We start from the raw sequence: 72,089 nt of genomic DNA, 5'->3' as shown, positions 1-72,089 counted from the left end.
AAAGCACTGGTTTTCACTTTAAAAAAGCTCTCAGTAATATGTTAGCAATAAAAAAATTCCTATGTTTTTTAAAAATGCTAAAGGGCTCGTCTCTTATCTTGATAGACTGCAAGTCTACAAGTTCATTAAATCAAAATAACTGCTACAAAGTAAAGAAACATGTGAAAGAAAATAAAATAGAAAAAAAAAAAAAATCAACTCTGCCCATGATGCTAGGGAAAAAAGGAGAAACCCCAAAGACAAAAAGACCAGGCAATTACCATTTCTCATCATCAATGTAAACAATATTCTATAGACCAACACCTTGCAAAGTAGATGAAAGATAATAGATCTAACTTAATCTAGATTAGGTAAATACAACTAGATAGGAATTGCAAAACTCTTTGAACTGAAGACCAAAGTTAAGCAATTAACTTGCATAGTCATTGAGAGTTTGGTGCCAATATACCCATGCAGAACAGCCTCAGAAAACTTAAAGCAACGTGAGTTCTCTACATGCAGTGTATGACAAATGTGCCTGCAAGACAATGTCAGAGACATTTCCACAAACATCCAGTGCAACCATTAGTTTTCCCCATATTAATGCAATGAGTTAGTGAAGTGTCATTTACTCGAACCTTGCCTGTTATCTCAAGTACAAACTCTGTTTCAGGCAGCACTGCTACGACTGTGCACATGTTGGGAATGGGGAAAGTATCAAGCACACAAAATGCACAGGTTCATCTTTCTGGTATAATCTAATTAGAGTGAAGACAAACAGCAATCAGACTGCTTCTAGTCTTGGAAATAACACAGCTTCTATAAGAAGTGAATTCATTGGAGAATGAAAAAGACCTGTTCACTTCAACAGTATTCAAAATATTATAACTGACCAGAGATAGTAGTTCTCATGTTGATTAAAAACACTAACAAAAGCTTACAAGTTGTGACAGCTGTCAATCATATGAAAGGATTTCTTCTTCTACAGGACACCAAACAGTCCCTACAGAAAAGGGAAAAAATTGCGGTGCTTTGTGGGTACCCAAGAAATCCAGGTGAAGGGCGTACGTATTGGCATTTCGGCTCCATCCCTTTTGCAGGAGGGATGGCACAAGCAATGCCCTTCTCTGAATTCAGCCCCAAAATCCCAAGGGAAAACATAATCTCCTCATGTCCCATCATTTGAGCCTGCAATAGAAGTATGACACTTGACTTACTGAATTTTAAAACAAATTACTTTTATTTCTCTCTAATATTCTAGGTAATTAAAAGTCATGTTTATGATGCAAACTGTAAACCTCATAATACTTTTATTAATATTTTCACACTCTGAAGTTGTAAAGTTGAAGGGAGAATTAATTGTATGTATTTATTTACATCACTGAAGCTATCATCGTCTATTTGTTTATTTAGTACTAAATTTTATACATGACAACCTCTCAATGAATCAGTAGTGCTAAATCTAGTACCTACCGAAAATGTTTCAGATAAATTTACAGTCAATTTGCTAGAATCTGATGCACAGTCAAATGCAGTAAATTAAATGTGCTACAGGTTTATGGTTTATGTTCAGTGACGAGTGTGTATTAAAACATATATTCAAGAATCACATGATGCTTATAGATAACCACCAAATTAAAGTATGAAAAAGACAATGAGGTTGTATCACCTAAAGTTGAAAATTAGAGGATGATAGAAAATAACGGTAATGGGTAGAGAGGTAGAACAGACAGAGAGGATGGCAAGGTGTTGAAAAATTAATTAAAGATTGAAGCATCTTGAAGAGGAAAACTACTTTGTAATCACTAAGTACCATCATTAATCAATTTAAGTTGATTTTCTTTTTTCAAACAGTCTGTTACACTGAAAGATTCCCCTACATGTTGTGAACAAACGTAGTACCTTCAGCATTTCTTTGAGCTGAAAGGCTTATTGAGTCAGCTTATTGACTATTAGGGACATGAAGTTCAAATGCAGAAGCTCTGTAATAGCTCTTGCATTCAAACAAGAAGGCCATGGCAAAGCAATTATGAAAAGGCAGGCAGTTTAGTGAGAGACAAATGGATTTTGTGCACACTTGTGCATACATGTACACAAAAATCATATACAAAGGAGCCTCCAAGTGTACCAGTATAAGTCTAAGTGTTGGATCAAATAGAAGCCAAGTAGTTACTGCTTTCTATTGTTGTGTTAAATATGAAAAGGCATAGAGGTTATGGAGGGGCAGCAGTCAAGGTTTTGACCAAGCGAGTATTGGTACATACAACTTACAATCTGACAAGGCGGATGGTGTTGCAAACAATCCATGTTTCCCAAATCATGACCACAGATCATTTGCTGATCTGTTAAGACCTAACTGGTTACATATTCTGTTATTTTCCTGTAGCTGTCACTACATTACACATTCCCTGAAAGATTATTCTTCTCTGAAAAGAGAGAAATGAGAATAATGAGAGAGTCAATAATGAGCTGGACTCAATTAAACATGCGCTTATGCAATGAAGGCTACAGTCCAGCATTATTTAGCACACCAAAAATAGAGTTCATAGTTGTAAGTCAATCAATGTTTGACAAGCAATTAGTCTTTCAACAAGCAAAAATTACTATTTTCAAACACTACCTAATTCTTTCTTTCACATTTGCAGGAAATTACCCAGCATCATGGAATTTCTGCTCCAGTAACCACTCCAGTGCATGTTCTGTTGTCACTGATAGCAGCACTGCAAATATGTTTTAATATATTTGTTAAAACATGGGTCAAAAGATTTACCTCGTGCCAAGCAGGTATTACAGGACCTTTCTTCTTTCATTAATTTATTTATTTATTGAGTTTTGTCTTGTAACACAAATCTGAACTGCTGAATATTGACATCATTGTTTGTGTGAGTTTAAGGCATGATACTCTAGGCTTTAGTTATCAGATAATTGTAAATCCAGGTCAACAGACATGCTTATACTTGATCCAAAAGGCTAAATCTCTTCTCTTCAACCAACAGATTTGAGCAAAAAAGCCACAAAGAAGGATTATCTTGGCAAGAGTACATAAAGGTTATTCTTTTAGCTGCTGTAGTAGAACATAGTACCTATAAAGACCTACCAGTTAGCAACCTCCTTTTATTGAAAAAAAAAAAAAAAACCCCAAAAAAAACCAACCACCTGAAAAAAATCAACTCAGACTCACAACTTTCATATCTCAGTAGAAAAGAATTGCACACAGCAGCCTGAGCTTTGTCTGTCAAAGAACTTGGATGCTAGACACATTGCAACATATGCTATAAAATAATATTCTCTTCTTGATGGAAACAGACAAAAAAAAAGGCAGAAAAAGAAACAAAATACCTCAAGTACCCTTCAATACCTCCCCCCTCAAATTGCAAAATGTGTATCCACAGCAATTTGAATTGAAAAGTTCATAGAACACAACAAAGTGGTTCCGTAAAAGCCATTTTGTATATTTCATGTTGGATGGAATCATTTCGATATATATTCTTCTCTCCCTCTACAACAACTTGCACTTGGGTTCTACTGACACTTACTTTCATTTGTGTTGCAAGAAAAATGAAGGTTGTATTATGTTTGTCATAATTCTATTCCTTGCTTACAAATTTAGCAAATTTTCCTAGTCAAGAGTGAAATTTTCTCCCCACTTAAGGCTATATTAAATTCATTTAAATGTACCAGCAGAAATAGCTCAACCATTTCCTAGAAAGAAGTCAATGGAAAAAAAGAGAAAATTGGTGAAACTAATTATATAAGTCAGATGATTTGTTTAACACTACTAGTCACATCATGACTTGCATTCTGCAGAGGATAAGCAAACAATCAAAAAGTTACTTTCGATATCTCAATAAACAGATACATATTTGGAAAAAACATTTGGAAAATAGAGAAGAAAAATCTCCTTTCGTCCAAGCTTTAACTGAGATTTGTATCTTAATTCTTTGAAAGGTCTAGCTTTCCTTGACATTCCCAAATCACTTCAACCAGGCACCTTGGCACTCTGTTACTAACTGAAACGGGAATCTTACAGAATATACACTTTTATTTACCAGGGATAATACTATCCATTTTACAGTGTCTTCTGGTACAACCGAAACAGAACTAAGTCTTCTACCCACAGACCTATACCATCTGGGACGAACAGACCAAGTCTATACTTAACTGTTCTATCTTCTATGAAAGTCTTCCCAGAAATGTTATACTCTTATGCCAGAGTCAAGGGTCGATCACAGGAACTTCAGGTTATCAGCATGTGCCTGGTTTCCAGCTTACACACACTACCACTTCAGCTAACACTGAATCTGGACACTGAATGGAATGCAAGAGTATCTTCTTGTATAAGACAAACCCAAGGCTGAGATGCTAACAATGAGTATTACATTGGCGTTGTCCCTTTTGGGCTCCCTTGGTCCCCTGAAACAAAGGAAGAGAAATGATTAGCCAAATCATTCAAACCACAAAACCCAGACCACTGCTCTGGTAGTCTAAATGGACCAGAACATATACTTGCACTCTTACACGATTCAACCAATTTTTATTTTTTCTCCAGATTGTGTTCACCATTGAGGAGGGATTACTATTCGAAATAATTTATTATAGGCAATTTATTTTAGGCCTCATGCTCCTCCAATTTACCTATTTCCTGTAGATAGTAGAGACCAGCTCCACAACACAAATGCTTCTCTGTCCTCAATGCTGTGGATTCAGCTGTCTCTCACTGGAGTTAATCATGCTGTAATTAAGAAACCCTAAGCTTGAGCAGCTGTTTGATGAGCTTAGTTGTTGTGAACTCAGCCTTACCAACACCTGACTTACCCAGACAACAGGAAAAACAACTTGGACAAAGATTATCGCAAGTGCACAGCCTAGGGTTTTCTCAGAATAAACTTCAGTTTTTCAATACAGACAGTAGTCACTCTCTATCCTGCCCTCAGCAGTGTAGTTCTGTATTGAATTTGTAAAGAATAAGGGGGAAACAAATGAAAAAATCATCAGATAAAAACAAATTATGCATGGAGTTTAGACTTTCAACATTTCAGTTAAAGCTGTCTTGCAACAACTTTCGAAGCGGTAGAATAGCTTTACCTTGTTGTACATGCTTGAAAATCCACAAGACTAAATGAGGAAAGACCCTTCGTCTCTGGAGTTAAGTGACAGAACAAGAAGTTCTCTTTTCTAAGTGTTTAAAGTTCTTGCTCTGAGGTCAGAGGTGGTTTACTTTCTCATGGTAAATAGGTAACAGATTCATAACCGTAGCTGAAGGAGATTCTGTGTGCACTTCTTGTGAAGAAGTTCCTGAACCAGGAACAGAAGAGTCCTTGAAACTGTGGTCCCAAGATAACCACTAAAAAAGGAACAGCAAGCATCTGAGGTCAACATTTCCTGCTGCTTAAAAAAGGATGGAAAAAATAGTTGATCCAGATTTCCAGGCATTTTTGGGAGAGAGCTACATTTTATAGACTGGAATTTTGAGAGTACTCTGGAGACAATATGACCACCTCAATTTGTCATGTTTCTTCTGATAACCTCTCTAACATAGTCATCTTCTTGCTAGGGAGAAAACCTCCTAGATACTACTAGTCTTATTTGCTAAATTTTGAGGGGATAAACTAAGTGAACATAACAAGACTGTAGACATTATGTAGTAGATCCTACTGACTCCAACAATCATGAATAGTCCAGGAGAAGTGGGTTGCCCAGGTACCTCTGACGTCCCTCTTTCCCTAGGTGCAATCAGTTGCTTTCAAGCCTGAATTGAATCCCAGATTTGAGGTTTAAGCTATTAGGCTTCATACGTATGGAACTCATTTGAAAGGCTGCCTTTCTCCTCTGCCATACTCATAGAATTACTAGTACCAGAATCTGAGCTAGAACTTCAGTGACATATGAGAAGGCACGGCTGGCAAGACTGTCAGCTTCAAAAATCTACTTTCTCACTTGTTCCAGAACAACCCTTATCTGTTTCGGTGACACACTGAAAGTAACTGCTGAACCGGAGCAGCAAGAAAATGGTTAGAGATGCATATGACTAATGAATCAGTTGAGATGTGAACACCCACCTTCTGTCTCTACTCATCTGCCAGGACAGCCAATTCAACTCAGTGAGATTAATTATTTTAGAGTACTGGAAACATAATGGTTAAGCCTGCTCTTGTAGGTTAATCCAGATCAGCATCATGTGTGCCCTGCAATGATGGTTCCACTATAGTCTTGTAAAGACTCTGTTAAGGTGACAGTTATTTGCCTACCTGAAACAACTTTCATAATCAATCCTTCAAGTACACTGCCAATTAGGATTTTTTGTTTACACAAGGAATTAAGATCTCTTCATTTACAAAAACTCAATTTGCGAATAATTCACATTTCAGTTTTACCACTACACTCAGCAACATTTACATCAATTATAAACAAGTTGTTCAGTCGTACATTTTTATGTATATGTTGAGACCTAATTAGCCTCTGAAGTCAGTCCAATTATGTCTTTTTAAATGTTTGCTTTACTTATTTGCTATAAGTAAGCTTTTAAACACAAAAGATACTAAGCAGCATTTCATCTGAATCCTATCAAACAAAGTTATTGAAGCATGAGGTCTATATAATCAGTGAAGCAGAAGACCATGCTATTACATGGATAAATGCTCCAGAGTTACTGAAGCAACACAAAAACAATCATAGAAACATGGCTTTTGAAACCTCATAAGCAACTCATTTCAGAAAAACTTTATGTGTGTACAGATTTCTTGTCTAGCCTCTTGTCTTACCACCCAAGCTGTGGAAAGAACTAGCAGGGACTGTGAGGATGAACCACCGCCCACTGTACTTGAAGAGCAGGTTCGGGAACATCTGAGGAACTTGAAGGTGCACAAGTCCATGGGACCTGATGAGATCCATCCGCGGGTCCTGAAGGAACTGGCGGATGAAGTTGCCAAGCCACTGGCCATTGTATTTGAGAAGTCGTGGCGGTCTGGCGAGGTCCCCGATGACTGGAAGAGAGGGAACATAACCCCCATTTTTAAAAAGGGGAACAAGGAGAACCCGGGCAACTACAGGCCGGTCAGCCTCACCTCTGTGCCTGGCAAGGTCATGGAGCAGATTCTCCTGGGAACCATGCTAAGGCACATGGAGAGCAAGGAGGTGGTGGGTGACAGCCAACATGGCTTCACCAAAGGCAGATCGTGCCTGACCAACTTGGTGGCCTTTTATGATGGGGTGACAACATCGGTGGACAAGGGTCGACCAACGGATGTCATCTACCTGGACTTGTGCAAAGCTTTTGACACTGTCCCGCATGACATTCTTCTCTCTAAACTAGAGAGGCATGGGTTTGATGGATGGACCACTCGGTGGATAAGGAATTGGCTCAATGGCCGCACTCAGAGAGTAGTGGTCAACGGCTCAATGGCCGCACTCAGAGAGTAGTGGTCAACGGCTCGATGTCCATGTGGAGACCGGTCACGAGTGGCGTCCCTCAGGGGTCCGTGTTGGGCCCGGCCCTCTTCAACATCTTTGTTGGTGACGTGGACAGTGGCATGGAGTGCACCCTCAGCAAGTTCGCCGATGACACCAAGCTGTGTGGTGCCGTCGACACGCGGGAAGGGAGGGATGCCATCCAGAGGGACCTCGACAGGCTGGAGAGGTGGGCCCGTACCAACCTCATGAAGTTTAACCAGGCCAAGTGCAAGGTCCTACATCTGGGTCATGGCAATCCCAGGCACAAATACAGACTGGGCGGAGAATGGATTGAGAGCAGCCCTGAGGAGAAGGACTTGGGAGTACTGGTGGACGAGAAGCTCAATATGAGCCGGCAATGTGCTCTTGCGGCCCAAAAGGCCAACCGCATCCTGGGCTGCATCAAGAGGAGCGTGGCCAGCAGGTCAAGGGAGGTGATTCTCCCCCTCTACTCTGCCCTCGTGAGACCTCACTTGGAGTATTGCATCCAGTTCTGGAGTCCCCAACATAAGAAGGACATGGACCAGTTGGAGAGGGTCCAGAGGAGGGCCACGAAGATGATAAGAGGGCTGGAGCACCTTTCCTATGAGGACAGGCTGAAAGAGTTGGGGCTGTTCAGCCTGGAGAAGAGGAGGCTCCGGGGTGACCTTATAGCGGTCTTCCAGTACCTCAAGGGGGCCTACAAGAAAGATGGGGAGAGGCTGTTCAGGAGGGCCAGTTGTGATAGGACAAGGGGTAATGGTTTTAAAATAGAGGGAGGTAGATTCAGGTTGGATATTAGGAAAAAATTTTTTACCATGAGAGTTGTAGAACACTGGAACAGGTTGCCCAGAGAGGTGGTGGATGCTCCATCCCTGGAGACGTTCAAGGCCTGGTTGGATGAGGCCCTGAGCAACCTGATCTAGTTGGAGATATCCCTGTTTGTTGCAGGGGGGTTGGACTAGATGACCTTTGAAGGTCCCTTCCAGCCCTAACGATTCTATGATTCTATGATTCTATGATTTATATACACATATATATATGAATATACTCACACACACCAAAATATAAGCCATTTGACATCAAAACTTCAGAACAGATACATGAGGTTTTGATTAAAAAAAGAGAATAGTTTGCCACGGACGTCCTCCCAAAAACAACAGAAAATAAGCCAGGAAACAAAGGTATCTATTCAAGAGACTTAAAAAAAAAAAAAAGGGAAAAAAAAAAATCTTTATTTCCTTATGACTTATTGTTACTTTTCATGTGTTCATACAGACAACCCATTTTTGTCTCTGGAAACACCATTGCCTCACAGTAGCTTCAGCACCCACCATCTTACAAACGCCAGGGCTCCAAGGGGGTTCTGCTCAGGCTCTAACGTAACCCATACTCATTACATTTTGGGATTAAGCTCTGTCTCCTGGCCTATCTTTCAGACAGCCAAACTTTTGCCCGTGTATGTAGGGCATGAGGACGTTTGCTCCCCAGGGTGAGTGGAAGGGGGCTATTGGGTACTTAGCCCCAGATGCCCTGGCTCCCAACCTCTCAGCAGCCACAGCCACCACCAAGTCCATTAGGGAGATGGGTGATGCTAGGGCTGGGCCTCTTCCAGACAGTGGACATGACTGACTGATCTTGAAGTCTTCTGTTTAAAATAACAAAAAGGAAAAAAGCTTATGTGAAACAATGTGAGTTTATATAAAGCAGCAGAGCCGAGACCCATGGAGTGCTGTGTCCCCACTGTCTGCAGGGCATGTGGGAGCACAAGGCAGCAGCAACACCTGCAGCGAGGTGAGGCTGAATGCCACAGAGAGGCTGCACAACATTTTACTCTTCTTTATGCAATTCACCCGGCCATGCAGAAGAGCACGCTTAGCAGCCTGCAGCCCTGACATCCTCTTGAAAACAGGTGCTGTTAAAGGGCGCCCAAATAAATAGCACTCTCTCAAGGCTTCCATTTTCCCACTGCGTGCTTTCTGCCTCCACCTCTCCCAACCCCTCTGAGCCTATGCCCCTTCCTAAACATTAATTTCCTCACCACAGCCTTGCTAGCCAGCAAAAGTTTGCACTCTCTTCTCCGACGCGCAGGGCCTCCACACACAATGTGGGAGAGATTTGGCTCAAAAAACCCACCCTAGGACATATCCCCAACAGTAGACATGAGCACCCACCCCACTGCTCACCCAGTGAGACACCATTTTACACCATCATCACCTTTGGAGGAGGGGGGAGGCCCATGGCTCCACCCTCACACCCCCACTCAGCAACCCCACCGCTACGCTCAGGTCATCCTCCAGGGTTAGGTGCCGCTCCATCCTTGCCCACCATCTCCCAGGGCACCCCGGCCTGCTTAGCTGTCCCCTGCCAGCACCTTGCAGGGTTGAGACCTCACAGGAGACCACCAGCAGCTGGCTGGGGCAGATCCTTTTCTCCTGTGTTTATGCAGCACCTGGAAATTTTTATTTCAAGCTTTCTGTGATCCTGGGGTGCAGCAAACTCCCCGCAGCTGCAGGCAGCTAGCCCAGCCTCGACGACCGGGGCACTGGCCCATGCAGGCAACAGTGGGCCAGCGCTCCTCGCGGCTCACAGCCTCTGGCCGCAGTGAAGGCAAAGGCTACTGCAGTGCGTCTTCGATCCAGGGTCAGAGGCTTGCCACTTAACGAGTAGTTTTTCACACGTTTGCAAGTGTTTTCCATGGCGCAGTAAGATTAACGTGAGCTCATTTGTTTCCAAATGCAAACATTTGCTCATTACCCTAGGCTGATCAGCAGGGTAAAGAACAAACATTTGCTGCATTGATGAAATGGGGCAATGAATAAATACCTTGGGACTAGCCAGTCTTCACATTTACAGTTGTTTTCGTTAACTTGAGTTAATTGCCATTTAATGCATGCCGCTACACAACCAAAAATTCCAGTCAGGTTAGTCCCAAAGTGAAGGTCTTTAATTTCTTATATTTTAATTATTTACTTATTCAAAATTAATAAATTCAGACTATCAAGATGCAAACGTAAAGGGACTCCTAAAAGAAGTAATCTCTTCAGCCCACCACACGAAATGCAGCACGCATTCCACACTGTGCAATGTTGTCAGTCAGAGGAGATGGAACAGGGCTTTTTCCCGCCATTCAAAGACCATAATGAAATGCTTTTCATCACAGAAAACTACCCTATAGCAATTCGTTTTCACAATAATTATAACCTAAAAGACAAATGAAAGCAATCAAAGAATGAAACTAATTAAGCATTTTTGCAAGACAGCATCTGGCACCCATAGCCATAGACATATCTGCTGCACCACTAATGGCAGCATGAGAACAGCCAAACCAACGCACAGCAAAAGAAATGTGCTACGCGAGTCAGGGGGCAGTAAAATTTTTGAATCCGAAGCTTAGCCTTGGGGTGATTTTCACAAGCAGGTAATAAAACGCTCAGAAGGGCTGCTTTACCAAAAACAGTACTGAATTTAACTAATACAGTAGGAATATTATGTTAGGAATGTTACACTAACCTACTTTTTTGACTACATGTATTTCTAACGTGGGTTTTTCGTGCGTGCTTTTGTTTTTACCACAGGAACCAAATCTGAAGGATTAACAGTCGGACTAGAAAGTGTTATATTGGGCATTGCTGCCCTCTAGTGACGACATAGAACAAGCGATTGGAAGAGAGCCTTTGCGGCAAAAGGTTTCTTCACTCTCAAAATAAAGGTAATTAGTTGGGTACCATTGAACTGTGATCGAATTTTATGGGAGTGAAATCTGAGTTAATCTTAGCCTTAAAAGATCATTTGAATAAAAAAAGTACTTGAATGTAAATAAATAAATAAAACTTTCTATAAACGGAACGTGTGGCGCAATAAATGATCACAGATCACAATCAGTGACACTTTTGTGTTGCATTAAAATACTGCATGACAAGTAATTCAGAAAAGTTACAGCTGCAAACAAGAAATCTATATTACATGACAACTGATTCAATGAACAAATTTGTCTAGTTTATCTAGGAAACGTTTTATGTATGTGACAGTGTTTACACTACTGGGGATTTTCACAATAAATAGTGTCAGATATATCAACAAAAAATGCATAAATCATAAATGTGCATCATTGCCTTCATTCCATAAATTGTGTAAGTGCAGAATTTCTCATCATTTCAGTAGAAGTAAATGAGCACTATAAGGTTTGTTAAAAATTCAATATTTTTTTACAAAATCTATGTTTTACAGTAGACCAGCTGTTTGATAGTACTTAATACTGTAGATTGAAATTTCTAGTATTTTGTGACTGTGTTTTTTTGTTTAGATCGTAATAGTATAATGAGATTACTACCGCTAGCAACATAATCACATAACTAGTGTAGGTTTATTGGTGGGAAAGAGGTTAGCAAAGAGTTAATGCAATTTTAATGTTTCCTAGTGTGACTATTCTTGAGAAACTTAACTATTATTTTTCAAAAGTAAGTTCTGGAGTATGAGATGATTGCTTTATGAAATTAATGCTGATTTCTCAAATTTAACTTCTTTAAACCGGCATTTCCTCCCAATAAAGCAAGCTATTGCCACTGAAATATTTCAAATTAGGAAAAGGAATAGTCTGGTCAAACATTTCTATTTACAATGTCATTACCTATGTTAAGGCATTACCTATGTTTGGCGCTATCAGGACACTAAAAGTCATCCTCTGACCCAATGAGATTATAAACTAGGTAGACAGTGCATTTAGGTAAGCCAGACTAGTTCCTTTTCCAAGTTCTCCAGCTGTATCTAAACAGCATGAATCACAGGTGTTCCTTGAATGCCCCAGGGAAGCTTCTTCTGGACATCACTCTCATTTTCCTTCTGCTAAAAAACAAGATCTGTGTGCAAAGCAAGGAGGAAAGGAAATAAAAGTTGTGAATGGGGAACACAATCAGAGCACATACCGAGCCCTAACAGATCAAAGTCTGTCCTGAGTCCGTAATGGTTTTTTGATAGTACAGACTTGACTTCCGTAGCTAGCTAGCTTCAGTAAAATTCTCTTTTGAATCAGATTAATACAAAAAAACAAAGCCCAACTTGTTCATACCACCTTTATAGTCTTTCAGTTTGCCAATGCCTTTTGGCTGCTCATGCATTTATGATCTGATTAGCAGAACACATTTCAGTTTTTGATTAACCCAGTACAACAATGCTCCAGATGAATGCAGTAAAACTATTTCTTCTGTCATTAGCAACCTTTTATCTCTGTATTGAACCTGGAAGAACAGAGGGCACTAAACACTGAACAGCTATCAAACTAATAATCAACACCTGGGACACACATGTGCAATCTTTTAGATTCTTGCACTACACTTTTCTACCCCACCCATATCAGAAAAGAGTCGGTGATAAAAACAGCTACTCACATTCTCCTGTCTGAAATCAGACCAACGCAAACCACTCTCGGAGGAAGTGTCTACCACCTGGGCTCTTCTTCAGTAAGTTGTCAAAGAAACTATCACATGATAATCTGAGAAAGTTTTCCTTAAGGCAGTGCAGAGACAGGCCCAGGAGTGTCAGAAGTCAGAGCCCTTGCCCTGAAAGAGCTTCACAGCAATTCTGTGAAACAGAAGAGATGGAAGTTTGCAAAGGAATAGCTATGGGTGAAAGAAAAATAGAAAAGACATGATTAATTGGAAGTAGACGAATAAGAGGAGTATGGAGAAGTGTGGAAGAAGGATAATGAGAATACAGCATGGATAGACAGGTAAAGACACAGGACAAAGTTAAAAATAAAAAAGAAAATAATTAATAATAATAATAATAATAAAAATAATAACTACTAGAAAACTCTAGGGCTTGGGAGCAGAACAGTAAGCCTTCCTGGGTGTGCTGTGCAGGTTGACTTTTGGCCTTCAAATATTTGGTTACATTTTTTGGATATATGACTTTCCTCCAAGAAGAAAATATTTTAAGTGTCTTGATATATAAAGTACTCAGTCACCTAAATCCTAAATCTCAAATTTAAGAAAAAACTAAGAAAAAGATGAGATGTAATAAAATATTACGACTTGACAAAATGTTTACAGAACTTGTCTTTAAAGAAAAAGACCCAGGTTAAACCTGCTTGTATCTCTTTCATTCGAGGTTACATAGGCACTTACATGCTTCACTGCTTGGGATTTTAAAACTCCCCATCTAGCTTCAAATGTATTCTTTGGAAGTATAATTTTACCACTTTTATTCAACAAAATCTTATCAGTAGCTAATCAACAAAGATATTTCATACTCCACATCACCTATTTGTTCCAGTTACTGAAAGTGTCATATTCTATTTTGAACTCACTTAAAAGCTTGATTTGTCATCACGCTCTCTGGGAAAGCCACTACACACAGGCTGCATGACTCCTATCATCCCCAGTACTTCATTACTTGTAAATACACTTCAAAAAAAACAAGAGACAAGTCTTTCTTTAACAGGCAGAAAAAACTCTCTTCGTTACGCACACAAAATGATCCGTGTACGTTCCCCATTTAAGAAGGACAGATTTTATGCCCATGACAGCACTTCACTGCTCCAATTATTCATGTTTCTCTTCAAAAAGCGGAGCTACTCTGTGAGAACAGTAGTGCCTAAATGGTCTATGAAGTTTTTAGGAAAGACACTATTTATTCCTTGGGACTACTTTGCAACCTAAATCGTTCATGCAAAACTTTGAATGAGGATCATTCCGAGGCACATGTGACTCAAATGTTGATTTGTAGTCCCAAGCATTTACAGCACAGGTTGCAAAAAATGTTATAACACCTTTGCCAAGGGAAGCAGTTGAGTCACCATCCCTGGAGGTATTTAAAAGACGTGTAGATGTGGTGCTTCAGGACGTGGTTTCATGGTGGACTTGGTAGTGTTAGGTTAACTGTTGGACTCAATGATCTTAAGGGTCTTTTTCAACCTAAATGATTCTATGATTCAATGTACAAGGTAGTCCACAGCACTTGGCAATAAAACACTAGAAATATTCTGTGGGTTTCAAAAGCAGAAGTAGTTGCCAGTATGTGCTTAGTAAGATTCAGAGCAGATTTACACTAAGAGGAAAATATGACAAGAACACTGATGTCACTGTTACCTTTTATGAAGATCGTTATGGGAAAGCTCCTGTGATCTAGGATTTTATTTTTTTAAGGGAAATACAGTAGTCATTGTTTTACATACATATATGCATGCATAAAAATAAGAAAAATAAGATTATATATACTCTGATGTGTATGTGTACGTATATATAGGCATATGTATGTATACACCTCCCTAAACTTGATTTTCCAGAATCAGAATATTGCTGGGCAAAAAGGGGGTTCTAGTCACTGCTTAACCTTACATTATCACTCACTTCTGGTCATTTCAGACAACTTGAAAATAAGTGTGGAAAAAGTCTATGTATTTTCACATATTTGCTGAAATCTCTTAGAGAAGAATTTATATCATTTGTACAGCATTGTTCAGATTTCCACCAGTTTGACCAAGGATAGGGGTCAAGAATGGGAAGAGTTACAGAGCTGGCAAGGTTTGTGTATGGTTCTGTTACGATGCTTGTGGCCCACAACTCTGTTTAGAGGCAAGTTTAATGTTACAGCTCTCATAGTGCCTGAACATCTCCTGTTTTGGGTAAAATCAAGACTAGCAGAAATATTTTAGAAAATACCAGCTACTTCACAAACTATTACTATAATTCACAGTTTGGGGTTTAGATTAGATTTATCTAAAACATTTCAACAAATTGATAGCTTCTATTTTTATTTGCTCATACACATAGTTTTAAATACAGCATCGTCTGCTCTCACAGGCCTGGTTTTAATTTGAGATCTTTCGCAGAGTTAATTTGCTCCATTACTTTATCTTAAAACATGCATCTATTTGGAATATAGAGGTTAAGTCAGTTTGTTCAGTGGAATCAATCCAAATCTCAGGCACTTTGATTTACTCTATTGATAAAGGGAACTTTTCTCATAAATTTACTGAGAAAATGCCTAAAGATTTTCTCTGACAACTCCAGTAACAGTTACCTCTGTAAAGATACGTTTGTGACATGAAGAGAACAATTTCTTAAGAACTACAAAGGGAAACACTCTACAGCAATGGATACAGACTAGAGGATAAAGGAGAAAAAAAAAAAAAGTGTTTCCATTACTCTTTTAGTCTGGTGCAAACACTCTAACACTTTCCTCATGGAAATTCACAGTTGGAGCTGGGGAGCAGAAAAAATAAGAAACTCATAAGGAGAATTTTCTTCATTCTTTTAGGGATTATCCTTTTGATTTTGTCTTTGATTTTTTTCCTTATTTTTAAATAAGATCAAAACAGAACTTTTGCAAAAGGAAAAAGATAGCACGTTCTTAGCAAAGTCAGTGATTATTTGCACAAAGTAACAGAAAAGTGTTAATAGAAAAGTACCAGGTGAGTACTTTTAGTTGCAGTAAGATCAACTTTTGTTGCTGCACATCTTATTTTCCTTGGATTACAACACTACCTTATGAACTAGAATTCCCTACTGACCATAATATCAGTAAGAAGATATAGCCCCTTAATGTAGGACTATAAAAATCATGTCTGATTGTATGCTGATAGTATCAGATATTAAATTTGGCTAAATGTTTCCGTTTCAACAATAATGTTTAATTTGTGCAAATTATAAAGAAGGCAAAATAACATTTTAATTCTTACTACTTTTATAGCTATGGAAGAATAGGTTACAGAAATAAGGGAGGAAAATACCTAAACAGGAAAATTAATACGAAAATTAAATTTGATGTCTTATTTATTAGCTTTGTGCTCTAAAAGACGGGAATTCAGGCTTTGAAAGAACATTTTGGTAGTGGCACATATGCCACCCCACCCCATCCTTCCAGGGCTTATTGCTCTGCAGCAGAAAGGAGCAGACATTCATGCTTTAGTTCCAAATCCAATCACTAGTGAAGCTGCATGTGAGCTTCGAAGAATAGGACTCACTTTCACACTACGCCTGCTGTCCCAAGCCACGCTTTTTGTATCGCTCTAATTAAACTGGAGGTTGATAATGCCTTTATGGACTTCACAGTAGCTACAAAAAACAACTCAAGCAAATCTAAAATTCCTTGAGAACTGTCAAGGAGAAAGTAAAAGTTTTGCTCCAAGCCTAGAAACAAAAGAAGATACACAGTGTACTGCTAGCCAATGTCACTCTAAACTCATCAAAGAGCTCACGGTGTCAAAACTTTGCACGGGCAGATGTCAGTAGTACTCAGGAAAGCAGCAGCTGTTCTGAAGCCTAGGAACATACACCACTGCAGTTCTGTCAGTAAATCTAGGGACTAACTTAGAAATCTATTATACCTCTTCTGGGTTGTTGTCAACGACCTTACTTTTTATTAAAATGGAGTACATTCAGTATTTTGAGTATTGTCCTTATTGAGAATATATTAGTAAGAAGACACCTGACAACAAAGTACTTTAAAGTTCCTATTGAATTGACAGGGATGGCTGGGCTCAAAGAGTTGTGAATGGAGTTAAACCCAGTTGGCAGTCAGACACAAGTGGTGTTCCCCAGAGCTCAGCATCATTGATCTGCACGAGGGGACTGAGTGAACTCTGTAAGTTTGCAGATGACATCAAGTTGGGCAGGAGTGTTGATCTGCTTGAGGGTAGGAAGGCTCTACAGAGGGATCTGGACAGGCTGGATCAATGGGCCGAGGCCAATTGTATGAGATTCAACAAAGCTAAGTGTCAAGTCCAGTATTTCGGTCAAAACAAGCCCTGGGGAAGAGTGGTTGGAAAGCTGCCCAATGTAAAAAGACCTGGGGGTGCTGGTCAACAGCCAGGTGAATATGAGTCAGCAGTATGCCCAGGTGGCCAAGAAGGCTAATAGCATCCTCGCTTTTATCAGAAATAGTGCGGCCAGCAGGACCAGCGAAGTGGTTGTTCCCCTGTACTCAGTATTGTTAAGGCCATACCTTGAATACTGTGTTCAGTTTTGGGCCCCTCACAACAAGATAGACATTGAGATGCTGGAGAGCATCCAAAGAACAGCCATGAAGCTGGTGAAGGGTCTAGAACACAAGTCTTACAAGGAGCAGCTGAGAGAACTGGGGTTGTTTAGCCTGGAGAAAAGGAGGCTGAGAGGAGACCTTATCGCTCTCTGCAACTACCTGAAAGGAGGCTGTAGTGAGGTGAGTTTTGGACTCTTCTTACAAGTAGCAAGCAATAGAACAAGAGGAAATAGCCTCAAGTTGTGCCAGGAGAGGTTTAGACTGGATATGAAGAAAAATTTCTTCACCAAAAGGGTCGTCAAGCATTCAAACAGGCTGCCCAGTGAAGTGGTTGAGTCACCATCCCTGGAGGTATTTTAAAAGACGTCACACTCAGTGACATGGTTTAGTGGTGGACTTGGCAGTCTTAGCTTTACGGTTGGACTCAATGATCTAAAGGGTCTTTTCCAACCTAAATGACTCCACGATTCTATGACAGCACTTAAAGTTGCCAATTTTACCTGAAGTGGCTTTTAATTTGGGTTTTGGGACAGCTTTTTCTTTGACATGTGGACCCCGAGGTATTTTCAGTTTGAGGTCTAGAGCCCTATATAGAGCATAATTGCAATAGGCTTATTACTTTTGGTTATGTTTTTCTTTTCTTTCTTACCTTACCAATATGACATATTTGTGGTTAGAGTGGCTAAAGCATCTCTGTAAACATACACATACAGCTGCATAATTTGAAGACTTATTTGGGACTCGATGTGAAGGACGTCTCAGCTCAGACGTAAATTGATGACAGTTCACTGAGGCTAAGAAGTTGGAGGGAGCCAGAGGTACCAGTAGTTGCATCACTCATGTATGCTGTTGGCCACAGAACTTGGTGAAACTTAAGGACATTAAGCTGACAGGTCACAGACGCCATGCGAGTTTGCTGCTCATGAGTGCTGACAAAAATAAAATACACTGAAGAAAAATGGCTACTGAAGCATATTTTATTATACAGCAATTTATAATACAGAGAACGTGTAATCCTTTTTAAACATATGCATGTACAAAATTACAGTGAATGCAGTGATCTGTAGTTTTGAGGAGGAACAAACTGCACGAACACCACAGTTTTACTTGTAAACAGTATAAATTAAAGTTTCAAAAGTTTTCACAATTTAGAGCCTTATTTATTTAATACACAGACTTTTATTAAAAATTAGCACTTGCAATTGGCATTGCATTTCTTCCTCATACCAGTATGAAAATACATTTCTATTTTAAATACTTCACCTTATACTCAGTGGGAAACTTTCACAGCTTTTTTTTTTTGCTGTTACTCAGCCACCTAATAACTCATCTATAGCCATTACTCAAAGAGTAGAAATTGTAGAAAAAAGACTTCCTTTTACAAACTGAGTAACACATTTGAACCTACATTCCATATATCTGTGTGACATTTTTTTTTACCATAAGAAGAGTTTTATATAAAAAAAAAAAAAAGAAATAAAAATGAGTAACAATGAAATTGACGTTACCAGTCCTAGGGATACAAATAAGAAAGGATTAGGTCTGACAGTAAAACAATGGGAGAGAAATACTAAAATAACTGCTGCTGTGAAAAGCTTCATCAATCCAAAGCAGGGTCAGAGGGATAGCATTACATGCTACATCAAATCTGGCGGGGATAGTGGTAAAGGGCATTTGAACTGCACATGAGATAGTGGTTCAGTTTTTTAATTACCTAATACAGTCAGAAACATCTTGGAAGTAGCTTTCTTTGCAACATAACAAAGTGCCTTGACTATATGAATAAACATCTCCTTTTGGTTTACAAAATAGGAACCTTCCACTGAAATATTTTCCACCTAAAAAGTTACCTAGTATTGTGGTACAGCAGTGGATTGTGGAAAAAAGATAACCTCTTTAAAAGGTTCTGTACATGAGAAGATTGCCTGCACTAGCACAGAACTTATTAGCTTAATTGGGGATCTGCATGCGTGCATATCTACATGATGCTCCTTGCAGGCAAGGCCTGTAGATATTTTCTTTGGAATACATTTTAACAGGCTATACAGATGTAAAACTGTAATTTATTTTCCTTAAAACAATACAGGATTTTGTAGTCAATACAAAAATAGTTACAAAGAAAAATACTTAAATCATGTGAGGCCATAACTGTATTTCCAAGAACAATTAAAAGAAGCTGCAGCTTGTCTCATTAAGCCACTAACGTATGCTGAACAGGCACAAGGTGGTTACAAGAACTTAAGTGATCCAAGGCGTTTTCAGAGAGTCTCACAGAAATTATTGCCTCAGAAATATGTACTATGTCACAATTAAAAAGGGTCAAAAACAATATAGGATAAAATAATACTTCCGCGTCAACTGAATAAAAATAATTTATTTACACATCATGAGGAAAAACATGAAAGGTCTTTCCTTCTCAAATAAATACATGTATTAAGGGAACGCATCCACTAACTAAAAAAATAACTTTGTGCGATTAAATGAAAGTAAATAAAAACAAAGTACAATAGTGCAATCATGTCAAAGCATAAAGCTCATGTTTGCCAAAACAATAGAAAACTTTATATATTCATTAATTCCATGTATAAATACATGCTTTAATTTCTAAATTTGACTATTTTTCTCCAAATTATTTTGCTTTAACATGAATTCTACATGGTATTATATGAATATTTTGACTTGATGGAGCTGATCATCATAGTTCTAAAACTAGTTCAAACTGAGCTATAGCTATATCCCCATTCGGTAGTGCTTTTTCAGTAATTTATGCATTGACCGTAAAACTACTCCAAGGTAAAACTTCATCAAGTTTCCAACCCTGAATCTTAAATAAAAAACCAACACTGTTTCAAATTAGAGTTGCTTTACATGATGTGTAAAAATTACAGAACTTAAAAAAAGTGATTTGTTTTATATAATTTGGCCAAATAACAGAGATTTCTGTCATTAAATAAACAAAGTACCCAAAGTATCAATGATCCAACCCTGTAGAGAGAAAATAGGTGTGAAGGCAGGTCCCTGAACTCACATCCTTCAAGCAAGCTCTCTATAGGCATGGATGTTCACATGGTACTCTCCGTATGATAAGAATCTTAGATATGAAAGCAATTACTGCACATGCACGCCTGCTGCTAATGCTGGGAAGTGGAACCCACATTTGGGAGAGGTACTTCATGATGTTGTTATACTGGTGAAGAGGTGGCCAAAGGAGATCTAATAGCCTATGGATACTGAAAGGAGAGTTACCAAGATCTCAGCCAAACTCTTGGTAGCAGGAGATGACATAATGAAGAGAAATGGCTATGAATTTGTAGCCACTTGGGAAACTGAGGTTGAACACGGAGAGAAATTTTTATCCAGAAGAGGAGTGCAAGCACGGGAACAGGTTGCCCGGAATGATGGTGGTATTCCTGTCTTTGGGGATTGTTTCACTGCCTGGCTAGCCAAACCCACAGCTCACCTATCAAGCCCTGGCCACTGCCCATCTCTGCTTCAGTGCTTGGGAGGTTGGACAAAACCACTTCTAGAAATCCTTCTTGTAAACAACTTTATGTGATTCTCTGATCCAGCCAAAACGTTTTGGTCACGCAGGTGTGTCAACAAGGTTTAGGCAAATGTATTCCACCTCATTATCTGCAGGCCAAGACCACAGAGCTGTCTAGCACTGTGGTTCAGGAGACACACACAGAATACTGAGACTCAGTCTAGGCCCTACAAGGTAACAGAAGTTAGTAATACTGAAGAAGCAAAATTCTGGAATGTAAATAACAGCTTATAATCAGTACGTTCTCAGCCTGAGAAAATGCAAACGTCTACATGTTGTAAGCCTACTATTCAGAAACCAAGCATTGGATCATCTCCCTCTCTCCTCCCTATTGCTGCAGGAAGAACTATCTGCAAGTACAACCCACATCAATTCTACTTCCATTTCACTCTTTTGGAGAGAGAGCAGCTTTTACACACCAAGAACACAGAAGAGGCCCTCATCAAAGTGCTTAGTTAAGCACAGTTTTCTACTCATAGAAGCTAATTACAGCTGTAATTTTCTTGTTTAAATAATTCAGGGTTAATCGCAAAACAATACATATGTGACCAGGCATATTCCTGGTACACCTACATCTCCTTCATTCTCTGCCACCTGCTCCAGATTAGTCTCAGGACTACAGTGAGTCCTGTTGTACTGCTTCATGGCAAGATGCTACAACCGTAAAGACTCTTGCATGGAATAAGGTAGAGCATGAAGATTCTCTCAGTACTTCAAAAAGGACAGCAAATATGGTTTCTTTTCTAGGGCTTAAGTATAATACAATGAAATAAAATGTTTTATTCCTTCTGGCATTAAATTTCTCTATCTCGTTAAGAACAAGAGTTCAGATAGTTACCTGAGGATTAGCTGCTCTGATCTAGAGGTTTGAAAGGATGCCTGAAACCACTGCTCTTCCTACTTTAAAACTGATTTTTTTTTTCAACGGAATAGGAGGATAAACCATCTTGTTTCTGAGAACTCCGTGTTTTACAAAACTGATAACAACGCACAGGCTATACAGTGTTCAAATATAGTGCTGATAAAATTCAGTAACAGCTGTTAGTCATACGGGTTTCCCATCAGTCCACAAAACTTTATTCAAGGTTGATTTATGGAGCTAGGTTTCAGCCTGGAGATGTTTTATTAACATACACAGAAAAGACTGAAATGGTTTGCTGGCTCTGAAGGGGCCCTATTCCATTCCCACCAAAGTTAGGGAAAGCTGAGAATAATCAGATTATGACTGTTAACTGTAGAAATAACTACAATGTTTACTACACTATAGGACTGTTGGAAACTCTTATAAGCAATAATAACTCAGTTTTTAGAGATGCTGACACCTAAAGCTACCACCCACTGGTCAATTTCACAGAATTTTCCTAAAATCAGGCAAAGGAATTCTCATCAAGTTAAGTGGTTGCTGTTCATTTCAGGGACTGCTTTTTACAAATAGTTTATACAGATGCTTGTGCATGTGCAGTAATTCTTTCACCTGAAGGTTTAAAACTTAAAAAAGGCATAAAGAATATCCATTAAAATAGATTCCTCTGTACTATTACAATCCTTCCATCAGTGTCTGAATGGAAGACATTTGAAAAACAAGGGAAAAATTACAACTCATATCTCTCTCTAATACTAATAATGATCTAGTCTAAACAAACAGGCAGGTATTGGATCACTAATTCATCTCAGTAATCCTACATATCACAGGTATTACAGTCTCTTTGGAATTTTGAACAGTAATGGTCCATGCAAATGTTCCTTTCACTCCTGAGCTGTACAGGATCAGATGTAAAGTCTGCTTTTCAGTTCTGAACCAAACCCCAACTCCCCAAATTAAATAAATTCTAACTCATCAAATTTTGCTAAATTACACCAGAACCCCATGCATCTGCCACTGTCTTCTCCCAGCAGAGATCATTCTGCTTCATGCCCTGAACTTAGGGTTTACCTGGATCTAGGCAACCTTTAAATGGTTTGGAGTTTTCTTGGGAAATGTTTTATTAAGATATAACTTCAGGCCTTCAAAAGACTAGATAAGCAGACATAAGCAAACTAATTTAAGCTGTAATTTTTTCTTTTCCTATGAGTGATATATGATATTATCGTGTTCTGCATGTAAGAAATATTGAGCCTGTAAAGAAACAAGGAGGTAAAGAAGAGAAAATATATTATAGTATTGTATGCAGTAATTACTGTAACATTGATTCTGAGCTCACTTCATTGACTTACATCACTTAGGAAAAGTGAAACCAGAGCCTATGGGGCAAAGCAAGTACATAAATATGAATGAGCAGAAAGTAGAGTCTGGAGTTCTAACATGATGTGCAATTTCTGAATACACAAATGTATGTACCCAAAACAAAAAGAATACATTATTGAAATCCTTCATGATTTTTTTTTTTAATATACAAGTTATTTAGTTCAGGAAAAGTATCTGTCACTTAAACATTGCAACAGTTTTTCGTGAGTGCTGATTTTTTGACAGGTGTCCCAGCCAGGCTGGTTACTGACCTCGTATCATCTTGATTATCACTTCGTTTTCGCACTTCACTGTAAAAAAAAACCCAAACAAACAAAAAAATGCACTTAATGAACATATTTCTATTCAAGTTCACTGTTCCGTTTCTCCCAGGGTATCTAACAGAGCTCACCATCATCTATTGCATGGTTAAAACTATGGGGTTTAGTGCACAGAATCAACATGTCTCTTAAGTTTCCACTTTGGGAATCATATCAATATTTCTATACAAATCACAGTTAGTGATAGAAATATAATAATTTCTGACATGTAGTAACTCCTCAATGTTCTCTTTTCCATTTTCTTTTGATCATTTTTCTTTAATCTGTTTGCTTCAGTATATTACCATAGAAACAGAATATGTTCATAGCTGAAAGTACAAAACTAAAGAAATGTAATTTCAAGTATAAATTTACCCTCAAAGGAAAAACACACATTGTAGGAGTTTTTATTATAAATGCAGACTCAAAAGTTGTGTACGCACAAGTGATTATTGATCTGTATTCTTACTATGGGCCCCCTAGAATGTCAAAAGCCAGCAATAAAATTTCTTTCTTTTACATATATACACATCTAAAAATAATTTAGGCCCTCTTTATATTAATAGAATAAATTCATGAACTTCCTCTCAGAACACTGTATTATTCATCATAATGGTGGCAGAAAGTAGCAACAAAACGTAACAGGTAAGTCTGTAAGACTATCTGCTCTAATGAAATGTTTATTTAGAAATGTTCAATTCAAAATGAAATCCTTCTTTCAAAGAATACAAATTACTAAGACTTGAGTAAAGAAATTGTAGCCAACCATTCCAGATCAAGGTTCTGGGTAATGTCTAGACCATTTCAGTATAATGAACTTTGGGAAGAAAAATACTGATTTTTTTTTTATTATTTTTTCTGAGATTCAGAAAAGAGAGGCTCTAACTGCCAAAACATTCTTTTATCCTTGAAACAGTTAAACAAAGTTATCATGTTTAAACATTAGAGATAATTTTCCAACTGTGATTAACATTATATAACTGTGCTGTGTATGTTCTCTAATTTCATAATCCACTGTTGCATTCATGACCAGATTCTTGGAAATGACTCATTTAACAAATCAGTAATTAACTTCACATTGACACTGACAGACAAATAATTGCCTACGTTCTTGCTTCATCTCTGATGGATGCATTTTCCTGGAAATAAGGGTGCTCTTGAAAGTCCTATGTGAAGAAGTAATAGTTCTCTCTAGAAAGCCAGTATTTTATATGCAAGCTATATTCATCAGTAGTATTTTAGCAATGAATAACCAAATACTGACCAAATGCCAAAAAGTTTTATAATTGCATTAGGCTGCTGCAAAAAATCACATTACTATCGTTTGTAATTCTGGCCTTGAGCTCCATGTATTAAACGGAAAAATCACAGGCTGAGGATTCATTCCGTACCACCAACCCTTCACAATTATGTTGTAACCAAGAATGTTTTGGAAAGGTAGTGTTAAGTGTAATGTTTGGCTCACACACAATCACAGAAATACCAGGTTGCTAAACAGATATAATCAGAATTTAGAGAAAGGGACATCAAAGAAAATATGTGGGATTAGAATGGTCAGTCATAAAACTGAATATATATTAATATATGTGAAATAATTAAGAATTAATTATACATAGAATTATATGCATTTGAAAGTAATTTAAGAAAGAATTAAGAAAGTAAATCCATGTAACATTTAAAAACGCAATTCATTTACCAAATAGGTTTTAGAACTGTGAGCTCCATAACTGAGCTCTAATTTAAATATTAATTATTAAGACAGCTTTGTAAAATTTGCAAGCAAAAATGTTACTTGATTAAACTGAGAATAAATCCCGTCTTGCATTTATCTATAAAGATTTAACATGCTATTCTTTTTTAAATTTTCATTGCTGAATAAGATGTTGGTACAATTTTAAATGTACAAGTATGTCTCTGTACGTATATTCACATATAATGTCCTTTTTATAAAATACACTCAGATGTGTTTATTCAAAAATAGAAACATGGCTACTTACCGAGCAAGATGAAGAACTGCTTCTACAATATTAGATCCGTCTTTAGCACTTGTTTCACAGAACAGTGCATTATAAGTCTGTGAGTAAAAATAAAATGTTAAACCAGGCAATCTGAAATGGTTCCCATCTGAATATGTATATTCAATTACAAATCGTTTCCTCAATAACACAAAGAAAGATGACACACATTTAAACGAACAGGATTTCTTCTGGTACTCTTCGTTCTCCAAAATATTCATTTTAGTACGGCGAAAAAAAACAGTAATTGCTTTTTAATTGTCTACTTTTTATATTCAGTATATATTGAATTACCAAACTGAATAAAAAAATGCATCGTAGGCTTAATGTCCAAACTCAATCTTCTTGTCCACAAGACTGCAAAACAGGTAGAGGGTTTCTAGGGCAGGTTACCAAATCCAGTAACTTGGATCCAGTAGCTTGTTAGCTACTCGTAAACTACAGCATCTAGTGTTCTATCTTAACCAGAAATATCATTCCCTAAGTAACAGACATGATACCCGCCCCAGTATAATCAATCAATTGCGCAAGCACTCAGCAACTGAAGACTCCGAAGATTCTAATTTTTTTTCTGCGAAATATGGGATATGTGCATCCCTTATCCTCCATATAAACACATGCAAAAACCTTTCCCACACTTCTATTTATAGCAGAGTTCCTTTTTTTTGATGCAGACGTGGCAGGAATACAAGACAGTCTTCTGAAGATGAAAATATTCCACTCAAAAGACGGACAGACACAAGCCAGGTGGAAAGCCTCATACGGTCACCAGTGTGCTTTATATTTGCACTGGCAATTCCTCTTTGGCAGCAGAAAAACTCGGTCTCCTAGTCCATCCACTTTTTCACCAGGAAGACTAACCCAGCCAAAAATAAAGTTGAGCTCAGTGGACACAGAAATGTGATTCAGCCCAGCAAACACCATCGAAATAGGACAGCTTTCTGGAAAAGTACCTATGAATCCCAATTACTAAATTCGAACAAAAGACCAGAAAGTTACTTTTGTTTACTAGTTTCAAACACGGTTTTCAGATTAAAGTTCTTAAGACCATTTCACACTAAAGAGTTAGATTTGGACCTTACCATAGCCAGCTTTTCTCCATAGTTTACAGGCACACATTTCTGCCCTTGTTCTGTAACAGCCTGACGGAGATCTGCTTTGTTTCCCACCATCATAATTGGAATATTCTCATGAGTTGCATCCTGTAAAGAGAATTTTATTTTCATATTGCTAGAACACTCAAAATACAAAAAAAGTAACTAGCATCATCATGTCATACTGATTTCCTTCCCACAAAAAAAGCCTTGCACATTATCATAAAAAATGACAAACTATGAAAGTCATGCTGAGAACTTTTCACGAGTTAGTCAATATTTAAGCAGCCAGCGTAAACATCAGCCTGCAAAGACATTCTTCCATTCCCATAAGCCCTGCTTCCCAACAAAGAATTAATGTGTTAAATTAATGTAATGGAAACAGTTACTGTATCTAAATGCTATATGACAAAATGACTATGGGAAAAGTCATTTTACTCCTTTACCATGATCAAAAGAAATGGATTTTAGAAGATGAATTAAATATTTTGCTTATCATTTTCCCTCCTATTGAACATCTCTGGTACGAGAGAAAAACCCTTTCCATTAAATGCAAATTTGTATTCAAAGAAACAAACAATATGTAATAGTAGAAATACTAAAAATTTTGCTTACACTATAGCTGATTTACGGAATCTAACACATTGGTTTAAAATTCAGAGACTCCAAGGAATACTCAAGCCATCCACAAGAGGGTAACTAAAATGAGTTCTCATGTTCATTTCAAAAATTTATACCAAAAAAATGTATCAGTTTGAACACTAATTGAATATATCAGGATATATTTAAGACTTCAACATAGCTTTTACTTCTATGAGAGAGTTCAGTCAGGCTAATTCCAATATACAGATATTAGAATTTTATAAACAATAAGGCTAAAAACGTGACGAAACATAGTTTGTAAGTTGCATACACTTAAGGTTCTTACCTCGATCATATCCACCCATTCTCGTACATTAAGAAAGCTTTTTTCACACGTTACATCATATAGCAGTAAGACACCATCTGCTCTTCTGAAGTACGATTTAGCAATACTTCGGAATCTTTCAGAAAAAAAGAGATTCGCACAAGGTCACATTATCGGAAAAAAAAAATCAATTGAATATCATTAGGAACACAGCATTACTTTATTGCACTGCTGAGTAAGATTTTCTCCACATTACAAGGTAAGCTTTCTCACAGCTTCTTTCCTAAGTAGTTCTTGAAAACTGCTGATGCAGCATACAAACGCTCTGTAAGGATCCACAGGATTCTGTCCTAAACAGCAATCAGCATTTTTTTGCGTCAAAATAATCTACGGTACATCTATGATAAATAATCTGCTTTGCACTGGATTTTTGATTAGGTGGCAAGGCTTTTTCACTTACAACTTCATAAATTGAGTGGGCTACTCTGCTACATTTGAAAAAATATGAAACCAAATAACTTGTTCCAGGAATGAATTAATCAGTTACAGTCAACTTTGCCATTAACACAACACAATCTACTTAACAACTAAGTACAGCAACTAAGTATTTACATTATACATTAAAATATTCTTCACAAATGTATTATGTGGGAGGAGAATGATTGGGCCTCCAACTACTTACTTCACATTATCACTTACTGAGGCAAAAGTAAACACATACAGCCCAATACAAATCTCGGTCAATGAACAGATTAAACTGATTTCCAAGGTGTTAGATTAACCTCTTAATAAGCCCTAAAAGCTGTCAGTAAAGGAGTAATAGCTCTCAAGTAAGGACGTTATAAGATTCTGAGGAAATTCTACATAATAATTTGAAGAACCTTGGATATACATTCAGCAATCTGCACATGTTTTCCATAAGTCTTTTCAAAGTCTTTGGGAAGAAGTTTTGATGCACTGAACACAGTGCAAATCAGAATCAGGAATTTCAAGCAAACAAGAGTAGAGGCGGGTGAAGGGAAGGGAATCTCTAAGATAAAGCCCACTCAGAAGTACCAGTCTGCAAGGACTAAGAAAGCAAAAGACTGAAACAGAAGAAACAATGTACATCTGCTCCAACTTTTTCTACTACAAGAGAGGGACATATGGATTTAATTAATTAATGCTATGGTGAACCTCAACTATTTCTCTCTGCAAAGAGAAAAAGGTACCTCAGGCATCAACAAAGCTAACAAGTAAACACTGCACCTGTCTTGGGGTGTCAGCAGAGCAAAATCACATCTGTCTATAGATACATAATATTTAGTGAAAATTTTTTCATCTAGATGAAACAAGGCAAATGTCTTTTAGAAACAAAACAAATGAAATTACATAAGTACAGAGAATCACTAACCTTTCCTGCCCAGCTGTGTCCCACAGCTGTAGAACTGTAGGTTCTCCATCAACAATTAGTCTTTTCATTTGAAAATCCACACCTGAAAAGAATAATGTTGTCCTGGCTTAGCAAAACATGTATAGTCTAATCAAAAAGATAAGTAATCTTAAAAAACTCACAGAAAATGAAAAGTTATGTGCTATATACAACAGTTAGTTACTTCAAAATTCATCTCTTTAATAATTAAGAGTATGAGATTTCAGTTGTTCACATAGCACTGAAATGCAATAATCCCCTGAACATATGAAATTTGTCTTTAGAAAAACATTTAAAGAAATATGTTACTCGCACATTTTCCCAGAAGCATCGATACAAATTTGGCATTATGACCAGCAAACAAGAAGACCCCTCTCTGCTTTATTTTGCTAAATAGCTTTACGGAAGAAGAGAAAATATTTTATAAAACACACTTTATTTCAAATGCCAAGGAGGAAAAAGATAAATTATAACAAAAATCCTGACTCAGAGACAATAAGACAAATATGTAACTATGATTTGATTGGAAGTCAAAAATCAAATCTTTGGAAGCAGTAAGACAAGTTTGTTAGCTGACAGCTATAACACTATACACAACAAGCCAGTCAGAAATCCCTCCAGCTGCATTTAAACCAAAGCTTCAATAACACTTTGAAGAAATGGAGACAAAAAATAGTATGAAAGACATCAAAGGATAGTATGAAATATGAAGGAGGGAGGAAAGAGCTGAGAAGACAAGAAAGCAATGAAAAAGGCGAAAAGGAACGTACACACATTCCAAGTTCATTATACTGAAACCCCCTTTTCTGGTGCTTTGTATTGTTCAGGAACAGGCTTTGTGCTTTGCAAAGAAAACCTGGATTAGAGCAGTACCCTGTTACCCATTCCAAACAGCAGTTAGGCACTTCTGAGCTTTAGTACTCAATTAGATCTCACAGACTAAGAAACTGAGTGTGTATATTCAGGCAACCCTAGCAAGCAATGACAGAGGGTAATATTTTCACCCGCTTCTATAGAACAGCAATGAAATTCACTTCAACATTTTAAGAAGAACAATAACTATACCCAGGGTTGCACTGGTATTGCCTCGAAATTCATTCTTGCAAAGTCTTGTAAGGAAACTGGATTTTCCCACTGCCGCATCTCCAGCAAGAACAATCTTGTAAGCCTTCTCTGAACTGGGGTATTTCGGAGTACATTCGGTTGCATCTGACTGAAAATAAAAAGAACCCGTCTATTTTAACTTAGATAAAAAACACACTCCGTATCAAAGACTTTTTTTTCCTAAAAAATGGTTACCTGAGGAGTGAGAGCAGATATGTATTTCCTTGTTGAAGCAATTGAGCTGCTTCGACTTACTGGTCGTGAGGGCTTCCAGTCTAACACTGTACTGCTGTTATCAGGACTGTATGCTTCTTCATCCCTGATCTCTGGAACCTGAAAGTACAAGCTAGTGTGTTAGGTCCAGTGAGAAAAGTAGGCTTTTTTTTGAAAAGGCACAACTAAGACTGGTCTGGATTAAAGGCAGATAAAGGACCAAACAGAGCCACGCAATTCTAGTTGAAATCCTGTCAATATTCTGTTCTTATTCACATTTGCTGTTTACTATAGTCTACATTTGGCCCTTAAACGTGTTTCCTATTTGGCATATATGCTTTCAGTACAGTTTCCAGACAGAGTAAATGAATTTCCACTTGGAAAATTTCACCTTAAAAAATAATTACAATAAACAAATACTGTATTTCAAAGCTTATTTTATAAAAATCAAGAATTTCCCCACATTACTCGCTATGTTATTACTATTCAAGCTACATTAAGTACAGCACAGCTGTAATCAGCACTATTCATAGCATTTTCAACTGCAAACAGAGACTAAATGTCTACCAAATGCACAGTAAAGGACTTGCTCTAAAAAAGCCCCTCACGTTCTGCGGTGCTTGATACTAGTCTTCCTATGTAGTCATCAGTAAAGCTCTCCATTTTATTAACAAATGAAATGGACACAATAACACCTTCCTACACTTCCAAATTCTCTGAGACTGACTGTGTACGCCAATGTATGCACTAATAGTATTTTTTTTCTCATATATGTGATCTTTTCATTCACTGCCACAGCTTAGTAAGAGACAGTGAATGGAAACCTATTTTACTTCTACAGTATTTGCTTTTCAATTATTAGAAAATGGGCTCCTGTATGGATGCTGTTTAACAACCTTCAAAACCCCTGTGTACTTGAAAAATGAAGTTATTATGTCAAAAATCTATCAAAAATATGAAACCAAATATTTTATTTTAAAGAGGAGTAACTATTTACACATTCTCTGAAAAAATGTCGCTGATCTTATTTAAATGCATACAACCCAAATACTTAATTTTAACTGGCCTATAGGCAAAGGTCCATTTTATTCTGAAAACAGGAAACTAATTTTGTCTCCAAGCAAAGGTCTTTCTCAGAGAAGGAGCAAGTCTGGCACTTACATCTGTATCAGAAGCATCACCACCAAAGCTTTCCTGCATACACTGTGACCTTTGAAAAATCCTTTGATGCCTGTATTCCACTTCTGAATCGTAGTCATTTGAATCTCTCAGGGTAGACAAACCACTGTCAAAACAGCTCTCAGGTAAGCTGTCAACTTCACAGTTCATCCTTTGCATAGGATCACAAAGGGCTAAAGAATCATAATCTTCATCCACACAAGAAGAATGAGATGATCTAAGAAGAAAATATCGGGAGAAAAAAAAAAAAATTATTCCACAATTGTTTTTCCTAACAAAATTTGAGTCATTCTGGAATAGTCAATACTTAGAAATGCTAACTATACAGTTTAAGACAAATGTCAATGCCTATTTTGCCTTTCTAAATAATTTCTTTTTCTATCATATCTTTTGGGATGCACAGATTAAATTATATAACCTATGTTATCAATGATGACTTCCCAAGTCTGAGTAAGAATGCCTATTTATTCATACACAGGAAAAAAAAAAACTGTTTAAAAAAGATCCAGAAACTGACATACTATGAAGATATCAAAGACAGAAAATGATAGCTGATGGTTTAGATAATTTTGGCCTAATCAAAGATCAATAAAATGACCTTGAAATACTGTATCTGAATTTAAATGAATGCGTTTGCTCACAGAGGCAAAAAAGGCCGATAGGTAACAGCTACAAATATAGAAACGGGGGTAACAGAGTTCAAGCAGATCAGTAATGGTGGAAGAAGTCACTGAAACGTGTATTCTTGCAGTTTGGTAGGTGTTGTGGTCTAGCCCAGCTGGCCACTAAACACCACGCAGCTGCTGGCTCACTCTCCCCCACCCCTGGGGGATGGGGAGGAGAATCAAAGGGGAAAAGGGAAGGAGCCTCATGGGTCAAGATTAGAACCCTTTAAATAACTGAAATAAAATTAAAAGTAATAATGATTAAAATATAATAAATATCATATGTATATATATATATAAACGATAATAATATATACAAAGAAGTGATGCACAGTGTTCACCACCTGCTAACCAATGCCCATCCCATCCTGGCTACTGATCTCGAAACAGAGAAGTCCCAAAACTGCATCCCAGAAGAGTGAGAGCTTGAAAAAGAGCGATCCAAAGAGAGTAAGAGTAAGCCAAAGGTCCTTGATGGCATAACATCAACTAAAAACACCAGTGTGTTATCAACATTCTTCTCACAACAAATCCCATACTAAATCCAAAACACAGTGCTGCTCTAGCTACTAAGAAGAAAACTATCTCTGTCCCCGCTGAAACCAGGGCAATAGGCTATGCGAAACTTAAGGTCCTTTCTTTTCCTTCACCCTTCCTTCAAAGGCTTTTTTTTTTTTTTTTTTTTTGGCATTCTGGATGCTTTAATATATCAAAATACTTAAAGGGATGTAGCAATGACAGTATGGTCTACATGAAAACCAGTTCAGTTTTTATTTATGTACATGAAGAAAAGAAAGATTAATAGAGTAATCTTAAAAGAATCAGTTTTTTAAAAAAGCTTACTACAGCTACAGTCATTATCCTGCTCCTGCAGCAAGACAGGGACAGGCACAAATTAAAGTCAGGTAGAAAAGGTCTCCAAGTCACAGCAGAAAAGAGAGAATGAGCTTGGTTCTGTCCTATTGGGAATGGGCGTGAAGCACTAAAGTGCTAGAACAGACAAGGCTGGCATCAATCCTTGTAAAGATAGTTTGCTGCCAGAGGGGCTGAGAGCTCCCAGTGCAAGGGAACACCACAGACAGCCACACTGGGGAGAATCACCAAATTCTGAAGCTGTTACTGAGTCGAATATAATTCCTTCCTGTAAGTAGCCAAATAGGGGCAACAGAGGCATCATCGTCCCATGTGATGACATCCAGAACCATCTAATTTACATTCTTCCAGGATAAGGAATAATCACACGAATAAGCATGATCTTTGCTGTGCAATATCACAGCACCCATGCTGTTCGTGTTCATGCACCTACTAGCCTATACCAAATCACTGAAAACAGAGGAAGGGTGCATGCTATAGCAAAGTTAAGCTTGTCAGGCATTCCCTGAAATAAAGGTCTTCAGTAGGAGGTTTTCAACCTCACTGAAGCACAAATTCAAAGCCGCAAATTTCATATGTGCTTAAAGCAAGTTAGGCTAAGATGTGTGATGTAGCAAAAAAAAAAAAAAGAAAAAGTATACTATTAATATAATTTATTTAAACCATGTTAGAAGCAAATCAGTATCTCTTAATAATGCTGATCTGATGTCAGGAGGCAAAGTACTGAAAATGAACAGCTTTTGGGACATACTTACCTCTTTCTGTCTTTCAACACTACTAAGTCATGCCTGTCAAGTTTTATTCCTACCACATAAACTTTCTTCTAAAGGAGCTTGCATTTCTCACTTCTGTGGGAATGCAAGGATTGCACCATGTAGCAGATAGTAATAAACAGTCCCAGAAAAGGACATCACTAAGCCTCCAGAGAGGTTTTAGTTATCCCTTCAGAAAATTTGTCAATGTAATATGCAAATTAGTAATGGATGTCTTTCAAAATTTGCAGAGTCCAACAGAGGAGGATTGGCTTTATCTGTGTTCAGCCGAAGGAATCAGTTTGTGACAAACAAAACTTTACAGCCAGCAAACACGTCTCACGTGCAGACAACAGAGTAAGAGTAACACTACTGAATAGATGGAGATATTATTAGTGTGAAGCAGACACCAACTTAATCCCTACCAAAGATACGCGTCCCTCTGGCAACATGTTAAATACAGACCACTAAGAACTGTAACAGACATCTCTCCAGAGTTTAAAGTACCACTGAAAGAAAAATACGACAAAATAATCTATCAGCTGAGTAAGGACACACATTTTGCTGCCAGGAAAAAAAAGAAACGTGTGAAAACATAGCATGATCTACAGCATCTGAGGTTGGATCCAATGCCCAGCGACTTCAGTGAGAGTCTCTGCAATGATCTGAGAAAGCTCTGATAAATGACCTGCATCCACTAAGTACAAAACCATCTGACTATTTGATATTTGTATTTAGGTAACTGACTGTCCTCTGTGGCTCTTACTGCATTAATATCCAAGTGCATTCACTACTCCAGCATGTCAAATGAGGATGCTTACTCATTTGAAGAATTAGGCCAACATACCTTTGTAATAATTATTACATGGGAAAATCAGGCATACAGGCTAATGGTATGACCAAAAATGTTTTCTTCCCTAAGTACTGAGTAAGCCAGCTAACAGAGATACTCAGTAGATTTTAGAGTTTCTTTGAGACACGGGAGGGGAGACTGAGAAACAAACTATAAACAAAACAGTACAAGACCGAACAACAGGCTATCTGAACTCTCCATAAGTTCCTGATCTGTACTAAGCAGAGTTTTCCTGAGCTTACTAGAGTCATTGCAAAGGTTCCTAATGACTTCAGCATACTTTGGATCATATGCTATGGTCACACATTCCTTCTGAATCAGACAGAACTGCTCTCTCTGTTATCTGACAATACTTAACAGATTGAGAGCAACCCTGAGGAGGACTTGGAAGTGTTGGTTGATGAGAAGCTCAACATGGCTTGCAGCCCAGAAAGCCAACCATATTCTGGGCTGCATGAAAAGAAGCATGGCCAGCAGGTCAAGGGAGGTGATTCTGCCCCTCTACTCTGCTCTCATGAGACCCCACCAGGAATACTGCGTTCAGCTCTGGAGTTCCCAACACAAGAAGGACATGGACCTGTTGGAGCAAGTCCAGAAGAGGACCACGAAGATGATCCGAGGGCTGGAGCACCTCTGCTATGAAGACAGGCCGAGGGAGTTGGGGTTGTTCAGCCTGGAGTAGAGACGGCTCCGGGGTGACCTTATAGCAGCTTTCCAGTACCTAAAGGGGGCCTACAGGAAAGCTGGAGAGGGACTTTTTACAAGGGCATGTAGTGACAGGACAAGGGGTAATGGATGTAAACTGAAAGAAGGTAAATTTTTATTAAATCTGAGGAAGAAAATCTTCACTCTGAGGGTGGTGAGGCACTGGAACAGGTTGCCCAGAGAAGTTGCGGATGCCCCATCCCTGGAAGTGTTCAAGGCCAGGCTGGATGAGGCTTTGAGCAATCTGATCTTGTGGAAGATGTCCCTGCCTGTGCCAGGGGGATTGGAACTAGATGATCTTTAAGGTTCCTTCCTACTCAAACCATTTATGATTCTATGATTTGCTCTTCTAAGACTAGTGTGATGCCCCACTCTTTTTAAACTTCAAAAAACGAAACCTGGCTTACCTGTCATACCGTGCGTTTAGAGGAGACTGTCCACCATTACATTTAGGACTGCTTCTAGAAATAGTACTTCCTGGTGAGGTGTTTGCTAACCGCTGTGACAGATACACAAAAAATGCATAATAAGTTTGATGAACACAATGTAAGCTTCTAGATTTGTCATGATAAAAGTGTGCAACATCAAAATTACTACTGTGTATTTTTATATATATTCAACTACTTATTTGTAATTAAACCTAATGCTTTATATAGGGCTGGGTGTCAAAGGGTCCATTACATACAGAATTTAGGCTCCACTGTTGCTTTAATACTGAACTTGCTAACCATACTCAACCACAAAAGACAATGGAAATTCCAAGAAGATGATTTCCTTCACTGCACCTCAAGACTTTGAAATGCTAAACTTTGAAAAATAATATTTAGAAAAATGGCATGTTGACTACTAGAGTGAAAAGGGAATTGTCAGTGGCTGAGCAAGTTTCAATAGACATCCATCCTTGGTTCTTGAGTGAGATACTGGAGAGAAGGAGAGGTCTCAACTGATAGCACATGATGAGAGTATTTTGTATGTTCTGCTGTCCCTGTACACATTTATGAACTGGGAACAGTTTCCTCTGTCTTCTCTGTAATCTGTCACTCTTGCTTATGTTTCAGTGCATGGCACAAGGAAATGGTGTCTTGTTGCATCTGCAGTGAATCTCTGGTAGCCAGTATCAGAAAAAGCTACTCACATTCATTGGTATGATATGCTGGAAACAGGTAATGACCTCTATTTTCCTCCTTCCTGGCCAATATTGTCTCTGTGGACCCATTATTCTGGCTCCATCCTTCTAAACAGTTAGTTGCTTTCCTGATGGTGTAAGGGCTTGCCCAAACAGGTTTCTCAATATTGCAAAATGGCAGCGTAGACTTTTTTTAACTCTTCAGTTGTCCTTCCTCTGGTTTTGAGGATGTCAGGTTACACCTGTTACAACAGATCCTCGTACAACTGTGACAGGCCAAAAGGGTCTGACTAAGGTCCCTATTCTCACCAGTCCCTAGTACTCATTTTCCCAATGACTTGCCCAGTCAAAAGTTCAAATTAGGTTAAGGCCTTGCTACTAAAAGAAAGCAGTTTTCTGAAAAAGTGTATTTTCAGTGGTAGAACACTCCCATATTCCCTTCAGTGCAAGAGAAACTGCTGATTTATTCACTTTGTCAGACACACTTGGCCACAGCATATTGAAAAAACCTCTGTCTTCCAAAGCACCACAGAAAGTAGTTGTGCTCTAACAAAACTCCATTGTTTCAAAAAACATAAGTGAAATCTGACAAAATTCAACTACACAAGCGTATTCCCAGAGCGAGCCCACTGAATAAAACTCAATTTTCTGAGTAGCCGCTGAAGTTCAAACAAATTTACATCTGCTGCTGCATTAATTCTTAAACCTTCTAGTACAACATAAAAAAATTACAAACACATACCAATGATCTGTTGTACTTGCTGAAACTGTTTTCAAGTGCAGTCCTTAAACCATCATTGCTGTCATGTAGCTTCCTATTAGCTGATCTAACAAGGAAACACAGTTTAATTTGCAAGAGTAGAGTAAAGAAAACATTAAAATCACAAGGGAAAATTCAAAAAGTACATATCAAAAAAGCCTTTTCTTTTTCTTTAGACGAACACTAAAGAGTGATGTGGGACTAGAAACATGTGTGTACTTAAACAAATGATTGTATGTGAAAAAAGCACTGTGAAGTTTAGCCTCCAGGAGCCACCTAGGAAACCCTGGCTTCACTTCTGTGGCACTGTGGGTGGTCAGCTGAGAGGAAAAAGACACTGTAGAAATGACTGCAAAAAAAAAAAACAGATATGGGGCAGTAAATTGGCATAGCCATTTCTGAAATACAAAGTGACTACTAAATATATTAATAACAAAAGGAGGGCTAAAGATCACCTCCAGCCCCTACTGGACTCAGGGGGTACGTTAGTCACTAGGGATGAGGACAAGGCGGAGGTCCTTAATGCCTTCTTTGCCTCAGTCTTTAATAATAAGGTCAGCAGTTCCCAGGTGAGCTGGCCTTCGGTGTCTGAGAGCAGGGAGGGAGAGCAAATTGAAGCTCCTGTGATCCTAGAGGAACGGGTCAAGGATCTGCTCCTTCGGCTGGATGCCCACAAGTCTATGGGGCCTGATGGTATCCACCCGAGAGTCCTGAGAGAGCTGGCGGATGTCATTGCCAAACCCCTGTCCATTATCTTTGGGCAGTCTTGGCTCACTGGGGAAGTTCTGCTGGACTGGAGGCTGGCGGATGTTACCCCCATTTACAAAAAAGGGCGGAAGGGGGATCTGGGGAACTACAGGCCTGTCAGCTTGACCTCGGTGATGGGCAAAGTCATGGAACAGGTTATCTTGAGTGCTATTAATGAGCACATACAGGTTAACCGGGTGATCAGGCCCAGTCAACATGGGTTTATGAAAGGCAGGTCTTGCCAATCAAACCTGATCACCTTCTATGACAGGGTGACTCGCCTGGTTGACGAGGGAAGGGCTGTGGATGTAGTTTTCCTTGACCTCAGTAAAGCCTTTGATACAGTGTCTCATAGTGTTCTGGTTGAGAAACTGATAACTGCTGGCCTGGATAGGCACACCCTCCTTTGGGTTAAAAACTGGCTGGATGGCCGGGCCCAAAGAGTGGTGGGAAATGGGGCTAAATCCGGCTGGAGGCTGGTCACCAGTGGGGTTCCCCAGGGCTCAGTGCTGGGTCCAGTTCTGTTTAACATCTTTATCAATGACCTGGATGAGGGAATTGAATGTACCCTCAGTAAGTTTGCGGACGACACCAAGCTGGGAGGCTGTGTCGATCTGCTTGAGGGTAGGGAGGCCCTTCAGAGGGATTTGAACAGACTGGATCGTTGGGCTGAGGCCAATGGCATGAGCTTTAGTAAGGCCAAGTGCAGAGTCCTTCACTTGGGGTATAAAAACTCCAAGCATCGCTATAGGCTCGGGGAAGAGTGGCTGGAGAGCTGCCTGGCGGAGAAGGACCTGGGGGTGTTGGCTGACTACCGGCTTGATATGAGCCAGCAGTGTGCCCAGGTGGCCAAAAAGGCCAATGGGATACTGGCGTGTATCAAGAATAGTGTGACCAGCAGGAGCAGGGAAGTGATCCTGCCCCTGTACTCGGCACTGGTGAGGCCGCACCTGGAATATTGTGTCCAGTTTTGGGCCCCTCGATTTAAGAGAGATATTGAGCTCCTGGAGCGAGTCCAAAGAAGGGCGACTAAACTGGTCAAGGGGCTGGAAAATAAAACTTATGGGGAGCGGCTGAGGGAGTTGGGGCTGTTTAGCCTAGAGAAGAGGAGGCTGAGGGGAGACCTGATTACAGCCTACAAATACTTGAGAAAAGATGGTGGGGAGCTGGGGGAAGGGCTCTTTACATTAGTGTTGGGTGACAGAACAAGAGGAAATGGGTATAAGCTTAGTCAGGGGAGATTCAGGTTGGATGTTAAGAAGTATTTCTTCTCTGAAAGGGTTGTCAGCCACTGGAATAGGCTGCCCAGGGAGGTGGTTGAGTCCTCATCCCTGGATGTGTTTAAGAATAGGGTGGATGATCTACTTGGGGATATGGTTTAATGGGGATTAGGGATGGTTGGACTCGATGATCTCTAAGGTCTTTTCCAACCTAGAAATCTATGAATCTATGAATCTACTCTTTACATATTGCTGAGATGACTCTAAGGACAGATCTGATTCAGCTGCTTGAAAAAAAAGACTATGTTTAGGATAAAGAAATAAACTAAAGATATAAAAATCTATTCATTGTAATCCTCCTTAAAAGCAAAAATCTATGTGCCTCTTGCATAATACTGCACACAGTACTTTCCATTTAACAATAAGACAGGAAGTTATTGGAGAAGCTAAGTCAATCAAAAAAGGAGCCAAGTAATAATTTTTATAATAGTATGGACAGACTCAAATCTCATTCACTTTATCATAAAGAAATGAAAGTCAGTGAGGCTAAGAAAAAAAAAGAAAAAACAATGTGAGTTAGTGGCTCAGTAGTTGCACATTACCAAATAACAATTTCAAGAAGTCGCCACATCTGTTGGATAAATATTTAATACCTTCAGGCCACCTAAGTCGGTGGAGAACTGCCTAAAAATAAGTGGCATAGCTAAGTCTTTGTGTAACAAGCACTGAGGAAAAAATACAGATAGTTTAGAAGGCATCAACAGAGCATGGATAGGCTGCCGAATACTTGTGTGTATAGAGATCACCTGGCGCACAATTACATTAAGCTAAAAATAAGAAGAAGCAGGAAGGCAACTAATGCCATTCCGAATGGATCCAGCCTTCTGAAGTTGAAGTTTTGAAGGATCAGGACTTGATATGCCTTTTTTGCTTTGGTGAAAAGAAGAGATCAAACAAAAATATCAGTGAGAAAAACAAAATTTAGATGCCACAGCAATAACTGTCCTCACATGAGTATCTGACTTCAGTACACAGGAACACAAACTTACAACGAAATTACAAAGATTAGCACAGTACCTTCTATGAGAATTGAGGCCATTTCAGTATTTTTACTTGGTATTCTTTCCCAAATGTCACCCCAGTATTTTGCATACAAAAACATTTATCCTTGAATATGTTGGGACAAATTTTGTTAATAAAAACCTGAATGACTAAGAACTTACTGAAGGATTTCAATTTGTCTTTCCAGATTATCTCTGTCTTCAGTATACTCTCGGATCATTTCCAGGTCTCTGCAAAAAACATTTATAAAAGGTGATACAGTAAGGAAAAAATATAATTTCAAAATATGTTTAGCTTTCTTCTAAAATACATTAAAAGAGGTTTTATGCAAAATAAAATCACTTGGTAACTTCAATAATCTCTGCCATCATATCTCAACAAAGACTGTGAATAGAAGATCAACGAAACAACCTTATGGACTGCCTTCTTTTCCCTTGAAACATCTATCTTATCTTTCATTATCTGAAATGAAATCTTATCATCATTATATTTCTATCTGAAGATAACCACGTAATGAAACTGTCATTTACACTCCTTTAAATGAGTACCTAGAAACAGCTTTCATTCACTTTAGAAAAAAATGGTTGAGACTGAATGTGGGGGGCTTCCAAAACTATTCTCCCTAATATTCATAGAGATGAATATTCAGCCTGGAGAAGAGAAGGCTCCAGGGTGATCTTCTAGCAGCCTTCCAGTACCTGAAGGGGGCCTACAGGAAAGCTAGAAAGGGACTTTTTACAAGGGCGTGTAGTGACAGGACAAGGGGCAATGGCTTTAAACTGAAAGAGGGCAGATTTAGATTAGATATAAGGAAGAATTACATTGAGGGTGGTGAGGCACTGGAACAGGTTGCCCAGAGATATTGTGGATGCTCCATCCCTGCAAGTGTTCAAGGCCAGGTTGGATGAGGTTTTGGGCAACCTGGTGTAGTGGAGGTGTCCCTGTCCATGACAGGGGGGTTGGAACAAGATGATCTCTTAAGTCCCTTCCAACCTTAACCATTCTATGACTCTATGATTCTATATTAATTTGAGTGAAAGTCGTAGAGGAAAAAACTGCCTGATGCTGTAACTTTACTCCTAACTGAAATCCTAGTAAAATCAATAGGCTTCCTTGCAAGATTATGAGAGTTCGTATCATATTCAGAGCTTGCTCTTTCAGAAACCTGACAAGAGAATTGAATAGCAGACATGGCATACTTCACTGTCACGTTTTGAGGTCAAAACGACCAGTCTATCAGCTCCCAAGTCAGGCGAGACCCTTGGGTCCAACTCCCCCTGCCCTCTCTATGGCAGCTCAGCAGGTCGGAGGGTGATTCGTCTGACTTATTGTGGGATCCTCACTAATAGACAAACAGGAGGTAATTTGGCCAGTATACCAGCTCCCAAGTTAGACGAGACCCTTGGGCCCGACTCCCCCTGCCCTCTCTTGGCAGCTCAGTGAGTCGGAGGGTGATTCGCCCACTTATTAAGGGATCGTCACTAGTAGTACTATGGGCCAACTCCTTATAATAATTCAAAAGTTTCTGGAAACATGCATATATATATTATTTGTGACAGAATACAGGTTCGAGGATAGCCGGTGATAGTGACTGACTACAAAAACAACTTTAATTGAAATACTGCAGTGATAATATAAAACGATTACTGATCAGTGATAATATTAAATAGCTAGCAAGATGTTAGTAAGTAATTAAGTAAATGCGCATAACCCAGAGTTCTTACCCAATAGGCGTCCCTATGGGGGGGAGAAGAGAGGTTCAGTCCGTCGACTGATCCCAGACGTTCCGGTGGGGGGGCTTCTCCCTAACATCCCCTTTGTTTGCTGCCATTTTATACCTTTTTCGTATCTTTTAGGTGGAGCTCGAGTGACTCTAGTCATACATAACTTTTATTAGGATTGGTGTAAATTCCTCTCGTGAGGGGTGTTCACTAATTGGGATTGGTGTAAATTGCTCGTTTGAGGGGTGGTCGCAGCTCAGAGGCGAGTGGGGGTGTGATTTAGTAGCTGAAGGACACAATTTCACCATCACTGCTGAGACAGCGGTTGTGGTTCACTTCCTCGATGGTATTTTTATGGTTATCTTTACCAGGCGCCTCATCCCTGATAACAGGGATGAGCCGTGATACCTCCGTATCACTCTACTCCCCATCTCAAGGGTATTGCGTGGGCCTTGTCCGTCCCCGATAACAGGGATGAGCCATGATACCTTCGTATCACTCTCCTCCCCATCTCAAGGATATTGAGGCCTTGTTCATTCCTGGAAGCAGCAGCTGTGTTTCATGTCAGAGCTGCCCTAATATTAGCTGAATTCTAGGGAACAATGTTCTCCCATTCCCCATCGATTTTAGTCATTTTCCCACACTTCACATAGCATCAAATGTGTACCTGTCATTTACGGCGAATTTAGAAAATAACTGTTACAAACTACATACATAATAACTACATCAGACGACAGAATTTTTCCCCCAGTGAAACTATCACCGTGTAGCAGTACCTTACCTCTCAGTGTTCAAGGTCTGATCTGCATACTCGCTTTTCAAGCTATCTAATTCACTCTGTAGAAAAGCTATATTCGTCTGTGCTTCTAAAAGATCTTTCTTAAGTTTCTGATTTTCCTAAAAAAAGAAAGATATTAGATGTTAGTTGTCATAGTCACCTGCATAAAACGTTGCCATATTGCAACAGTAAAATAAAACCCACCAAAATTAAACAAAAAAAAACACTAGAAAATCTGAGCACAGAGGCAGAAAGAAAATTAAAGAACTAACTAACAGTGGTTAGTAAATTAGCATGCCAGAACCACTGAATTTTTATTTTTCCATTTCAAGTTACACAAAAATAGGACTATATAATCTCAAACCATTTCTAAATGTTGTACCTAGAATGTGTATGCACCTATACGGAACAGTTTTTTTGCAAGGTTAATGATCCTCATACACTTATCATCAACTTTAAAAGTTTATTTCTTATCTTACCAGTACTAAATGTAAAAAAAAAAAAATACAAAAAACCCCATACAATCTGATTGCAACAAGTATAAAACTGAAGTAAATTAATATGTTAATGATTATCTCTTACCAGCAACATATCATGGATTCTTTTTTTCAATTCAACCACATCTTCCCTGTAATTTACATTTTTGGATTGCTCCTCCAGCTAGAAGGATAAAAAAATGCACAATTAATCTCTGTTATTGATTGTTCTGATTTGAAGTACACAAAAAGTAATGGAAATCATATTAAATAGCCCCTAAAATGTGTTACAGCTTATGAAGTTTTTAAACCCCATAGTTTTCCCAGTCACATGAGTAGGCAGCAATACTCCAAAAATTTCTGGTTTTCTACACAATTCTTTAAATGAAAACTTAAAAAATGTTTAATGAGCATTTTGCACTCTGTAGGTGTTGAATACGCCTAACTAGTGACACAGAAGCCAGCTATTGATAAGATATAAACGGGTGTATCCCCACTAACGTTAAAAAAAAATATAAATATATACTACCTCATCTGTGTGGTATTTGTACTACAAGCTCTCATGTTTCTTGTGAAGAATTTCCATTTCTATCAATGTTTTTTTAAGTGCAATTCAATATTAAGAAACAAAAATACATTCTCATTGGTCGCTATAATTCTGGTAAAACTTAATAGCAAAAACTAAAGAAAAATTAAACCCCAATTACAAAATAACCTAAACCAATATTCACACCTGAGATTCCAGTTTATCTTACGCTTAAGTATCAAATGAAAAGATCAGGCTGGAGTTATGTTCAGACTAGTAGTAACTAGTTCCACTAGTAATTTCAGTTTAAAATTACACCTTAAACCCACCTTGGCCATTAACATTTGAGAGAAACGCCTTGCTGCTAAAAGACACTATACTACCGTAATACAGTAAATTACTATGTTTGGGTTTACAATTTCACCTAAATCTACAAATTACACATACTTAGAGGCAATATATTTGACTATTTCTAATGTATCAAATACAAAACTAGGCAACTGCAGTGTTAACAACTTGATGGACCTAGAAAATTACCTAGCAATGCAATTTTGCTAGCAGTTGGTCCCTTTCCTAAGTATTGCAGTAAATTACACAGATAGCATAGAATGACAACACAACCTAAAAATTTATTTGCCATTGCCATTTACTAATATACATTAAATTAAAAATGTACAGTTATCATTATCTATCTTGGGGAAGGCACTTCATAAGGTCAGCATCTCTTACACTTTAAAAACTTTTGCCATGACTTCAACTCACTTACCTTTTTAAGTTTTTTTATTGTCACCTGAAGATCCCCAACTTCAGTATCATACTGGCGCTTCAGCTCATTTAGTGCTTCTTCAGCTTTTCGCTTCTCCTGCAATATTTTTATCTACGTTAAAAGCTGAGACAGGTTTCAAAAGTTTCTTTAAAAATGCATTCATCAGTTTGGCAAACACACAATTTCACCTTAGACTAATGAGCATAATTTTGTCTTTCCATTATGTCAACTTGCCCCTTCCTTAAGATCCACAGATACCGATTCTATAATTGTAGTTCACTTATAAAATATTCACAGAAGTAAAATGGTAAGGTGGGAACAAAGATATGGGTCAACTCAGTGTCTGTCATTCATGTCACAGCCTTCTATGCTTAACACTCTCAATGTCTTAAAAAAAACCACAGACCTGAAAGAGAAGTGTTTTTTGGTGTGTACTTTTTTTGATTTATGTATTCGTATATAGATTTATATACACACATTAGCACACAAATCATGGCATTACATCCTTTTTTTTTCAAACCAGTCTTCTATGGCTCAGCATACAACGTGCTACTAACAACATTACTGTGCCACCATCCTATACTTATTTATTTATGGTTTTCTTTCAATTTTTTTCACTTGCAAGTGTTGGAACATTACAGGCCTATGTTCAGTAAAAGGTATACTGATGACAGTATCTTTAGCTTCATATGGTACTTGGTCTGAATATCAAACCAAGTGCACTATTCTGAGTTTTATTTTAATCAAAACAGAGAGATTTTGAAAGGAAGTTACATCGAGCACAACCAGAAGAATGGTATGTTGCGCTTGCTATAGATGAGCATTTTAACTCACTCCAGTCACTCCCCAGAGACTTCAGTGCAGTTTCACAACACAAGAAACCAGAATGCAGCAGGGGTAGGTGCTGCCAACGAGACAGGTTGAATTTTCATGCGGAAAAGACAGACAAGGAATTTGCCTTCCTGTGGGTGATGCTGACATCTGCGTGTCAAAATAATAATCCCTGTGTTAAAATGATGATCAAACTAATCAGTTTAAGCTGGATTCTCTTACTGTTGGCACCAAAATAGGACTCCCAAGTATTGTTTGGTAACTATTTGCTTCCCTTGAAGAAACAAAATATAGGATAGGCTCACCCCGACGATACTATCACGCAGAAGCAGGTGTCAGGGTGGCATGAGTGAGATCACTCTGACAAACAATAGCCTTGAGTACAGGCATTAAGATTAATGGCTTAGTACAATCCCACAAAGTAAATATCTTACATTTACTCTCGGGGCGTTTCAGTAGGTGGAGTATGTGGAGCTAAAAGCTAAAGGGAACATTTAGGAGCAAAAACGAAGAGAGTGCTGCGAGAAGCAAGTTACAGCTCACCTTTCCTATCTATGGCAAGGTGTGAACAGCAAAATCGCAATCCATTCAACTTGGTGATAATCGGAGGGCTTTTCAGAATGAGAAATACAAACTCGATGTGGATAATAGCAGGGGTGCTTTTAGATAATGCTAGTACATAACTGTGGATGTTCTCAGAGTAAGCAAATACACGCATCCCAGCCATCGTTTTACAGTAGTGGAAAAGCATCTTCACGACTTTTCTCAGTGATTTACCACTTTTTGCAGAACAGAAATTTTCCAGAACAAATGTATTTGTTTTCTAAACATAAATGCTTAGTCTCTCTGGAAATGGCAAGTTTATCTCTACCAAGAGTTGAATTATCATTAGTTAAACATATCATGATATGCTTTTTTTGCTGGGGTGGTACCTTTAACATTTTTGTTTCTAGGAAAACAACTGACTTTTATGGTTTGGTAAGAGTGTTTTCTCTGGTATAGAAAAAGATGCTGTTTGAAGCAAATCTATCAGAATACCATTTACCTTCACAGATCAATTGCCATGAACTATTTAAAACCAGCAAGTTGGCAGACTTCACTTTGCTGCTTCTGATTCTGCAAATGCTTTGGGGTGAAAGAATCCATACCAAATACATAGACTTTCAGTATACTGTGTGTCCTACAGAGCAGTAACTATGCCCATAATATACGTTTTAATTAATGCATTTCTTATGTCCACATTAGAATACTTTCACAAGCTGTTATGCACACTATAAGGTCAGGTTTATCTTAGGTGAGTTTATTAACAGTTCAACGTGAAGCAGACAACACAGGTATGGTGATTTTACTGTACTTTCTGCTTAGAATTACACAGCCGCACGTGGTTCTAATATATGGGTAAGGGGAAGAGGATTCTTGTACTTTTCCATCAAGACTTCAAGCCTGTTGAAACAACAGCTAAAACTTGAGCACACTGACAGAGAATCTCCCATAAACTTTAGGAGGTCCAGGCCCTCACACACTGTCATCACAATTACCCTCTCTTACAACTCTGTGAAATATATTGCGGGACGAAAATGGGGGAAAGAAAGATCAGTGCTCCAGGCAGATCTACAAATTAGGATCAAATGATCTAAGCATTAATTTCTACATAAATTCATCTACTAGGAGAACTAGATTCCATTCTTTCATGGTGAAAGGTCATTTTCTCCAATCTGTTTCCAACACTGGTCTCCGAAATAAATTCCTCTAGGCCAGCATATTCTCACAAAAGAGAAAGACTTTTCTTTTCTTGGTTTATTACATCTGAGCAGTCATTCCTCTTTGAGAAAGCATTAAGAGAATACATTTTTTGATCTCATGGATAGCTTCTTTTTATGCAGGCCCTGCCTTTGGTGGCTTTGAGTCAGCCCATCAGAATCAAAAACACACCTGGCCATAAATCCTGCTTAAGACTGCTGAAGAGTTTGGTAATTATGAAATTCTGTAAATATAAAATACTCACTTCCTTTTTAACTTTATGCTCTGCAGCCTGTATCCGTTGTTCCATCTCTTCCTCCAGCTCACTGAGCTGAACTGCTGCTTTATCCTGAGCTCTAAAATTTAAAAGTAAATACTCTCTTAGGAATTGCCCTCTGGCTTGACAGGAAAGTTGTGTAAAACACATCTGCCTACCTCTGCTGAAACAAATTAGACAGACATGGAAACACTTTAACATTGCCCAGACCTCGAAACTGGTATGGTCGGGAACCAAAATCACAAATTAATTTGAAGACACAGGCAAATTAGATTTCAAATAACAGCAAACAGCTGATGATTAGTATGAAATACATCACATCTGCATTTTGAAAATTAAGTTACAGAGATAAAAGGCCCCTCTGGTTATCCTATGAAGAGATTTCAAAAGGATAATAACTACAGTAACTTGCATCACCCACACAGACAAGACCACTGTCGTGAGCTAATCTGTTTGGTTTTGGCAGTAATGATGTGAGACTGCAAATGTCAAGCAGTTAAAAGAGGTAAATACACTCCTTGAAGTCGAAGAAGCAAAAATATGGTTTCTAAAATGAAAGTATAATGGGTGTGTATGCTAAGACTCAAAATTACAGCCAAGGAAGAGGAGTCAAAATGTTTTAAGACATTAAACATAAGAAGAGTGCCTGCAAAAATTTGGTCCAGGACTTAGCCAAAATATGAACAGGGAATCATTTGCAAGCTACCATATGTGCTTATGCGTATGTGTGTGCATATAAACTAACCTTTAAACCTTTCAGTTTATGGAAATACACTGCAGGACATATTTTGGCATTAACTCCCAGTAGTTTAACCAACAAAGTGTGACAGAGAAAACAGTAACGTCGTAACTGAACTAGAAACACAACTCACTATACCTTTTCACCGCGATGGCCAAAGTTTCCATCTCTGTGCTTTGAAGTTTGATCTCTCGGATGAAGTTCTTAATGACATGTTCGTACGGCTGGATTAATCTTGGTTCTGCTATGTGTATATTCTGATACAGAACACTGACCTGTTCTTGTCTGAAAAAGAGAGATACCAACTTAAGACACTTTGAATAATGTTTTACAACAGGTTTGAAAAATGTATTGCAAATGAAGATATATCCCTTTTTGCATATTTTTAAAACTTAGCAACATAGATACAGACTTTGAACATTCAGCATAGTAAGTCTGAATTCTTCTAAACAATGTTTACCCTTCCTGCTTCTTTACTTTAACATACTTTAACTTTACTTCCGTTCATGGTGTGTTGAAGAGCGTGCCACTGGAGTAATCCATAATGTTGGTGGCTGTAATGTTAATCGTAATCCGTGAAGATGTTTATGACTTTAGGAGGTTACATGAGAAAAAAAAAATGGGTATGAACACCACCACCTACGTTAAAAGGGATGTTTAAAGGGGGAAAGGGAGGTGATCATACCTACTTCAAGAAAAAAAAGTTTGATGTTCCCTCAGCTATTGGACTTCCAGTATTTACATCTTGTATCAGTGCGTGGCGGTGGGGACTTGTAGGGGAAACGAGAACACAGCTCTCTGGTTTAAAACAGACAGTTGCACTCCTTATAATCCCAGCCCTGCTTTATACCCAAAAAAAGTCATTGTTATAAGAAGTTAATTCTGTGTATGAATCTCCTGGGAAAAATAACAGATATATCTGGTAGAGAATAAAAAGTTTCTGTAGATTCTTTAGTTATTAAAAGCCCTCCTGAAATTTATATTGCTTCTTAAAAGCTGCCCCAATGCGCAAGACTTGCATATTCTGATTTCCATTTGATCTGGACTCATTTACATAGATTGTACACAGTTTTAATTGTCAAAGCAAAGAATTTCGACAAGGTACAAAAATGAAGAGCATAAGTACCAGAACATTATTACACAGGTCACTACATAAAAAGCACTGATTTCTGGTCATACCGCTATTAACGCCATGAAACCCTTTGCATTACATGCCAACTAGGTTCCAATATCTGGATTACTATAAGGCAACACACTAGAGAAAATTGTATAACAGAATTTAGCAGTCCCAAGGAAAATTGAAGTTGATTGCCATGTAGACTACATGTCAGAACATGAAGTATTCAAGAACACAAAAATTTAAAAGAAAAAAAAAAAGAAAAAGGGAAGATCAGGTCTAAAAAGATGGAGGAAGCAGGACAGCAATGAGAAAACATACCATATCAGTGGCAGAAATACAAACAAAAATAATGTTTTGCAAGTTCTGGTCTAACACCATATCTAACATATCACAAATACACGACCTCTTTTTGCTGTTAAAAGAAAGTTTAAGCTCTGATTTAATGATTCAGCTCATTACACAGCTGATATTTTCCTGTCTTCTGTGAAGGTAGTGTTATTTAATACTTTCACCATACGCATGATATCATTAATCAGCGGATATTCTCTGATTTTTTTCCCATTTGAAGTAATTCCACAGCTTAGCATATCAACATTGCAGCACTCTGCGTCTTCCATATATGATGTCCCCACTGAAGGTATAACTTACTTTATTACAACAGTAACATAATTCTTACTGTAACTCAGATTCCCATTTTAAACAACGGAAGTATTTCAGGACACCGTAAAATCTACTTCCAACTGAAATGCTGACATCTGTTTCAAAATACAGAAACATAACAGCAGCACAAACAAATATAGGTTTACTGATGCCAGGTGCATTGCTGTGTACGTACATGTTTCTGTCTTGCAAACGGTTTCCTTTACAAAGGCTAACGCTTTAGCTGCATTCAGTATTTCCAGAAGTTAAGCTAAACTTAATGTAGTGCTCTGAATATATTCTAATGTATGGACACAATTCTTTTTCCAAAATATATTTTAAACAGAGTAACGTCAAGGTTCACAAACAGTCATAATTATGTGCCGATTCATCTGATCATCAGATACTGCAAATTATGTATAAAAAACATATCATTTAAAGAATTCCCCAAATGTATGTTTACTCAATTAATAATTTGCATTTTAAAAACTGTTAAGGACATTTTCCTTAGCAACAACATTGCGTTTAAACAACACTGACACTATCAGCACCACCAAAAATACGAAAACTAGGAAAAACCAAAAAAGTAATAATAAAACTGTAGACTTAAAATCTGCCCTCCTTTCACTCTGTACTATTACAACATACAGACAAATGTGAGATTTCTGTGCTAAAGGGTTTACTGCACAACAGAGTTTTGGAACAGTTCTGATGATAGCATGTATCACAAAATAAGTCTGAGGTTTGGGTTCAAAAGATCTTATTTAAAGTGTACAGCAGATTAGTAGCACTTAGACACTGATTTCCAAGTACATGCAGCTGGACAAACAATAACTTCAGTGTCTTGAGGTGTTACCATTTACAGAATTCCTACCATACTTCCATTAAACATTAGGTAGGTTGAAGCTGGAGCCTGGCTGTATTTCAAACATTACAAAATGTAGCCTCTCCATCGGTCTGAAATTCCATTTATTTTTGATAGTCGAACTGAGAGCTGGTAACGTATGCTGCATTTCATAAATTCCTAGCACTTCGGAAGTTGTCCTTCAGAGCTGCAAATTGCTCACCAAAACAGTCAATATACTATGCCAGAATAGTTTCAAATTTTGGATAGAAGCAGACACTGTGCATATCCAGAATTAGCTGCTGAAGAATGTCACTTCTTCAAATAGCGTCAACATTCATACAGTCCTTTAAATGAGTCACACGTAAAACAGAAATGTTACTAGCTACAGTGACATGGACTGAGTTAATCAATCTTCCAAGGCAGATAAATTCACCAAAATCTAGGTCAACATACATGATTTTTAGAAATACAAACATCTGTGTTCTGAAACTTTCTTTTTTCTTTTAAATTTCACCAACAAGATGCTTACTGTCTGCTTGCTTTCTTGTTTTCTAGAAAGCAAGCAAACAGCAGGAAAACTACTTGTTACTTGACACTAACACAAAACACTCTTTACTCGAGCAAACGTTTTCCTGATCGTCTTCAAATCGCAGGTCACTGAATTATGGTTGGATCTTTAAGGACCCACATAACTTTTTTCACAAGATTATAGGGTGATAGTACTGATCCTTCTCACCTCATCTTGTGCAGGATTAATCAGCTGCTGGCTGTAAATCAAATGAAGCCACATCCATAAAACTACACTGTATCTCCAACTATACTACAAATCCTGTGTTCAAAAATAGTACATGCATAATACTAATATCAGAGGCTGCCTACCGTGCAGATTATTAACGGAGTAGCAAAACTGAAAGTACAGTGTCTGCGCTGATGGGAGTAGAGAATCAGTTAGTCTGGCCTTTGCCTACTGTATTTTCTGCCAGGAGCAGAAGACATTTGTAGTGCAATATTGTAATGTATTTCTGCAACTTTCATTCTCTTCACAAGAATGTCACAGCCACTCCCTTGTGCAAAGTGTATGCAAATACACATACCAGAACTGAAGACAGAAATGAGTATCTCCATGCTGCTGCTGAGCTTCTGTCATACAGCCAAGTCTGCCTTAAGATGCAGTAGTCAGAAGCACAAAGTAGTTATTGTCAGAGTTTATTCTCCCTCTGTGATACAAAACCTCTTTCCATTCACTATTCCTCCTCAGCCCAGTGACCAGCTACCATCCAGATAGATCCCAAATATCCCAGTGACCCGGTTTCATGAAGCAGTACTTGGGCTTAAGAAGCTAAATAACACCCATACAACCACAACTGTGCAGGATATTGGACAGGGCCTGGAAGGCTTCTTTAGATTAAAATTGGCCATTGAAATTCCCAGTGACACTTACCTAAGTGCTTCAATGGCAACACTATAGGAAGTCTTAATTAAAAACATGACTCAACAATCACTGCAGCAATAAAAAAAACAGAGGAGAAATTAAAGTCATGCAAAGAAATTGATGGGAATCTGCTTAATCACTTAAGTCTTTGGCAAGAAGTAACGCACTTTCATGAACTGGGAAGACTGGTATTGATTAATCACTCCAAGTATCTGTGATGAATTAGCAGCAAGCACACTGTGATAATATTTTATGGATACACAGTATTTTAGAAGAATGGAGCTATATACACTCTGTATCAACAGGCAGTACTTGATAATTAAGAGAGGAATTGTTCTGAATTGTCTCTTTCCATATTTTCAATCACTCCTCTGTTTTCACATGCTTTGGTAAATAGCAGTGACACCACTGCAGCAGGACAGATTAGTCGCAATGACTATTGCCCAATTCGTTTGTTTGTCTCCAGTTCCCCTCGAATACATGCCATTTCTTTCTGCAAATTCATTACTTACCTAAAATTATTTATCATGGAAGATTTCACAAATGGATTTCGCCAACATGTCTCCTGAACTCTGAATAGTCTGTCCCTTTGCTGGACAAAAAGACAACTAGAATGCTGTTACTCCAGTTTCAGCAAAATAAGTCAGAAATGATCAGGTTTGCCCTCTAAAACTGGTCTTCCCCGAAATCCTGAAATCACTTTTAAATGGATTTACCTGCACTCCTTTAAGTTCCACACTAACACAACTGTAGACATTCACAATTACTAATCCATAGAAACAGCATTTTTTAATATATGACATGAAAGAAACTGTCCCTTTAGACCATCTGGCATCATGGTTATGCTACCTACCATGCATGCCTTTCTGCTGCTTCTACAAAGTACAGACATAAACCACTGCTACCCAAAAAAGTATAGTTCTCTGGCCAAGTACTGCTCTGGCTTTACTTTACCTCATCTCAAAGGTTTATAACGTAAACTGTCTTTAAAATTAGTAATTACTAAATGTAATTAGTCAATATTTGCACAACGTCACATAAGAATTAACTTGAGCAAAGTTACTGTATTCGCATGTATGGCATCCAGTCATTATTAGCCAGCTGGATTGAGTTGAGATAATGAACTAATTACTAATCAGCTCAAGGTACCGACCCTGCCTACAAGAGGCAGGCCATTTCCTCCTGGCTGCGGAAGATGCAACAGCGTCCTTGGTACTGCAGCCCAGGCTGGTGAGCAACACGCATGGTCTCAGAGAGTTCCTGGGAGAATTACACAAAGAAACTAAAACTGCCCTGATGATAATGCAATTTGTAATATGACAGATTTAAAAGGCTACGGTAGAATACAGGAGGAGCAGAAGAGGGAAAAAAATAATAAAAACAACACTGAGATTAGCAATATCAGATATTCATATTACATTAAAGTGGCATAATTTCATTTAACCCACAGAACTACACCAATTCATACCATACATTACTTTGGTGTGCTGAATGTACAGGGACCGTTTGCCTAATGATCCACACTCCGAACGCAGTGCAGAGGGAGCTGATGGAATTTATCAAAGAATAAAAACTCTACAGTTGCTCAGTATCTTACACGTGTTCCCTATGCAGTTGCCAGAGAGAGGAGGCTACGTTACATGGGCCCCATTAGTCCAACCTCAAGGGTGGTATTTTCAGTGCAGCTTTCCACCAAAGCTTTACAAAGCACAATAAGCTAGCAGAAAACTGGAGGAAGCCAAAGATGTGCCAGTGAAGTTGTAACACCACCTTCCCTCATTCACGTGTTAAAGACTCAGCGTTTCTTCCGCTGCTATTTTGCGTACATTTACCCAGGTCTGCTCTAGAAAGGTGGAGACTGACAAGGCGACCAGCACAATTTCAGGGCCCCCCTGAGCAGAGCACTCTGGGGAGCACCAAGCAGCAAAGCAAGGCAAAAGCTGACTCAGGTGGGAGCTGCTCCTGGGCCCTCAGGCTTAGCTGGGCAAGGGTTGTATTGAGAGGTAAGAGGTAAAAGCGTTCCCCAGCAGGACTGTTTCTGTAGGTCCTTCTGTGTACATCCCTGTCTTTCTCAACACCATCCCTTGCCAGTTACTGACCTCTGTCTTCACTTCTATCTTCTTTCTTATCCAAGTTCTTACCTGCAGGCTTAAGGTCCCCAACCACTTTCTCTGTTATCTTGACACAGACATCATTCAAGCACTGGAAAAATAGTTTCTATTTCTGTAGGTGTGGGTAAAGGCAAAGACAATCAGCACTAGACTTACTCTTGCCTTCATGCTGGTAATATGCTCCCATTTCTAAGTTTCAGAACGCTATTCTAATGGCCTCTTCCCAGTCTAGGTGATCTAGTAAAATTGCTTGCATCACCCGTAGCAGCTCTGTTCTGGTATGGGTATGAAGTGACAAAGTATAAGGTGGTCTGAGCCAGGTTGTGCGAGCAAGAGAAAGATCAAGCATTACACATCTGATGATCTTCTTCACAATGGAGACCAACAGCCTACGTGTGCCACCAAGAGACAGAGAAATACCTTTTCCTGAAAAGCAAATGCATTGGCTACATCATCATATCAGCCACCAGAAAAGATCGACCAAATCCGTTTCAAATTGGAAAGGACCTACTTTTGTCACAGCTGAGTGCCTAACACTTTCTCCTAGATTAAGTGCCTTGAGGAAAAACAGATTACGCAAAACCTTAACATGGTGTAAAATTCAAGGTATTTCCCAACCCAAAGCACTGTGGGGTTTTTTAACACTATCTTTTCTTTTTCTTCACAAAGAGGTTGCATTAATAGAAGACAAACAAATCTGCAACTCCCAGATGAGAGAGCCTGGCCAAGGGCTGATTCCCAGAGAGGGAATTTTTATTGTTTCCAAGGAATAAATACCGTTCTCTGCCTAAAGAAAAGAGGTGTGATTGGAGACAGTGGGGCACAAGTGGAAAAACCTGTGGGACAGGGAGGGAAAGATGAAGTCTGTGGAAAGGGAGAACACTCCAAAGGATATGGTTATGACCAAAGATCATGTGATATGAAAGTACCAGGAAAATTAATGTTACAGTGCTAAAATTATTTGGCACAGACGCTGTTCTGATTAAAGGAAAAAAAAAAAAAAAGAGCAGTAAAACCTAAGGTAGCTCAGAAAGTCTTCTGGCTTACAGGAAGGTGTCCATCACACTTCCAGCACATTTGTCAAATCCCCATCATGAGATATATTAAAAGACCAGACATCATTCTTACAGTAGAGATTCCCTCCCAGCACTGTGACAAAGGGGGACCCAGCATTTGTTTTTCCCTCAAGATTTGCCTTCATGCCCTCTCCAGGGAACACACTTAGACTTCCAAGGAAATCTCTCCAGAGCTGATATCATGGCTTATCATTCCTTCAAAACAAACACAAATTGCTGACAAGAGCTGATGCTGTGATGTGTATTGACTTTGGCAAAAATCCATCCCGACTCCTAACAGCAAAAGCACAGCAGGTTTTGGACGTAATTTTACACAGCAGAGCCCCTCTCCTTTGCACAGCAGTATTATCCCATGAGCATCGCCTATCTTCACAGTTTAAGCAGCTCAGGTTAAAAACAGCACTCTTTTCTCATTTTATCATGTCCCCTAGATTCACATTTTCTATACACCTCGAGATGACATGATCGGGAGCGAACTGTTACCATAATCATATGAGGAGATTCTGGAATTGTATGATGCATAAAATCTCACAGTCTGGTAGTGCTGAAATCAGAGTCCAATGAACAGTCAGCTTGGCCTAAAGTATAAGGCACACAAGTAAAACGGATCCCAAGACTAAAAAGCAAAGCAATGAAGTATTCTCAGAAGTACTGAGAAGTATTCTCAAAGAAGTACTCTCAGAGCAGAAGAATTTAACATGAAATGGGGATACAAACATTACTTCTCCAGATTCATCCACCCATTCATGCTCAATTTATTTCGTTTTTCCAATCAGATTATCCAATTTGCCAAATATCACACTAAAATTGACTGGTAAGGCTTAAAGGGATTCAGTTTATCCCAGAGTGAGTCAACAATACACAAGGACGTAACACCACACACACAGTCCCAAGTTTTTGTTCGTTCTGATTGAAGGTCTTTGACATTAAAACTCAAAAATCTGTTTTCTGGGAAGTTTTTTGCCTGTGATTTACAGACATAAATAACTGTCATAGCATTCTCAAGTATAGGTTTTCTCTTGAAGTGCCAGTGGATCTTGGATCATTCTTTGTTCAAGCTGAGGAATGGAACGGAAAAGCATTGCCATTAGGAGACTTCCCCACATGTTTAAAGGAGCACACACCTATGAGGAGGGTGGAAGGAACCTTTCACTCTTACCACTGAAATCCAAACAGATCTGAGGTTCACCACATATTTAAAAAGAACGCAACACCCAAACACAGTCAAGGTCTAAACCCTTCCAGTGCAGGCAGGACACTGGAGCACTAACTGCCTGGAGCACATTTAAACAGGTAAGTTTCTTAACTTTTTTTTTTTTACACTCCTGTATCATTGCAATACTTCTTAGAGGAACAAATTCACACATATGCCTGAGTTCTCACTAAAACATATCTCCTATGGCTCACACAGGTACACTCCAGTTGGAAATTCACTATGTATAAACCAAAGGCATCACAATCTTTTATGTGTTTAATTACTCATTATACTTGATTGAATACAGCAACACAGAAGGGTAGCTGCATTTCAAATGAAATTAATGCCAAAAAAATCCCCACCTCAATCATCTAAGCAAATTTCACTAAAATCTGATTTCACACATTATATTCGGTCATCAGCATGGGAAGACTTCCCTTTTTTTTCTTCTTCCTAGAGGCACAATTGCCCACTGAGTATCTTTAAAGACTAAGGCAAACAATACCAATTCACAGTGACCACCTTACCAAGAAATCTAACTGAATTTAGTCCCAAAAATCTGTTCAGATGGGGAGGGAAGCAGGAAGGTTGAAAAGAAACTCTTTGATGTTACTCTTCCTGTTTAACTGCAACCGATACCACCACCTCCAGTACAGACTTGGAAGTTTTAAAGTATAAGCTAACAGAACTGTGCAACCAATACATCGAACTACAGAGAGGCAGGTTCCATTCCATAATAAAACTGTCGTTTTTTAAATTAACCAAATTCAAAATAAGCTTATTTTAGTACACGCTTATTTTAGTACACGCTTATTTTAGTACACGCTTATTTTAGTACCTAGAATGAGGGAGTACCTGGCAGTGAACAATGTTGCATCTTATGTCTGCTACCACATTAAGGACTGGGCCAAGATACTGATCTGTTACTGGATTTCACACTTCATTATGGATAATCATTCATGGCTTTTAAAAGTTCAGTTGCAGAAACAGAGGCTGAACCATGTGTATTGATAACAGTGAAAAATCTCCCCTAGATTTCCATGGGCATTTAATCAAGCTCAGGAATGATAGAGAACACGGGTGTTTACTGCGTAATTTTCTCCTGACTTCAACCCCGGTTTTATCTCACTGCTTCCATCTGTTATGCTTTGTTTCTCTCTGTATAAACCACAGTAACATCAAAAAGCATATGTGCCAGTGTTTTGCTAGACTGGACCTGGAAAGTACAGCATTTTGAGGAACCGAACCCTGAAATGCTTGAGATAAAAACACACATAAGTGAGATAAAAAATATGGACAACTAACTCCACTCATCCGGTTCTGAGGAGTTTCTTCTTTGTAATTACTTTTCTCATGGTTTTCAATGCCAATGTTGCAGCAAACATATGAAGAGTAACAAACCACAATGTGAGGACACCAGCTGTTTTACAGTATTGAAAATGCAGGTGTATTCCAAGCTAGGTCCGTTTTTCAAAATACTGCCTTTCCCTAAAAAAAAACCCTTAACTGATAAACAACTAAAAAAAATAATAATTTAAATAAAAATATAAATAACTTTTCTGAAGTGCCAGCTTGTACTTGACACCGTTTTGTTATATTCCATTGCTTAAAATCTTTCTGATGCTCAGACTCGAACAATTTCAATATATGCATTACTTACACAAATGGTCCTAGTGATTTTAGTGGGACTACTCACAATAAAAAAAACTGGCACATCCGTTTCAACAAAAAAAGTCGTGAGCCACAAATGGAAAAAAGTTGAGCTGTAACACAGACCTGCTTCTAGTACTTCAGGACAGGAAAGAGAAAGAACAAGAAAACAAAGGGCACACTGTTCTTCAGCTGACGTTGGCACACACCTAACAAATACAGCCAAATATGAAGGATGTTCGAAGACATTTATGAAGCTGAACATGAATAGGAAGCATTTAAATCAAATTATTTCTTGCCAGATACACACGTATTTAACTATCAAAATTTAGTTGTTTGGAATTTTGATGTGTAAGAATCACAACACAAATGACATTAATTTTGTCATCATGAATTTAAAAAAAAATTAAAGGACATGTCTGCACACTCAAGCCTATGAAAGCTATCCCCCTTCCCTCCTACTACCCTCTTAGACAAACAACTGGACTATATTCAAACTGCTGCTGCAAACATAGTAACCAAGATACTGAGATAAGCTTATTACCAAAAGGAGACAGATGCTTTCACAAGCCATCACTGTTCATGAGTCAGATTCTTTCCATCTCCTATTGAGCTTCCATCTGGATTTAGACTAAGTTACGAATTGTTTCTGCAGATTTTCAAACCACTTTTTTTCCTATTCTCTTTCTGTAGAAAGCAAGTACGTAGCAGGGAAGGCATCATGAACTAGGTAAGAAAGACCAGTATGAAGTTACCGATCTGTCTGAAACAGAGCAGTCCAGTAAGACTAACCAATCTGCCTTAGCCTTCCAGTCCAGAAAGAACAATCGACTCCAGTTGTGCACATGAGTAGCAGGCTAAGTAACTGAATTTTTTTTTAAAGAAACTTTTCATCTCACAATCCAAACGCGTTTTTAGAAGTGGCTGGAACCAAATTATTGGAGTAGGTAAGAATTTAAGGTGCGCTGCACGGAGACTGATACAATAAAAATTTGCCAATGGTCTAATACATAATCCTGAAAAACAACAAACTGTACATTCGACTCGACTGTTACAAAAGTTACACAGAAACTAATGTGCTTTTATTAGCTCTGCGTACCTCTATCTACGTGTAGCTTGTATCTGGGGCTGAACAGCTGCCAGCTGTTCTATTACCCAATGACTCCTCCTCAACAAACTTCCCAATTTATAGTGAGCATGATGTTACACGTGGAATACCCATTTGCCAGATTAGGTGTCAACCGCCCTGGCCACACTCCCGCCAGGTTCTTGGACATCTGGGTCTTTTGCAAAGCCCAGCTGAAGTGTCCTTGATCACTAGGGATACCTGCATACCATGTCTGGCTACAAACTAAAGCAAAGTGTTTTATCGACTTTGTTCTCACCCACTCGGGTGCTGCCATCTTCTAAAAAATGCAGCTTACTTTAGATACATAGCTTTTCAGAACAGAAAACTGATTCTATTATTCTATGCCAGTAAAACCAGGTCAACCTCACAGCTGGGACCCACTGCAACTTGACGCACTCTCTCTGGATATATTTACGTACGTATTTTTTTTAACTGCCTCTTAACTAGCCACCAAGCCCCTGAACTCAGATTGCTTGTTTTCCAGTTTAAGTTACAATTTTTAAATGAAGTAGAATCACTCTGTACTTTTTATGGCCAACAATTTCGTATTAATTTTGAGCACCTCAGGTTTCAGGCAGATTACTGAGAATCACCGAAATGCGCCTCCCTAAAATGGAACCAGCTGGGTGCTGGCGGACCCGCAGTAATCGGGTTTAATCCCAAACCAAGCTACCACCAGTTGTCTTTATTTCACTGCCATCGAGGGAAAATGCTCCCTCGGACCTCGGTGAGCTCCTCTGCCCGAGAGACGTACTAATGAACTCCGATAACCTGGAGGCAAAGGCCTTTACCAGGAAAAGGAAGATGGGGCTGCAAGACGCTGGGGGCTGGTCATGCGGCAGAAGGCGGCGGGGACGACGACGGCAAAGTTTGATTTGCGGAACTGGCCGCACTTTGCATCCCGTGCGTTTCACCGGCCTGATTTTCCCACGTGTGTCCCTGGCAGAGCAGCGGAGAGGAAGCGTGCAAGCGGCTGCATGCTGGAAAAACAGAGCTGGCATGCCTCACAACCGGGAAGCAGATGTGGGAAAGGCTCTATACACCTGCGAGTACAGCGGGCAAGGGGTCAGGCTGAACTTCGGTACGGCCGTTCCCCAGCAGGGTATTGCATCAGCACCGGCGCCAGCTGCTGCCGGGAGGGCCGTTCCTGCTCCGGGCGGCGGAAGGGGCTCCCCCCGGACAGGCTCAGCCCCGGCACTCCCGTGGCCGCAGCCCCCGCCTCCAGCCGCCGCGGGCGCCGGCGGGCCCGGGTCTTACCTGGGGATGTATCTCGCCTCGTCCCCCAGCCGCACCTCGAAGTCCCTCCAGGGCTGCTCCAGCCCCGCGGCGGGGCACGCTGCCGCCGCCGCCTCCTCCTCCTCCTCGCCCTCCTCCGGCTCGCCGCCGCCGGGTCGCCAGCGGGTGGCGCCGCGGAAGCCGCGGGCGAACTCGGGGAAGGTGATGGCCCCATCGCGGTCGCTGTCGAGGCGCTGGAAGATGGCCTCGGCCTCGGCCGGCCGCACCCGCAACTCGGCGCAGAGCGCCGCGAAGTCCTCCCGCTCGATGCGGCCCGAGCCGCTGGCGTCGCAGGCCAGGAAGAGGGCGCGCAGGCGGGACAGTTCGTCCCCCGCCGCCTCGGGATCCATCGGCCGGGGGCGCGGATCCTCTGCCCGCGGCCGGGACGCGACGGGACGGGGCGAGCAGCGGCTGCCCGACCTGGCGGCACAACTTCGCCGTCGGCTCGGCGGGGCGGGACAGGTCCTGCTCCGCCCCGGCGCCCCACGGGGCCGGGCGCGGCCGGGAGGCGGGGGCCGCGCCGCAGGTGGTGGCTTTCGTCTCTCCTGGCCGTGCCGAGGCGGCCCGCCGTGCCCGGACGGGGCGTCCGGCGCCCCCGGGAGAAAGCAGGAAGGTCCCGACGCGGCGGCCGGACCGTGCCGGCCCCTCCTCTCCCGGGGTGCCGGCCGCAGGCGGAGGGGCACGGGCAGGGTGTTCCCTTGGCGCAGCTCCCTGCCCGCTGTGTTGCTAACAGCGCAGGTAACTGCTGGCGAACACTGCACGTTAAAAACACGTCCCACCCTCCCTGCAGCAGTCAAAGGTGAGTCCCAATACTGTGCCGTCACCATAAGGTGTTGATCTCGTTTCTGTTTTCCAGCAGAATAGAAATACTCGGTGTGTTCATGGAAACGAGAAACCCAGGATGACCCACAGTTTCACTAGATAAATTGTTGATGACCATGAGGAGTCTTATGCCGATAGTCACTTCTGTCCCATCACCAGTAATTTAGAAATGTCCATTGTTTAGATTTAGGTTATATATAAGGAAGAATCTTTTTTATATTGAGGGTGGTAAGGCACTGAAACAGGTTTTCCAGAGAAGTTGGGGATGCCCCATCCCTGTAGGAGTTCAAGGCTTTGAGCAACCTGGTGTAGTGGTGAGTGTCCCTGCCCATGATAGAGAGGTTGCAACTAGGTGATCTTTAAGGTCCATTCCAGCCCAAACCATTCTGTGATTCTATGAGTCTATGACAATTGTGAATGGATCCCTCTGTGGTTGTACTAACTCTCTTCTCATAGAATCATAGAATCATAGAATGGTTTGGGTTGGATGAGACCTCAAAGATCATCTAGTTCCAAACCCCCTGCCATGGGCAGGGACACCCTCCTCTACACCAGATTGCTCAAAGCCTCATGCAACCTGGCTTTGAACACTTCCAGGAATACTCACCTTTGTCTGTTTTACGTTTGGATGATCTAAGCAATTTAACACAAAGTGTGCAGTTTACTTGGAAAGTAGAGCACAAGTAAAGTAGAATCAACCAGTAATATAGAAACACCTCATTGAAAACAGTTAGTATTACACACAGTTATCATACTGGCCACAGCATCATGAAAACTATTAATTAAACCTACTCCAATGTCTCCACTCACCAACACAAACTTCACCACCTCTGCAAGCCACCATATAAGTCAAAGCATTCCAATCCCAGTTTGACGCTCCATCTCTTCCTTTTCTATCCATACCTGTTCATGAACCTCACTCTCTCTGAGCCATCAGGAAGGGAAGCACAGCATGTGCAGGCGGGTGAGGGGCATGGTGGGAGGGTGGCATGCAGTGTGGCATGGCTCTGGGAGGTCTCCAGCAGATGGGACCTGGCAGTGGTTCTTCCTCCCACTCCGTGCTGTTTCCCTTCTCCGTCTTTCTCCTACTGTGCCTTCATTTGCCCTTTTAATGACTTTGATGGCATTTTCAGCTGTTTTCCCGGTTAAATCCAGGCATGCACCTCATGAGAAGCATATAGGATAGATGCACGTACTTAAATGCCAAGTCTGGGCAGATTATAGACCATTGCTACATACTCTCGTTCCCTACTGTATAATTTTTGGTACTACTGAAAGTGACTCACTCTTTTTCTCTTCAGTTAAAAACTACGGGTAATTTATTTAGTAACAGGCATCATGTAGAATGTACTTCTCAGATATATCTCATCATTATAACCTCTGAGGGGGAAATAGTATAATCTATATCTTTAAAAATTTGGTCCAAGGCAAAGAAACTAAGCAACTTGCATACAAATGCAAAAGACCACAATTTTATGCTTCGACTTCAGTGAAAAATGAGACACAAAGTGACACAAAAGCTCTTTGTCAAAGCAGAGGTACATTTAAATGCCAAAAAGGCCTCTCAGGATACACAGAATTTTTCATTCAAGTGAAATGTTAGCAGTTGAGACAGTCAGGTTATGAAAGACCTTCATGGTTTTATTGATTTCTTTAAAGGACTCCAGACCATGACTGAAGCTGAAGCCGCAGAGAGGAAGCATCGTCAGCCTGTAAGAGAGAAAATAGACCATCAATGAAAGAACAGAGAAGTACCCAAGGCGCTTTTGCAGAAATTACCAAGTATTGGCAACAAAGGAGGTATGAACATCTGGCAGCCTTTTTAAAAGCTTGTCTGCATGATCAGCTGAATAGCCAGGGAGATGACTGACGAAATGACCAATAATGGCTGCTAGGCTTAGTTTAGAGGTGTTAGCAGTCATCCTCATGCTGCTCTAACAAGAGTACTCCAACCCCAGAAACAACAGAAGATTTTTCTAAAGCTGAGCTGTCATGTTGCCAATTCTTAAAATCTGTAATGGTTTTGAATAACATAAGCATCTAGCAACAAATACTTACAAATTTCATCTTTTACAGGAAGGCTTTAATTATGATTTTCATGGTATTTCTTGCTTATTTTTTATTTTCTCCTATTTTTAAGGTGTTAGGAATCCTGACAAACACTGCTTTTTAATGAACAAGAACAGAAATGCAGAATTGGCTGAGTAAAATGCAAAAGAAGTCACCGAATCTTAAATTCCACCTTCAGGTATGGAAGTAATACTTACTCAGAAACAAAGGGGCAAATGAGACTGTTTGACATGGAAAGATCCACTAGCGTCCTCTGAAAATAGAGGCTTTTCTTCCTTCGTCTTTTCAGTCCCACTAGGCTCAAAGAAATCAAAGTTCCTAGATCCATGGTGTCATTATTTTCTTGTGGTAAGGCTGGATTGCTACCAGCAGCAGTAATTACATTGCTCTGTGGAGAGAAAACCTGACCACTGCTTAATTTCTTACTATTTATTTCTCCATAGCTGTAAAAGAAATTAATCTTAAGCAAATTCTCTGAGTCCATTCATGAAAAGAACTGAAAAGAAAACCAGTTTTTCTGCACACAGAGAAATAACATGTCAGTGGAAAAGTTGTTTGTTACATTAGATTGTTACATGCTGCTTATTATTGAGAATTTGAATTTCACCATGGACTAAATATTCCCTCATGCATCGTCACAGGTGGTGAAATCTGTATTGATCAGGCTCCTAATTTTCCTACAAAAACCATGAAGAGAATCACTGGTAATGCCAGTCACCAGTAATGCTGTAATGGATAGAATAGTTTTTGATAAGCAAAATATACTTTTTAAGTTAAGAATATCTTTTTTTAGCTGAAAGATATAGAAGCTATCAGGTACATAAGCCTGCCTTATGTTTGAAAGCCTACATACTTTTTCCAATTCTAACAGTCAAAACCAAATCACATCTACTGATGAACTTTCTCTGTTCTTGTAGAAATGGGCATCTTAAAATGCAATTCTCTGTGTGCAAATCTAGTTAACAATGTGTAATGCTTAAGACAGAGGATAGATATGTCCTTTACAGGACATGGATGAACAATGTTAGGTCAAGCAGGCATATCTCGTTTCAGTTAGGATTAGCTTTGACCTTTTTCTGCCAAGTGGTGCCAAAGCTCTTTCAAAAACACAGCAAGATCCAGGTTTGCCTTGCAAACAGAAAGATCACTGTTTCATACTCTTCCTACCTCCCTTTTTTTGCTCAATGTGTTCGAACATTTTCCCAGAAGCAGGAGAACCAAGTTTAATTCACTGCCCTGCATGAAGCAAATTAAAGTTCCCTTTCTTTTTCCTCAATCAAATGTCCTAACCACGAAACTACTGGGGATAGTGATGGAGTTGAGAAGCATCCAGCTGCTCAAAGCCACTGCTCCAGGTATCATTTACGAGTTTTACAGCACATTATAATTATGTAAAAAAGTCTTTGGAGCAGATGCTGGATGCCAGTTTTCCCTATGCCCGAGGGTCACTGACCCATCCTTCGTTTGTCTCTATCTGGCCCAAAAAGTCACAGAATCATAAAATCATTGAGTCATATAAAGGTTTTGGTTGAAGGGACCTTAAAGATCATCTAGTTCCAACCCAGCTGTCATGGGCAGAGACACGTTGCCCTAGATCAGGTTGCACAAATCCTCATCCAACCTGACTTTGAACACTGCCAGGGATGGGGCAGCCACAACTTCTCTGGGAAACCTGTTCTGGTGCATCACCACCTTCAGAGTGAAGAATTTCTTCCTTAGTTCTAATCAAAATCTACTCTCTTTCAGTTTAAAGCCATTACCCCTTGTCCTATCACTACACGCCCTTGTAAAAAGTCTCTCTCCAGCTTTCCTGAAGGACCCTCAAGTCCTTCTCCAGCCTGTAGTTGTGCTCGGGATTGCCCCAACCTATGTGCAGGACCTGTCACTCGGCCTTGCTGAACTTCATTAGGTTCTCACAGGCCCACCTCTCCAGCCTGTCAAGGTCCCTCTGGATGGCATCCCTTCCCTCCAGCTTGTCAACCACACCATACAGCTTGGTATCATCAGCGAACTTGCTTAGGGTGCACTTGTGTACTCAATACCACTGTCCACGTCACTGACAAAGACATTAAACAGCACTGGTCCCAGTCCCAACCCTGAAGAACACCACTCGTCACTGGCCTCCACTTGGATATCGAGCCGTTGACCGCAACTCTTTGAGTGTGACCATCCAGCCAATTCCTTATCCACCAAGTGGTCCATCCGTCAAATCCATGTCTTTCCAATTTAGAGACAAGGATGTCCCACGAGACAGTGTCAACTGCTTTGCACAAGTCCAGGTAGATGATGTCAGTTGCTCTTCCCTTATCCACCAATGTTGTAACCCCATTGTAGAAGGCCACCAAATTGTTAGGCATGATTTGCCCTTAGTGAAGCCATGTTGACTGTCACAAATCATCTCCTTATTTTCCATGTGTCTTAGTATAGTTTCCAGGAGGATCTGCTCCATGATCTTGCTGGGCACAGAGGTGAGACTGACTGGCCTGTAGTTCCCTGGGTCTTCCTTTTTTCCCTTTTTGAAACTGAGGGCTATGTTTCACCGTTTCCAGTCGGTGCGAACTTCGCCAGACTACCACAACTTCTCAAATTTTACTTTATTTTCACAGATTCTGACTAAATGGTATATATTCAATTACTTCAGCAACCATAAGTGAGCCTAAAGGACAGGGTTTCTTACATGGAGCAAGAAATATCCGAATCTCTTCAGAGGGAGGAAAGCTGAGTCTATATCACAAGCTGAATGTAATGCTCTTACATTGAGTTGCTCTTAAAGAAGACACACACGAACAGTACTTCTTTCTACTTTATCTTGGGCAAAAGTGGCTGCCCTCTTTCATTGTGTGAAACCTTCTTCTGTTCATATTAGGTAAAGTCTGTGTATTGACATCAGAGCAGACTGAATGAGAATATAATGTTATAATAAAGAATGAGAGAATAATATTCCATTTCTGGATCCCAAGAGGATTTTGTCTGTTGAGCTGCTCAGTGTCCACATGGCTATTGGACATTCCCACAACTTCAGGCTTCTCGGAAATTTTCTTAGGGAAAACAGAACTGGTCATTGCCCCTCTGAAAGCAGTTTTAAATAGTATATTTCAGATCCCTTAACTGCAAGTCCTGATATCAAAAGCACCAGATTTCAGGCAAAGGCACTAAAACTCAGCCATCTACACTTTTAACTTGGTTAGAACAATCCCCCGGCACTGGATACAGGACAACCAACATCTCCAGAATGATTCCTCTGTCCTAAAGAACACTGTTTGGCAGATAGGATAAGCCAGTTTTGATGTGGCTTTAATGTTTTGGGAGGTAAATCCAGTTTAATAATAATGAAGTGGACTCCATCCATACTGACTGGCCTCAGTGCCAGAGAACAGTTCTGGTGTTTTCAATTTACTAAGGCAGAAAAATAGCTTGTGTAGGCCTTTTTATTCATAAAAGGTCAGAATAACATTTGATATGATAATCTTATTAGAATTTACTTCCTGAATACCTAGTACTTTGAAAATAATTCAAATTTAAGTCCTGAATAAATGTGAACACAACTAATTTGACTTTACTCCACGTAAGCAAGGTTAATTCTGTATCGTGTGAGAAATTAAATAAGTGCATTCAAAAACGTTAAATAATTATTTATTACAAGGTACAAGCAAACAATATTGCACTAAAAGAACAGAAAGCTGGACAGGAAGAAAGGTGTAGTAAAGTACCTCTCAAGGATCTTCTAAATAGGAAAGTGTTAAAGGAAATTCATGAGGTTTTTACACCAAAGGAGATTAAAGGTTACATGACTCAGAGCTGAAAAGTAAAACAAACAATGAAAGAATCACAAAGTTATAAAACCACACCAATTCTTCTGGAAAGTTAGATAGAATACTGTGCTTGTTGATCTTGAAGAAGAGTAAGGATTTGTCATAGCCTTAGACAAAAGACTTGAAAAAACATCTACCAGAATTTCTGCCAATTTAAGAGATCTTTTTTCTCATCATACAAATTACAGAAAAGAAAATACATCTCAGCAACAGAGTATAAAATCAGAAAGGAAAAAAAAAATAATTCTATTGCATGTTTCCTCCTCTAAATGGTCACTAAAACTAGATTCCTTCTCATCTACCTCCAAGGTGTAAAGAAAAAAATTATGTTCTTAAGAGCCCAAATCTGTTAGCAGACTTAATATAGCCTTTGAATATGTGCATTATCATGCAGATATTCAAGATTTACACAGCTGGAGAAGACTACAAAAATAACTATTTCCAATGTGTTATTTTTCTACGGGTGGAACTTCTACAAATTGTGTGGTATCAACCTTTGCTCACAAACCTTTTACAAAGTGAGTATACTGATATTCATCTATTAGTAAACTTCATGCAAATACTCAAGGACATCTATGGAAAGCTAATTCTGTGTATGTAAAATAAGTGCTTTTGGTGGCAGGCTGATCCTCCTCCTAAAGCACCTGATTTCTGAAACCCAAAAATAACAACTGCCACTCACTCAGCTGCATTAAGTTAGGCTGTAGCTGTGGTGAGGTCTAAGTGCTGTAGTTGACCACACTACAGGGCTAAAATCTGTTGGATATATTAATATTGTATCCATACTACTTTATAGCTGTGTGACAGTTAACATAATGTGCTCTGCTGTCTGCTGGGTTTTTTTTTAGCACAAATGGGCCATCACATTCACCCATCTGATCAGGCAGAAAAAGTATATCATGTGACTTTGTCCTCAGTAGAAATGAGGACACTGGTTTCAAGTAGTCATCATGAACTGGTAACTTTCCAGTTAAAACTAAGAATGATCCTATGGATAATTTTGAATAAATGAATTTCAGAAAATGAAAAAAGATAAATTGTCCAAGACAATCCAGAGCAACAGAGTAAGTTTTGCTTTTTATTAACAAACTATTTTTTAAATGATTCTTTGCAACAGTGTCAAAGATGTGTATAATCATTCCTGCTTTCATGATAAACTTTTGTAAAACATCACATTTAAGTGAAATACAATCTTTTGTAAACAAATTCACTCTTCATTAATTTCTGTACTGTATAGTATTAAAGATACCACTTAAAATAGGTACATCATAATACTGTAAAATACTCTGTCCTCGAGAGCTGTAATATTGACAAAAGTGATGTACAGCCTATTTAACAGTTTAATAGCAGACATTATGAATTACTATAACATCATTATAACACACTGTAGTGCAGACAAAGTCCTGTAAGGGTAAAGTCCTGTCGACTATTAAAAGTTAGCTTTGAAAGGCTTAAAAAATATATATTTTTCACTTAATAAGAATGCTTTCATATTTTCATTAAATTATCAAGATCTGATGGGAAATGCTGCAGCTGTAGCCAAAGACTGGAGGATGTTTTTTTCTGGAAAGCCAGACACTTACCTTTTGCAGTTACTAGAGAGTATTTAACTGCATCCGAAATGAGTTCTCTGCAGAAACTGAGCTTCACACATTCCAGACTGACCTAGTGAAAGCTGGCCAACAGGTGCAACCTGAGACCCAAAACCAACAAGTTCATGCTAAATTCTTCCAGATGTCTTTAAGAATACCTTCATGGGTTCTATAGGCACAGAGACCTACACATCATGTCATTGTAAATGCTGAGTCAGCTTTACTTTTGGAAAACCACAAATAAATATTACATGCATCATTCTAGTAATGTTGATGAAGTTTGAATTTTGTTTTCCGTCTTTAAAAAAATTGAAGGAAAGAAAAGGAAATTATGTATAAGCTGAAAAATGAAAAACTTGTAGAAATGATAGTAGAATTTGTAAAAATTTTTAACTAAAGGTAAATTTTAGTGTATAACTTTCAAGGTTAGGAAAAGACACTTTGACCACATGTCCAACTTAAATAGCTAGCTTTCCTCTTCCTCAATGTGTCACTGATACTTCCTAGACACTATAATTCAGCTGTCCCTGCTAGTAAGTTATTATATAATTTCTCTGCACAAATTTGGCCTAACTAGCAGTCTCTGAACAATTCCCAGGCAGCTAGAAAGGTTGAGAGACTGTTCTCAAAACGAGGTGTGCATGCACATGTCAGACCACACAGACACGTGCCATGGCATGTGGACTTGTTTTGGTACCCAGGAATACTCTAGGGCACACTCATTAATTTATTAGTACAGATGTAAGACCTATTGCTTTTCTCACAGGACACTAGGGTGCCAATTAATTCTGAAGAAGAATTGCCAAGCAGCACATTTTGGGAAAGTGATCTAAAAATATATGAATATATGAATATATCAAAGACTAGGATGAAGAAAAGGAAGCCCCTCTTTCTTTACAGTTCCCATTTTCTATAATGGCAAGCAACGGTAGGTGTTTCTAACAACTGCTCTGTGGCAATTATACAAGTTCGGTAACTGAACTTGAACCAGTCTATATAAAATGCAAGATGATTTGCAGGTCCATCAAGAATCTTGCCACTACTTCAGCAGGGTCAGATTTCTGTCCAGACAGCTTAAGTGGTAAAAAAGGGAAAAAAAAAAAAAAAAAAGCACAGATCAAAACTAATTAATATAAAGAGGCATATGTGACAATTCGTTGGACCAGCCGTTCTTCTAGATTTTATTTCAAACTAGTTAAACACAAAATGAACGAGCTGTACCTGGTAAATTTAAAAATGAAATTTATTCCATTATACTTAAATAAAGACAGAAACAGAACTGTAACATGATTTTCGTGTTTGAAAAAGATTTGGGTTTTATCCAATAGTTAAAAAAGTAAGAGCAATTACTGTGATTCACAGCATCTAAAAACTTATGAAACATAACTGGCAATGAGGAATTTACCAGTCTGTCTCAGGTGTAACCTACAGCTTGGAATACAGTTAGCATTCTCATCTGTGAGAGGAGTGGTAGTGGTTTAACTTTAATTATAGAATTATAGAATCATAGAATGATTTGGGTTGGAAGGAACCTCAAAGATCATCTAGTTCCAATCCCCCTGGCACAGGCAGGGACACCTTCCACTAGATGAGGTGGCTCAAAGCCTCATCCAACCTGGACTTGAACACCTCCAGGGATGGGACATCCACCACTTCTCTGGGCAACCTCTTCCAGTGCTTCACCATGATCAGAGTGAAGAATTTCTTCCTTATACCTAATCTAAATCTGCCATCTTTTAGTTTAAAGCTATTTCCCCTTGTCCTATCACTACACGCCCTTGTAAAAAGTCCCTCTCCATCTTTCCTGTAGGCTCCCTTTAAGTACTGGAAGGCTGCTATAAGATCACCCTGGAGGCTTCTCTTCTCCAGGCTGAACAACCCCAACTCTCTCAGCCTGTCTTCATAGGAGAGGTGCTCCTGCTTTTGGATCATCCTTGTGGCCCTCCTCTGGACCTCTGCTTTTTTAATATGAATAATAGATATGGTATTACAAAGCCTATGCATCATGCAGTAAGCCGTAAGAGTTTGTTTTCAATTAAAAGTTTTACAATTAGTGCTCATTTTCAAAATACATAATTATGTGTAGGTACTCAATTTTATTCACTTATCACAACTAAAGGAACAAGATCAGAACATGACAATGTTTCAGTTAATAATACAATTAAAAGAAAACTTTTCTGTTTTTCAATAAAAATGGGATTGAAAAGTAATACTGTAAAGAATTCCATAGAAAACATAACTGTAAAACTGTAACTAATAACAACTGAGAAATTAAAATAAATTCTGATGACTCCATTCATATGAATTCTTTCAATTGGCAGAATGTGACTATTAATTGGGTTAACTCTGATGTAAATATTCCTGTGGCCAAATTATCTCTGAAGGATGCTCAGAGACAACAGTAGCATTTGATGAAGAAAAAATTGTGGTTTCCAGATCAATAAGGACACCTATATGTTACATTTTTTAAATCAACAAGTCTTACTCAGCCGACAAAATCCAAACAAGGTTTGATTGGCTGCCGAAGGAAGCAGCAGGGGCAGCATGTGGCTCTGGCTACATGATAACTGCTGATATCTAGCTCAAGGCTACATGTTCCTGTTTCCTCTTTTGTTTGTGGAAATAGGAAGACTTAAAAGTATATGTTTTTGAAAGAGATTGTGTGTATTATTCTGTTGAAAGACATAAATCTTTGACCGGGTTGATTAGACTGCAGAGAACTGGGTTACTGTCTATGTCCTGCTATTTAATGAAAAAAGGGCAGAAAGTATGTTTATTCTTTGGAATCACTATTCTTTATGTCTAGATATCTGAAATGAAAAAGAAAGCATGCAAAAGTATAAGGCCGTTCTTTGCAATCAAAAAGCTACACATTTTCAAGTCTGCAGGACTATCACTTCTGCTACGGTAAAGCCACTGTAATTCAAGAGAATCATCCATGAGAAGTGATAGTAACAGGGAAAATTGCAGGTCTCTGCCTGTGTTTCCGCTGTAGGTTTAAAATAATGCATATATTCCGTAGAGTTCTTCATTATCAATGCTAACTTCAGAGCAAACGGTAAGCATAGAATTGGACACACGTGACACTTCGCACTTCTCAGTGACTTGTTCTTTATGTTCAGAGGAAATAACAGTAGTTTTCTAAATACTGACAGAGGTCTTACCAAAAAGTGCAACGTATCTAAGAATTTGATTTACAGAAACAAGTTCCAGCTACTTGTTCTTAGCAATGCCGAACATACAACTGAGCACGAGAACAAACAACAACAGACACTGAGTAAAATCCACCAACCTGGAAACTAA

At 39.2% G+C, this 72,089-nt stretch overlaps 1 protein-coding gene across 2 annotated transcripts; it reads right to left on the bottom strand.

Annotated features, from left to right (window-relative positions):
* Positions 1 to 23,358: 23,358 nt before the first annotated feature.
* RASEF (RAS and EF-hand domain containing) lies at positions 23,359 to 60,840 on the bottom strand. Of its 2 annotated transcripts, none has more exons than XM_086629639.1 (17): positions 60,473 to 60,840; positions 48,155 to 48,301; positions 47,266 to 47,356; positions 44,430 to 44,525; positions 43,244 to 43,321; positions 42,665 to 42,780; positions 40,324 to 40,392; positions 37,116 to 37,200; positions 35,655 to 35,746; positions 31,382 to 31,616; positions 30,203 to 30,340; positions 29,969 to 30,137; positions 28,886 to 28,967; positions 27,514 to 27,628; positions 26,574 to 26,693; positions 25,474 to 25,550; positions 23,359 to 23,467 (listed from the first exon to the last, which is right to left on the bottom strand). In XM_086629639.1, exons 1-17 carry the CDS (start codon positions 60,838 to 60,840, stop codon positions 23,359 to 23,361), a joined length of 2,187 nt encoding a protein of 728 aa, XP_086485765.1. The 2 variants fall into 2 exon arrangements, with proteins under 2 accessions (XP_086485765.1, XP_086485766.1); XM_086629640.1 differs by having other exon boundaries at positions 29,969 to 30,116.
* Positions 60,841 to 72,089: the final 11,249 nt, after the last annotated feature.

This window comes from Tauraco erythrolophus, chromosome Z (genome assembly GCF_009769465.1).
Source record: "Tauraco erythrolophus isolate bTauEry1 chromosome Z, bTauEry1.pri, whole genome shotgun sequence".
In the NCBI taxonomy this organism is placed as follows: Eukaryota; Metazoa; Chordata; class Aves; order Musophagiformes; family Musophagidae; genus Tauraco; species Tauraco erythrolophus.
Note: the sequence above shows the minus strand (reverse complement) of the source record. Positions and strands in the feature narration are given on the sequence as shown.

Coding starts and splice junctions, on each gene's coding strand:
- RASEF (XM_086629639.1), bottom strand. CDS start 60,840: ATGGATCCCGAGGCGGCGGGGGACGAACTGTCCCGCCTGCGCGCCCTC. Junction 30,341..31,381: donor GTGATGCTTCTGATACAGAT/GTAAGTGCCAGA, acceptor TTGTACTTTCAG/GTTCCAGAGATCAGGGATGA. Junction 28,968..29,968: donor CAATACCAGTGCAACCCTGG/GTATAGTTATTG, acceptor TATTCTTTTCAG/GTGTGGATTTTCAAATGAAA.